We start from the raw sequence: 72,089 nt of genomic DNA, 5'->3' as shown, positions 1-72,089 counted from the left end.
AGAATGTTGATGAAACACAGAAATTGCATCGGGATTGAATACAACAGTCACCATCAGCACTTTCCTGTACGGGAGTAATGTCTCAAACAGTCTACGCTTTGATCGTTCCCTGGAAGACCAGTAGTAGTTTCCGATGCACATCTGGTCGCATTCCGTAATGTGTAGACTATCAGAGTGCTGATGAAACACAGTAATTGCATCGGGATTGAATACAACAGTCACCATGCGCACTTTCTCCATGGGAGTAATGTCTCAACGAGTTTACGCTTTGATCGTTCCCTGGAAGACCAGTAGCAGTTTCCGTTGCACATCTGGAGGCATTCTGAAATCTGTGGAATATCAGAGTGTTGATGAAACACAGAAATTGCATCGGGTTTGAATACAACAGTCACCATGCGCACTTCCCTCCATGGGAGTAATGTCTCAAAGAGTTTACGCTTTGATCGTTCCCTGGAAGACCAGTAGCAGTTTCCGATGCACATCTGGAGGCATTCTGTAATATGTAGACTATCCGAGTGTTGATGAAACACAGAAATTGCATCGGGATTGAATACAACAGTCACCATGCGCACATTCCTCCATAAAAGTAATGTCTCAAACAGTCTACGCTTTGATCGTTCCCTGGAAGACCAGCAGTGGTTTCCGATGCACATCTGGTGGCATTCTGTAATCTGTGGACTATCAGAGTGTTGATGAAACATAGAAATTGCATTGGGATTGAATACAACAGTCACCATCCGCACTTTCCTCCATGGGAGTAATGTCTGAAACAGTCTACGCTTTCATCGTTCCCTGGAAGACCAGTAGTAGTTTCCGATCCACACCTCGTGGCATTCTGTAATCTGTGGACTGTCAGAGTGTTGATGAAACACAGAAAATGCATTGGGGTTGAATACAACAGTCACCATGCGCACTTTCCTCCATGGGAGTAATGTCTCAACGAGTTTACGCTTTGATCGTTCCGTGGAAGACCAGTAACAGTTTCCGATGCACATCTGGAGGCATTCTGAAATCTGTGGAATATCAGAGTGTTGATGAAACACAGAAATTGCATCGATATTGAATACAACAGTCACCATGCGCACATACTCCATAAAAGTAATGTCTCAAGCAGTCTACGCTTTGATCGTTCCCTGGAAGACCAGTAGTAGTTCCCGATGCACATCTGGAGGCATACTGTAATGTGTAGACTATCCGAGTGTTGATGAAACACTGAAATTGCATCGGGATTGAATACAACAGTCACCATGCGCACATTCCTCCATAAAAGTAATGTCTCAAACAGTCTACGCATTGATCGTTCCCTGGAAGACCAGTAGTAGTTTCCGATGCACATCTGGTGGCATTCTGTAATCTGTGGTCTATCAGAGTGTTGATGAAACACAGAAAATGCATCGGGATTGAATACAACAGTCACCATGCGCACTTTCCTCCATGGGAGTAATGTCTCAACGAGTTTACGCTTTGATCGTTCCCTGGAAGACCAGTAGCAGTTTCCGTTGCACATCTGGAGGCATTCTGAAATCTGTGGAATATCAGAGTGTTGATGAAACACAGAAATTGCATCCATATTGAATACAACAGTCACCTTGCGCACATTACTCCATAAAAGTAATGTCTCAAGCAGTCTACGCTTTGATCGTTCCCTGGAAGACCAGTAGTAGTTCCCGATGCACATCTGGAGGCATTCTGTAATCTGTGGCCCATCAGAGTGTTGATGAAACACAGAAATTGCATCGGGATTGAATACAACAGTCACCATGAGCACTTTCCTGTACGGGAGTAATGTCTCAAACAATCTACGCTTTGATCGTTCCCTGGAAGACCTGTGGTAGTTTCCAATGCACATCTGGTCGCATTCTGTAATGTGTAGACTATCAGAGAGTTGATGAAACACAGTAATTGCATCGGGATTGAATACAACAGTCATCATGCGCACATTCCTCCATAAAAGTAGTGTCTCAAACAGTCCGCGCTTTGATCGTTCCCTGGAAGACCAGTAGTAGTTTCCGAGGCACATCTGGTGGCATTCTGTAATCTATGGACTATCAGAGTTTTGATGAAACACAGAAATTGCATTGGGATTGAATACAACAGTCACCATCCGCACTTTAGTCCATGGGAGTAATGTCTGAAACAGTCTACGGTTCCATCGTTCCCTGGAAGACCAGTAAAAGTTTCCGATCCTTATCTCTTGGCATTCTGTAATCTGTGGACTATCAGATTGTTGATGAAACACAGAAAATGCATCGGGATTGAATACAACAGTCACCATGCGCACTTCCCTCCATGGGAGTAATGTCTCAAAAAGTTTACACTTTGATCGTTCCCTGGAAGACCAGTAGCAGTTTCCGATGCACATCTGGAGGCATTCTGTAATACGTAGACTATCCGAGTGTTGATGAAACACAGAAATTGCATCGGGATTGATTACAACAGTCACCATGCGCACATTCCTCCATAAAAGTAATGTCTCAAACAGTCTACGCTTTGATCGTTCCCTGGAAGACCAGCAGTAGTTTCCGATGCACATCTGGTGGCATTCTGTAATCTGTGGACTATCAGAGTGTTGATGAAACATAGAAATTGCATTGGGATTGAGTACAACAGTCACCATCCGCACTTTCCTCCATGGGAGTAATGTCTGAAACAGTCTGCGATTTCATCGTTCCCTGGAAGACCAGTAGTAGTTTCCGATCCACACCTCGTGGCATTCTGTAATCTGTGGACTCTCGGAGTGTTGATGAAACACAGAAAATGCATTGGGATTGAATACAACAGTCACCATGCGCACTTTCCTCCATGGGAGTAATGTCTCAACGAGTTTACGCTTTGATCGTTCCCTGGAAGACCAGTAACAGTTTCCGATGCACATCTGGAGGCATTCTGAAATCTGTGGAATATCAGAGTGTTGATGAAACACAGAAATTGCATCGATATTGAATACAACAGTCACCATGCGCACATACTCCATAAAAGTAATGTCTCAAGCAGTCTACGCTTTGATCGTTCCCTGGAAGACCAGTAGTAGTTCCCGATGCACATCTGGAGGCATAGTGTAATGTGTAGACTATCCGAGTGTTGATGAAACACTGAAATTGCATCGGGATTGAATACAACAGTCACCATGCGCACATTCCTCCATAAAAGTAATGTCTCAAACAGTCTACGCATTGATCGTTCCCTGGAAGACCAGTAGTAGTTTCCGATGCACATCTGGTGGCATTCTGTAATCTGTGGTCTATCAGAGTGTTGATGAAACACAGAAAATGCATCGGGATTGAATACAACAGTCACCATGCGCACTTTCCTCCATGGGAGTAATGTCTCAAACAGTCTACGCTTTGATCGTTAACTGGAAGACCAGTAGTAGTTTCCGATGCACATCTGGTCGCATTCTGTAATGTGTAGACTATCAGAGTGTTGATGAAACACAGTAATTGCATCGGGATTGAATACAACAGTCACCATGCGCACTTTCCTCCATGGGAGTAATGTCTCTTACAGTCTACGCTTTGATCGTTCCCTGGAAGACCAGTAGTAGTTCCCGATGCACATCTGATGGCATTCTGTAATCTGTGGACTATCAGAGTGTTGATGAAACACAGAAATTGCATCGGGTTTGAATACAACAGTCACCGTGCGCAGTTTCCTCCACGGGAGGTATGTCTCAAACAGTCTACGCTTTGATCGTTCCCTGGAAGACCAGTAGTAGTCACCGATGCATATCTGGAGGCATTCTGTAATTTGTGGACTGTCAGAGTGCTGATGAAACACAGAAATTGCTTCGGGATTGAATACAACAGTCATCATGCGCACAATCCTCCATAAAAGTAGTGTCTCAAAGAGTCTGCGCTTTGATCGTTCCCTGGAAGACCAGTAGTAGTTTCCGATGCACATCTGGTGGCATTCTGTAATCTGTGGACTATCAGAGTTTTGATGAAACACAGAAATTGCATTGGGATTGAATACAACAGTAACCATCCGCACTTTCCTCCATGGGAGTAATGTCTGAAACAGTCTGCGGTTCCATCGTTCCCTGGAAGACCAGTAAAAGTTTCCGATCCACATCTCTTGGCATTCTGTAATCTGTGGACTATCAGAGTGTTGATGAAACACAGAAAATGCATCGGGATTGAATACAACAGTCACCATGCGAACTTCCCTCCATGGGAGTAATGTCTCAAAGAGTTTACGCTTTGATCGTTGCCTGGAAGACCAGTAGCAGTTTCCGATGCACATCTGGAGGCATTCTGTAATATGTAGACTATCCGAGTGTTGATGAAACACAGAAATTGCATCGGGATTGAATACAACAGTCACCATGCGCACTTTCCTCCATGGGAGTAATGTCTTAAACAGTCTACGCTTTGATCGTTCCCTGGAAGACCAGTAGTAGTTTCCGATGCACATCTGGAGGCATTCTGTAATATGTGGCCTATCTGAATGTTGATGAAACACAGAAATTGCATCGGGATTGAATACAACAGTCACCATGAGCACTTTCCTGTACGGGAGTATTGTCTCAAACAGTCTACGCTTTGATCGTTCCCTGGAAGACCAGTAGTAGTTTCCGATGCACATCTGGTCGCATTCTGTAATGTGTAGACTATCAGAGTGTTGATGAAACACAGTAATTGCATCGGGATTGAATACAACAGTCACCATGCGCACTTTCCTCCATGGGAGTAATGTCTCTTACAGTCTACGCTTTGATCGTTCCCTGGAAGACCAGTAGTAGTTTCCGATGCACATCTGGAGGCATTCTGTAATATGTGGCCTATCAGAATGTTGATGAAACACAGAAATTGCATCGGGATTGAATACAACAGTCACCATGAGCACTTTCCTGTACGGGAGTAATGTCTCAAACAGTCTACGCTTTGATCGTTCCCTGGAAGACCAGTAGTAGTTTCCGATGCACATCTGGTGGCATTCTGTAATCTGTGGACTATCAGAGTGTTGATGAAACACAGAAATTGCATTGGGATTGAATACAACAGTCACCATCCGCACTATCCTCCATAAGAGTAATGTCTGAAACAGTCTACGCTTTCATCGTTCCCTGGAAGACCAGTAGTAGTTTCCGATAAACATCTCGTGGCATTCTGTAATCTGTGGACTGTCAGAGTGTTGATGAAACACAGAAAACGCATCGGGATAGAATACAACAGTCACCATGCTCACATTCCTCCATGGGAGTAATGTCTCAAAGAGTTTACACTTTGATCGTCCCTTGGAAGACCTGTACTAGTTTCCGATGCACATCTGGAGGCATTCTGTCATCTGTGGACCATCAGAGTGTTGATGAAACACAGATAATGCATCGGGATTGAATACAACAGTCACCATGCGCACCTTCCTGTACGGGAGTAATGTCTCAAACAATCTACGCTTTGATCGTTCCCTGGAAGACCAGTAGTAGTTTCCGATGCACATCTCGTCGCATTCTGTAATGTGTAGACTATCAGAGTGTTGATGAAACACAGTAATTGCATCGGGATTGAATACAACAGTGACCATGCGCTCTTTCCTCCATGGGAGTAATGTCTCTAACAGTCTACGCTTTGATCGTTCCCTGGAAGACCAGTAGTAGTTTCCGATGCACATCTGTTGGCATTATGTAATGTGTGTACTATCGGAGTGTTGGTGAAACACAGAAATTGCATCGGGATAGAATTCAACAGTCACCATGCGCACTTTCCTACACGGGAGGTATGTCTCAAACAGTCTACGCTTTGATCGTTCCCTGGAAGACCAGTAGTAGTCTCCGATGCATATCTGGAGGCATTCTGTAATCTGTGGACTATCAGAGTGCTGATGAAACTCAGTAATTGCTTCGGGATTGAATACAACAGTCACCATGCGCACATTCCTCCATAAAAGTAATGTCTCAAACAGTCTACGGTTTGATCGTTCCCTGGAAGACCAGCGGTAGTTTCCGATGCACATCTGGTGGCATTCTGTAATCTGTGGACTATCAGAGTGATGATGAAACACAGAAATTGCATTGGGAGTGAATACAACAATCACCACCCGCACTTTCCTCCATGGGAGTAATGTCTGTAACAGTCTACGCTTTCATCGTTCCCTGGAAGACCAGTAGTAGTTTCCGATCCACACCTCGTGGCATTCTGTAATCTGTGGACTGTCAGAGTGTTGATGAAACACAGAAAATGCATCGGGACTGAATACAACAGTCACCATGAGCACTTTCCTCCATGGGAGTAATGTATCAACGAGTTTACGCTTTGATCGTTCCCTGGAAGACCAGTAGCAGCTTCCGATGCACATCTGGAGGCATTCTGAAATCTGTGGAATATCAGATTGTTGATGAAACACAGAAATTGCATCGATATAGAATACAATAGTCACCATGCGCACATTACTCCATAAAAGTAATGTCTCAAGCAGTCTACGCTTTGATCGTTCCCTGGAAGACCTGTAGTAGTTCCCGATGCACATCTGGAGGCATTCTGTAATCTGTGGACCATCAGAGTGTTGATGAAACACAGAAATTGCATCGGGATTGAATACAACAGTCACCATGCGCACTTTCCTCCATGGGAGTAATGTCTTAAACAGTCTACGCTTTGATCGATCCCTGGAAGACCAGTAGTAGTTTCCGATGCTCATCTGGAGGCATTCTGTTATCTGTGGACTATCAGAATGTTGATGAAACACAGAAATTGCACCGGGATTGATTACAACAGTCACCATGCGCACTTTCCTCCATGGCAGTAATGTCTCAAAGAGTTTACGCTTTGATCGTTCCCTGGAAGACCAGTAGTAGTTTCCGATGCACATCTGGAGGCATTCTGTTATCTGTGGACTATCACAGTGTTGATGAAACACAGAAATTGCATCGGGATTGAATACATCAGTCACCATGAGCACTTTCCTGTACGGGAGTAATGTCTCAAACAATCTACGCTTTGATCGTTCCCTGGAAGACCAGTAGTAGTTTCCGATGCACATCTGGTCGCATTCTGTAATGTGTAGACTATCAGAGTGTTGATGAAACACAGTAATTGCATCGGGATTGAATACAACCGTCACCATGCGCACTTTCCTCCATGGGAGTAATGTCTCTAACAGTCTACGTTTTGATCGTTTCCTGGAGGACCAGTAGTAGTTTCCGATGCACATCTGGAGGCATTCTGTCATCTGTGGACCATCAGAGTGTTGATGAAACACAGAAATTGCATCGGGATTGAATACAACAGTTTCCATGCGCACTTTCCTCCACGGGAGTTATGTCTCAAACAGTCTACGCTTTGATCGTCCCTTGGAAGACCAGTAGTAGTTTCCGATGCACATCTCGTGGCATTCTGTAATCTGTGGACTATCAGAGAGTTGATGAAACACAGAAATTGCATTGGGATTGAATACAACAGTCACTATCCGCACTATCATCCATGGGAGTAATGTCTGAAACAGTCTACGCTTTCATCGTTCCCTGGAAGACCAGTAGTAGTTTCCGATAAACACCTCGTGGCATTCTGTAATCTGTGGACTGTCAGAGTGTTGATGAAACACAGAAAACGCATCGGGATTAAATACAACAGTCACCATGCGCACTTCCCTCCATGGGAGTAATGTCTCAAAGAGTTTACACTTTGATCGTCCCTTGGAAGACCAGTACTAGTTTCCGATGCACTTCTGGAGGCATTCTGTAATCTGTGGACCATCAGAGTGTTGATGAAACACAGAAATTGCATCGGGATTGAATACAACAGTCACCATGCGCACCTTCCTCCATGGGAGTAATGTCTCAAACAGTCTACGCTTTATCCGTTCCCTGGAAGACCAGTACTAGTTTCCGATGCACATCTGGAGGCATTATGTAATCTGTGGAATATCAGAATGTTGATGAAACACAGAAATTGCATCGGGATAGCATACAACAGTCACCATGCGCACTTTCCTCCATGGGAGTAATGTCTTAAACAGTCTACGCTTTGATCGTTCCCTGGAAGACCAGTAGCAGTTTCCGATGCACATCTGGAGGCATTCTGTTATCTGTGGACTATCAGAGTGTTGATGAAACACAGAAATTGCATCGGGATTGAATACAACAGTCACCATGAGCACTTTCCTGTACGGGAGTAATGTCTCAAACAATCTACGCTTTGATCGTTCCCTGGAAGACCAGTAGTAGTTTCCGATGCACATCTGGTCGCATTCTGTAATGTGTAGACTATCAGAGTGTTGATGAAACACAGTAATTGCATCGGGATTGAATACAACCGTCACCATGCGCACTTTCCTCCATGGGAGTAATGTCTCTAACAGTCTACGTTTTGATCGTTTCCTGGAAGACCAGTAGTAGTTTCCGATGCACATCTGGAGGCATTCTGTCATCTGTGGACCATCAGAGTGTTGATGAAACATAGAAATTGCATCGGGATTGAATACAACAGTTTCCATGCGCACTTTCCTCCACGGGAGTTATGTCTCAAACAGTCTACGCTTTGATCGTCCCTTGGAAGACCAGTAGTAGTTTCCGATGCACATCTGGTGGCATTCTGTAATCTGTGGACTATCAGAGTGTTGATGAAACACAAAAATTGCATTGGGATTGAATACAACAGTCACTATCCGCACTATCATCCATGGGAGTAATGTCTGAAACAGTCTACGCTTTCATCGTTCCCTGGAAGACCAGTAGTAGTTTCCGATAAACACCTCGTGGCATTCTGTAATCTGTGGACTGTCAGAGTGTTGATGAAACACAGAAAACGCATCGGGATTAAATACAACAGTCACCATGCGCACTTCCCTCCATGGGAGTAATGTCTCAAAGAGTTTACACTTTGATCGTCCCTTGGAAGACCAGTACTAGTTTCCGATGCACTTCTGGAGGCATTCTGTAATCTGTGGACCATCAGAGTGTTGATGAAACACAGAAATTGCATCGGGATTGAATACAACAGTCACCATGCGCACCTTCCTCCATGGGAGTAATGTCTCAAACAGTCTACGCCTTATCCGTTCCCTGGAAGACCAGTACTAGTTTCCGATGCACATCTGGAGGCATTATGTAATCTGTGGAATATCAGAATGTTGATGAAACACAGAAATTGCATCGGGATAGAATACAACAGTCACCATGCGCACTTTCCTCCATGAGAGTAATGTCTTAAACAGTCTACGCTTTGATCGTTCCCTGGAAGACCAGTAGCAGTTTCCGATGCACATCTGGAGGCATTCTGTTATCTGTGGACTATCAGAGTGTTGATGAAACACGGAAATTGCATCCGGATTGAATACAACAGTCACCATGCGCACTTTCTTCCATGGGAGTAATGTCTCAAACAGTCTACGATTTGATCGTTCCCAGGAAGACCAGTAGTAGTTTCCGATGCACATTTGGAGGCATTCTGCAATCTGTGGAGTATCAGAGTGTTGATGAAACACAGAAATTGCATCGGGATTGATTACAACAGTCACCATGCGCACTTTCCTCCATGGGAGTAATGTCTCAAACAGTCTATGCTTTGATCGTTCCCTGGAAGACCAGTAGTAGTTACCGATGCACATCTGGCGGCATTCTGTAATCTGTGGACTATCAGAGTGTTGATGAAACACAGAAATTGCATCGGGATTAAATACAACAGTCTCCATGAGCACTTTCCTCCATGGGAGTTATGTCTCAAACAGTCTACGCTTTGATCGTCCCTTGGAAGACCAGTAGTAGTTTCCAAAGCACATCTGGTGGCATTCTGCAATCTGTGGACTATCAGAGTGCTGATGAAACACAGAAATTGCATTGGGATTGAAAACAACAGTCACCATCCGCACTATCCTGCATGGGAGTAATGTCTGAAACAGTCTACGCTTTCATCGTTCCCTGGAAGACCAGTTGTACTTTCCGATAAACACCTCGTGGCATTCTGTAATCTGTGGACTATCAGAGTGTTGATGAAACACAGAAATTGCATCGGAATTGAATACAACAGTCACCATGCGCACTTTCCTCCATGGGAGTAATGTCTTATACAGTCTACGCTTTGATCGTTCCCTGGAAGACCAGTAGTAGTTTCCGATGCACATCTGGAGGCATTCTGTCATCTGTGGACCATCAGAGTGTTGATGAAACACAGAAATTGCATCGGGATTGAATACAACAGTTTCCATGCGCACTTTCCTCCACGGGAGTTATGTCTCAAACAGTCTACGCTTTGATCGTCCCTTGGAAGACCAGTAGTAGTTTGAGATGCACATCTGGTGGCATTCTGTAATCTGTGGACTATCAGAGTGTTGATGAAACACAGAAATTGCATTGGGATTGAATACAACAGTCACTATCCGCACTATCATCCATGGGAGTAATGTCTGAAACAGTCTACGCTTTCATCGTTCCCTGGAAGACCAGTAGTAGTTTCCGATAAACACCTCGTGGCATTCTGTAATCTGTGGACTGTCAGAGTGTTGATGAAACACAGACAACGCATCGGGATTAAATACAACAGTCACCATGCGCACTTTCCTCCATGGGAGTAATGTCTCAAAGAGTTTACACTTTGATCGTCCCTTGGAAGACCAGTACTAGTTTCCGATGCACTTCTGGAGGCATTCTGTAATCTGTGGACCATCAGAGTGTTGATGAAACACAGAAATTGCATCGGGATTGAATACAACAGTCACCATGCGCACCTTCCTCCATGGGAGTAATGTCTCAAACAGTCTACGCTTTATCCGTTCCCTGGAAGACCAGTACTAGTTTCCGATGCACATCTGGAGGCATTATGTAATCTGTGGAATATCAGAATGTTGATGAAACACAGAAATTGCATCGGGATAGAATACAACAGTCACCATGCGCACTTTCCTCCATGGGAGTAATGTCTTAAACAGTCTACGCTTTGATCGTTCCCTGGAAGACCAGTAGTAGTTACCGATGCACATCTGGCGGCATTCTGTAATCTGTGGACTATCAGAGTGTTGATGAAACACAGAAATTGCATCGGGATTGAATACAACAGTCTCCATGCGCACTTTCCTCCACGGGAGTTATGTCTCAAACAGTCTACGCTTTGATCGTCCCTTGGAAGACCAGTAGTAGTTTCCGATGCACATCTGGTGGCATTCTGCAATCTGTGGACTATCAGAGTGCTGATGAAACACAGAAATTGCATTGGGATTGAATACAACAGTCACCATCCGCACTATCCTCCATGGGAGTAATGTCTGAAACAGTCTACGCTTTCATCGTTCCCTGGAAGACCAGTAGTAGTTTCCGATAAACACCTCGTGGCATTCTGTAATCTGTGGACTGTCAGAGTGTTGATGAAACACAGAAAACGCATCGGGATTGAATACAACAGTCACCATGCGCACTTTCCTCCATGGGAGTAATGTCTCAAAGAGTTTACACTTTGATCGTCCCTTGGAAGACCAGTACTTGTTTCCGATGCACATCTGGAGGCATTATGTAATCTGTGGACCATCAGAGTGTTGATGAAACACAGAAAATGCATCGGGATTGAATACAACAGTCACCATGCGCACCTTCCTCCATGGGAGTAATGTCTCAAACAGTCTACGCTGTATCCGTTCCCTGGAAGACCAGTTCTAGTTTCCGATGCACATCTGGAGGCATTCTGTAATCTGTGGACTATCAGAATGTTGATGAAACACAGAAATTGCATCGGGATAGAATACAACAGTCACCATGCGCACTTTCCTCCATGGGAGTAATGTCTGAAAGAGTTTACGCTTTGATCGTTCCCTGGAAGACCAGTAGTAGTTTCCGATGCACATCTGGAGGTATTCTGTTATCTGTGGACTATCAGAGTGTTGATGAAACACAGAAATTGCATCGGGATGGAATACAACAATCACCATGCTCACTTTCCTTCATGAAAGTAATGTCTCAAACACTATACGTTTTGATCGTTCCCTGGAAGACCGTAGTAGTTTCCGATGCACATCTGGAGGCATTCTGTAATCTGTGGACTATCAGAGTGTTGATGAAACACGGAAATTGCATCCGGATTGAATACAACAGTCACCATGCGCACTTTATTCCATGGGAGTAATGTCTCAAACAGTCTACGATTTGAATGTTCCCAGGAACACCAGTAGTAGTTTCCGATGCACATTTGGAGGCATTCTGTAATCTGTGGAGTATCAGAGTGTTGATGAAACACAGAAATTGCATCGGGATTGATTACAACAGTCACCATGCGCACTTTCCTCCATGGGAGTAATGTCTCAAACAGTCTAAGCTTTGATCGTTCCCTGGAAGACCAGTAGTAGTTACCGATGCACATCTGGTGGAATTCTGTAATCTGTGGACTATCAGAGTGTTGATGAAACACAGAAATTTCATCGGGATTGAATACGACAGTCTCCATGCGCACTTTCCTCCACGGGAGTTATGTCTCAAACAGTCTACGCTTTGATCGTCCCTTGGAAGACCAGTAGTAGTTTCCGATGCACATCTGGTGGCATTCTGTAATCTGTGGACTATCAGAGTGTTGATGAAACACAGAAATTGCATTGGGATTGAATACAACAGTCACCATCCGCACTATCCTCCATGGGAGTAATGTCTGAAACAGTCTACGCTTTCATCGTTCCCTGGAAGACCAGTTGTAGTTTCCGATAAACACCTCGTGGCATTCTGTAATCTGTGGACTATCAGAGTGTTGATGAAACACAGAAATTGCATCGGAATTGAATACAACAGTCACCATGCGCACTTTCCTCCATGGGAGTAATGTCTTAAACAGTCTACGCTTTGATCGTCCCTTGGAAGACCAGTAGTAGTTTCCGATGCACATCTGGTGGCATTCTGTAATCTGTGGACTATCAGAGTGTTGATGAAACACAGAAAACGCATCGGGATTGAATACAACAGTCACCATGCGCACTTACCTCCATGGGAGTAATGTCTCAAAGAGTTTACACTTTGATCGTCCCTTGGAAGACCAGTACTAGTTTCCGATGCACATCTGGAGGCATTATGTAATCTGTAGACCATCAGAGTGTTGATGAAACACAGAAAATTCTTCGGGATTGAATACAACAGTCACCATGCGCACCTTCCTCCATGGGAGTAATGTCTCAAACAGTCTTCGCTTTATCCGTTCCCTGGAAGACCAGTACTAGTTTCCGATGCACATCTGGAGGCATTCTGTAATCTGTGGACTATCAGAATGTTGATGAAACACAGAAATTGCATCGGGATAGAATACAACAGTCACCATGCGCACTTTCCTCCATGGGAGTAAAGTCCCAAAGAGTTTACGCTTTGATCGTTCCCTGGAAGACCAGTAGTAGTTTCCGATGCACATCTGGAGGCATTCTGTTATCTGTGGACTATCAGAGTGTTGATGAAACACAGAAATTGCATCGGGATTGAATACAACAGTCACCATGCTCATTTACCTTCATGAAAGTAATGTCTCAAACACTATACGCTTTGATCGTTCCCTGGAAGACCAGTAGTAGTTTCCGATGCACATCTGGAGGCATTCTGTAATCTGTGGACTATCAGAGTGTTGATGAAACACGGAAATTGCATCCGGATTGAATACAACAGTCACCATGCGCACTTTCTTCCATGGGAGTAATGTCTCAAACAGTCTACGATTTGATCGTTCCCAGGAAGACCAGTAGTAGTTTCCGATGCACATTTGGAGGCATTCTGTAATCTGTGGAGTATCAGAGTGTTTATGAAACACAGAAATTGCATCGGGATTGATTACAACAGTCACCATGCGCACTTTCCTCCATGGGAGTAAAGTCTCAAAACAGTCAATGCTTTGATCGTTTCCTGGAAGACCAGTAGTAGTTACCGATGCACATCTGGTCGCATTCTGTAATGTGTAGACTATCAGAGTGTTGATGAAACACAGTAATTGCATTGGGATTGAATACAACAGTCACCATCCGCACTACCCTCCATGGGAGTAATGTCTGAAACAGTCTACGCTTTCATCGTTCCCTGGAAGACCAGTAGTAGTTTCCGATGCACATCTGGTCGCATTCTGTAATGTGTAGACTATCAGAGTGTTGATGAAACACAGTAATTGCATCGGGATTGAATACAACCTTCACCATGCGCACTTTCCTCCATGGGAGTAATGTCTCTAACAGTCTACGTTTTGATCGTTCCCTGGAAGACCAGTAGTAGTTTCCGATGCACATCTGGTGGCATTCTGTAATCTGTGGACTATCAGAGTGTTGATGAAACACAGAAATTGCATCGGGATTGAATACAACAGTTTCCATGCGCACTTTCCTCCACGGGAGTTATGTCTCAAACAGTCTACGCTTTGATCGCCCCTTGGAAGACCAGTAGTAGTTTCCGATGCACATCTGGTGGCATTCTGTAATCTGTGGACTATCAGTATGTTGATGAAACACAGAAATTGCATTGGGATTGAATACAACAGTCACTATCCGCACTATCATCCATGGGAGTAATGTCTGAAACAGTCTACGCTTTCATCGTTCCCTGGAAGACCAGTAGTAGTTTCCGATAAACACCTCGTGGCATTCTGTAATCTGTGGACTGTCAGAGTGTTGATGAAACACAGAAAACGCATCGGGATTGAATACAACAGTCACCATGCGCACTTCCCTCCATGGGAGTAATGTCTCAAAGAGATTACACTTTGATCGTCCCTTGGAAGACCAGTACTAGTTTCCGATGCACTTCTGGAGGCATTCTGTAATCTGTGGACCATCAGAGTGTTGATGAAACACAGAAATTGCATCGGGATTGAATACAACAGTCACCATGCGCACCTTCCTCCATGGGAGTAATGTCTCAAACAGTCTACGCTTTATCCGTTCCCTGGAAGACCAGTACTAGTTTCCGATGCACACCTGGAGGCATTATGTAATCTGTGGAATATCAGAATGTTGATGAAACACAGAAATTGCATCGGGATAGAATACAACAGTCACCATGCGCACTTTCCTCCATGGGAGTAATGTCTTAAACAGTCTACGCTTTGATCGTTCCCTGGAAGACCAGTAGTAGTTTCCGATGCACATCTGGAGGCATTCTGTTATCTGTGGACTATCAGAGTGTTGATGAAACACTGAAATTGCATCGGGATTGAATACAACAGTCACCATGCTCACTTTCCTTCATGAAAGTAATGTCTCAAACACTATACGCTTTGATCGTTCCCTGGACGACCAGTAGCAGTTTCCGATGCACATCTGGAGGCATTCTGTTATCTGTGGACTATCAGAGTGTTGAATAAACACGGAAATTGCATCCGGATTGAATACAACAGTCACCATGCGCACTTTCTTCCATGGGAGTAATGTCTCAAACAGTCTACGATTTGATCGTTCCCAGGAAGACCAGTAGTAGTTTCCGATGCACATTTGGAGGCATTCTGCAATCTGTGGAGTATCAGAGTGTTGATGAAACACAGAAATTGCATCGGGATTGATTACAACAGTCACCATGCGCACTTTCCTCCATGGGAGTAATGTCTCAAACAGTCTATGCTTTGATCGTTCCCTGGAAGACCAGTAGTAGTTACCGATGCACATCTGGCGGCATTCTGTAATTTGTGGACTATCAGAGTGTTGATGAAACACAGAAATTGCATTGGGATTGAATACAACAGTCACCATCCGCACTATCCTCCATGGGAGTAATGTCTGAAACAGTCTACGCTTTCATCGTTCCCTGGAAGACCAGTAGTAGTATCCGATAAACACCTCGTGGCATTCTGTAATCTGTGGACTGTCAGAGTGTTGATGAAACACAGAAATTGCATCGGAATTGAATACAACAGTCACCATGCGCACTTTCCTCCATGGGAGTAATGTCTTAAACAGTCTACGCTTTGATCGTCCCTTGGAAGAGCAGTAGCAGTTTCCGATGCATATCTGGTGGCATTCGGTAATCTGTGGACTATCAGAGTGTTGATGAAACACAGAAATTGCATTGGGATTGAATACAACAGTCACCATCCGCACTATCCTCCATGGGAGTAATGTCTGAAACAGTCTACGCTTTCATCGTTCCCTGGAAGACCAGTAGTAGTATCCGATAAACACCTCGTGGCATTCTGTAATCTGTGGACTGTCAGAGTGTTGATGAAACACAGAAAACGCATCGGGATTGAATACAACAGTCACCATGCGCACTTTCCTCCATGGGAGTAATGTCTCAAAGAGTTTACACTTTGATCGTCCCTTGGAAGACCAGTACTAGTTTCCGATGCACATCTGGAGGCATTATGTAATCTGTGGACCATCAGAGTGTTGATGAAACACAGAAAATGCATCGGGATTGAATACAACAGTCACCATGCGCACCTTCCTCCATGGGAGTAATGTCTCAAACAGTCTACGCTTTATCCGTTCCCTGGAAGACCAGTACTAGTTTCCGATGCACATCTGGAGGCATTCTGTAATCTGTGGACTATCAGAATGTTGATGAAACACAGAAATTGCATCGGGATAGAATACAACAGTCACCATGCGCACTTTCCTCCATGGGAGTAATGTCTCAAAGAGTTTACGCTTTGATCGTTCCCTGGAAGACCAGTAGTAGTTTCCGATGCACATCTGGAGGTATTCTGTTATCTGTGGACTATCAGAGTGTTGATGAAACACAGAAATTGCATCGGGATTGAATACAACAGTCACCAAGCTCACTTTCCTTCATGAAAGTAATGTCTCAAACACTATACGCTTTGATCGTTCCCTGGAAGACCATAGTAGTTTCCGATGCACATCTGGAGGCATTCTGTAATCTGTGGACTATCAGAGTGTTGATGAAACACGGAAATTGCATCCGGATTGAATACAACAGTCACCATGCGCACTTTCTTCCATGGGAGTAATGTTTCAAACAGTCTACGATTTGATCGTTCCCAGGAACACCAGTAGTAGTTTCCGATGCACATTTGGAGGCATTCTGTAATCTGTGGAGTATCAGAGTGTTGATGAAACACAGAAATTGCATCGGGATTGATTACAACAGTCACCATGCGCACTTTCCTCCATGGGAGTAATGTCTCAAACAGTCTATGCTTTGATCGTTCCCTGGAAGACCAGTAGTAGTTACCGATGCACATCTGGTGGAATTCTGTAATCTGTGGACTATCAGAGTGTTGATGAAACACAGAAATTGCATCGGGATTGAATACAACAGTCTCCATGCGCACTTTCCTCCACGGGAGTTATGTCTCAAACAGTCTACGCTTTGATCGTCCCTTGGAAGACCAGTAGTAGCTTCCGATGCACATCTGGAGGCATTCTGTAATCTGTGGACTATCAGAGTGTTGATGAAGCACAGAAATTGCATTGGGATTGAATACAACAGTCACCATCCGCACTATCCTCCATGGGAGTAATGTCTGAAACAGTCTACGCTTTGATCGTACCCTGGGAGACCAGTGGTAGTTTCCGATAAACACCTCGTGGCATTCTGTAATCTGTGGACTATCAGAGTGTTGATGAAACACAGAAATTGCATCGGAATTGAATACAACAGTCACCATGCGCACTTTCCTCCATGGGAGTAATGTCTTAAACAGTCTACGCTTTGATCGTCCCTTGGAAGACCAGTAGTAGTTTCCGATGCACATCTGGTGGCATTCTGTAATCTGTGGGCTATCAGAGTGTTGATGAAACACAGAAATTGCATTGGGATTGAATACAACAGTCACCATCCGCACTATCCTCCATGGGAGTAATGTCTGAAACAGTCTACGCTTTCATCGTTCCCTGGAAGACCAGTAGTAGTTTCCGATAAACACCTCGTGGCATTCTGTAATCTGTGGACTGTCAGAGTGTTGATGAAACACAGAAAACGCATCGGGATTGAATACAACAGTCACCATGCGCACTTTCCTCCATGGGAGTAATGTCTCAAAGAGTTTACACTTTGATCGTCCCTTGGAAGACCAGTACTAGTTTCCGATGCACATCTGGAGGCATTATGTAATCTGTGGACCATCAGAGTGTTGATGAAACACATAAAATGCATCGGGATTGAATACAACAGTCACCATGCGCACCTTCCTCCATGGGAGTAATGTCTCAAACAGTCTACGCTTTATCCGTTCCCTGGAAGACCAGTACTAGTTTCCGATGCAGATCTGGAGGAATTCTGTAATCTGTGGACTATCAGAATGTTGATGAAACACAGAAATTGCATCGGGATAGAATACAACAGTCACCATGCGCACTTTCCTCCATGGGAGTAATGTCTGAAAGAGTTTACGCTTTGATCGTTCCCTGGAAGACCAGTAGTAGTTTCCGATGCACATCTGGAGGTATTCTGTTATCTGTGGACTATCAGAGTGTTGATGAAACACAGAAATTGCATCGGGATTGAATACAACAGTCACCATGCTCACTTTCCTTCATGAAAGTAATGTCTCAAACACTATACGCTTTGATCGTTCCCTGGAAGACCGTAGTAGTTTCCGATGCACATCTGGAGGCATTCTGTAATCTGTGGACTATCAGAGTGTTGATGAAACACGGAAATTGCATCCGGATTGAATACAACAGTCACCATGCGCACTTTCTTCCATGGGAGTAATGTCTCAAACAGTCTACGATTTGATCGTTCCCAGGAACACCAGTAGTAGTTTCCGATGCACATTTGGAGGCATTCTGTAATCTGTGGAGTATCAGAGTGTTGATGAAACACAGAAATTGCATCGGGATTGATTACAACAGTCACCATGCGCACTTTCCTCCATGGGAGTAATGTCTCAAACAGTCTATGCTTTGATCGTTCCCTGGAAGACCAATAGTAGTTACCGATGCACATCTGGTGGAATTCTGTAATCTGTGGACTATCAGAGTGTTGATGAAACACAGAAATTGCATCGGGATTGAATACAACAGTCTCCATGCGCACTTTCCTCCACGGGAGTTATGTCCCAAACAGTCTACGCTTTGATCGTCCCTTGGAAGACCAGTAGTAGTTTCCGATGCACATCTGGTGGCATTCTGTAATCTGTGGACTATCAGAGTGTTGATGAAACACAGAAATTGCATTGGGATTGAATACAACAGTCACCATCCGCACTATCCTCCATGGGAGTAATGTCTCAAACAGTCTACGCTTTATCCGTTCCCTGGAAGACCAGTACTAGTTTCCGATGCAGATCTGGAGGAATTCTGTAATCTGTGGACTATCAGAATGTTGATGAAACACAGAAATTGCATCGGGATAGAATACAACAGTCACCATGCGCACTTTCCTCCATGGGAGTAATGTCTTAAACAGTCTACGCTTTGATCGTCCCTTGGAAGACCAGTAGTAGTTTCCGATGCACATCTGGTGGCATTCTGTAATCTGTGGACTATCAGAGTGTTGATGAAGCACAGAAATTGCATTGGGATTGAATACAACAGTCACCATCTGCACTATCCTCCATGGGAGTAATGTCTGAAACAGTCTACGCTTTCATCGTTCCCTGGAAGACCAGTAGTAGTTTCCGATAAACACCTCGTGGCATTCTGTAATCTGTGGACTGTCAGAGTGTTGATGAAACACAGAAAACGCATCGGGATTGAATACAACAGTCACCATGCGCACTTTCCTCCATGGGAGTAATGTCTCAAAGAGTTTACACTTTGATCGTCCCTTGGAAGACCAGTACTAGTTTCCGATGCACATCTGGAGGCATTATGTAATCTGTGGACCATCAGAGTGTTGATGAAACACAGAAAATTCTTCGGGATTGAATACAACAGTCACCATGCGCACCTTCCTCCATGGGAGTAATGTCTCAAACAGTCTTCGCTTTATCCGTTCTCTGGAAGACCAGTACTAGTGTCCGATGCACATCTGGAGGCATTCTGTAACCTGTGGACTATCAGAATGTTGATGAAACACAGAAATTGCATCGGGATAGAATACAACAGTCACCATGCGCACTTTCCTCCATGGGAGTAAAGTCCCAAAGAGTTTACGCTTTGATCGTTCCCTGGAAGACCAGTAGTAGTTTCCGATGCACATCTGGAGGCATTCTGTTATCTGTGGACTATCAGAGTGTTGATGAAACACAGAAATTGCATCGGGATTGAATACAACAGTCACCATGCTCACTTACCTTCATGAAAGTAATGTCTCAAACACTATACGCTTTGATCGTTCCCTGGAAGACCAGTAGTAGTTTCCGATGCACATCTGGAGGCATTCTGTAATCTGTGGACTATCAGAGTGTTGATGAAACACGGAAATTGCATCCGGATTGAATACAACAGTCACCATGCGCACTTTCTTCCATGGGAGTAATGTCTCAAACAGTCTACGATTTGATCGTTCCCAGGAAGACCAGTAGTAGTTTCCGATGCACATTTGGAGGCATTCTGTAATCTGTGGAGTATCAGAGTGTTTATGAAACACAGAAATTGCATCGGGATTGATTACAACAGTCACCATGCGCACTTTCCTCCATGGGAGTAATGTCTCAAAACAGTCTATGCTTTGATCGTTTCCTGGAAGACCAGTAGTAGTTACCGATGCACATCTGGTGGCATTCTGTAATCTGTGGACTATCAGTGTTTTGATGAAACACAGAAATTGCATTGGGATTGAATACAACAGTCACCATCCGCACTACCCTCCATGGGAGTAATGTCTGAAACAGTCTACGCTTTCATCGTTCCCTGGAAGACCAGTTGTAGTTTCCGATAAACACCTCGTGGCATTCTGTAATCTGTGGACTATCAGGGTGTTGATGAAACACAGAAAATGCATCGGGATTGAATACAACAGTGACCATGCGCACTTTCCTCCATGGGAGTAATGTCTCAACGAGTTTACGCTTTGATCGTTCCCTGGAAGACCAGTAGGAGTTTCCGATGCACATCTGGAGGCATTCTGAAATCTGTGGAATATCAGGGTGTTGATGAAACACAGAAATTGCACCGATATTGAATACAACAGTCACCATGCGCACATTACTCCATAAAAGTAATGTCTCAAGCAGTCTACGCTTTGATCGTTCCCTGGAAGACCTGTAGTAGTTCCCGATGCACATCTGGACGCATTCTGTAATCTGTGGACCATCAGAGTGTTGATGAAACACAGAAATTGCATCGGGATTGAATACAACAGTCACCATGCGCACTTTCCTCCATGGGAGTAGTGTCTTAAACAGTCTACGCTTTGATCGTTCCCTGGAAGACCAGTAGTAGTTTCCGATGCACATCTGGAGGCATTCTGTAATCTGTGGACTATCAGAATGTTGATGAAACACAGTAATTGCATCGGGATTGAATACAACAGTCACCATGCGCAGTTTCCTCCATGGGAGTAATGTCTCTTACTGTCTACGCTTTGATCGTTCCCTGGAAGACCAGTAGTAGTTTCCGATGCACATCTGGAGGCATTCTGTTATCTATGGACTATCAGAGTGTTGATGAAACACAGAAATTGCATCGGGATTGAATAAAACAGTCACCATGCGCACATTCCTCCATAAAAGTAATGTCTAAAATTGTCTACGCTTTGATCGTTTCCTGGAAGACCGGTAGTAGTTTCCGATGAACATCTGGAGGCATTCTGTAATTTGTGGACTATCAGAGTGCTGATGAAACACAGAAAATGCATCGGGATTGAATACAACAGTCACCATGCGCACTTTCCTCCATGGGAGTTATGTCTCAAACAATCTAAGATTTGATCGTTCCCTGGAAGACCAGTAGTAGTTTCCGATGCACATCTGGTGGCATTCTGTAATGTGTAGACCATCAAAGTGTTGATGAAACACAGTAATTGCATCGGGATTGAATACAACAGTCACCATGCGCACTTTCCTCCATGGGAGTAATGTCTCTAACAGTCTACGCTTTGATCGTTCCCTGGAAGACCAGTAGTAGCTTCCGATGCACATCTTTAGGCATTCTGTAATCTGTGGACTATCAGAATGTTGATGAAAGACAGAAATTGCATCGGGATTGAATACAACAGTCACCATGCGCACTTTCCTCCATGGGAGTAATGTCTCAAAGAGTTTACGTTTTGATCTTTCCCTGGGTGACAAGTAGTAGTTTCCGATGCACATCTGGAGGCATTCTGTTATCTGTGGACTATCAGAGTGTTGATGAAACACAAAAATTGCATCGGGATTGAATACAACAATCACCATGCGCACATTCCTGAATAAAAGTAATGTCTCAAACAGTCTACGCTTTGATCGTTCCCTGGAAGACCAGTAGTAGGTTCCGATGCACATCTGGTCGCATTCTGTAATGTGTAGACTATCAGAGTGTTGATGAAACACAGTAATTGCATCGGGATTGAATACAACAGTCACCATGCGCACTTTCCTCCATGGGAGTAATGTCCCTAACAGTCTACGCTTTGATCGTTCCCTGAAAGACCAGTAGTAGTTTCCGATGCACATCTGGTGGCATTCTGTAACCTGTGGACTATCAGAGTGATTATGAAACACAGAAATTGCATCGGGATTGAAAACAACAGTCTCCATGCGCACTTTCCTCCACAGGAGTTATGTCTCAAACAGTCTACGCTTTGGTCGTCCCTTGGAAGACCAGTAGTAGTTTCCGATGCACATCTGGTGGCATTCTGTAATCTGTGGACTATCAGAGTGTTGATGAAACACAGAAATTGCATTTTGATTGATTACAACAGTCACCATCCGCACTACCCTCCATGGGAGTAATGTCTGAAACAGTCTGCGCTTTCATCGTTCCCTGGAAGACCAGTTGTAGTTTCCGATAAACACCTCGTGGCATTCTGTAATCTGTGGACTATCAGGGTGTTGATGAAACACAGAAAATGCATCGGGATTGAATACAACAGTCACCATGCGCACTTTCCTCCATGGGAGTAATGTCTCAACGAGTTTACGCTTTGATCGTTCCCTGAAAGACCAGTAGCAGTTTCCGATGCACATCTGGAGGCATTCTGAAATCTGTGGAATATCAGGGTGTTGATGAAACACAGAAATTGCACCGATATTGAATACAACAGTCACCATGCGCACATTACTCCATAAAAGTAATGTGTCAAGCAGTCTACGCTTTGATCGTTCCCTGGAAGACCTGTAGTAGTTCCCGATGCACATCTGGATGCATTCTGTAATCTGTGGACCATCAGAGTGTTGATGAAACACAGAAATTGCACGGGATTGAATACAACAGTCACCATGCGCACTTTCCTCCATGGGAGTAATGTCTTAAACAGTCTACGCTTTGATCGTTCCCTGGAAGACCAGTAGTAGTTTCCGATGCACATCTGGAGGCATTCTGTAATCTGTGGACTATCAGAATGTTGATGAAACACAGTAATTGCATCGGGATTGAATACAACAGTCACCATGCGCAGTTTCCTCCATGGGAGTAATGTCTCTTACAGTCTACGCTTTGATCGTTCCCTGGAAGACCAGTAGTAGTTTCCGATGCATATCTGGAGGCACTCTGTTATCTATGGACTATCAGAGTGTTGATGAAACACAGAAATTGCATCGGGATTGAATAAAACAGTCACCATGCGCACATTCCTCCATAAAAGTAATGTCTAAAACTGTCTACGCTTTGATCGTTTCCCGGAAGACCGGTAGTAGTTTCCGATGAACATCTGGAGGCATTCTGTAATTTGTGGACTATCAGAGTGCTGATGAAACACAGAAAATGCATCGGGATTGAATACAACAGTCACCATGCGCACTTTCCTCCATGGGAGTTATGTCTCAAACAATCTAAGATTTGATCGTTCCCTGGAAGACCAGTAGTAGTTTCCGATGCACATCTGGTGGCATTCTGTAATGTGTAGACCATGAAAGTGTTGATGAAACACTGTAATTGCATCGGGATTGAATACAACAGTCACCATTCGCACTTTCCTCCATGGGTGTAATGTCTCTAACAGTCTACGCTTTGATCGTTCCCTGGAAGACCAGTAGTAGCTTCCGATGCACATCTTTAGGCATTCTGTAATCTGTGGACTATCAGAATGTTGATGAAAGACAGAAATTGCATCGGGATTGAATACAACAGTCACCATGCGCACTTTCCTCCATGGGAGTAATGTCTCAAACAGATTACGTTTTGATCTTTCCCTGGGTGACAAGTAGTAGTTTCCGATGCACATCTGGAGGCATTCTGTTATCTGTGGACTATCAGAGTGTTGATGAAACACAGAAATTGCATCGGGATTGAATACAACAATCACCATGCGCACATTCCTGAATAAAAGTAATGTCTCAAATTGTGTACGCTTTGATCGTTCCCTGGAAGACCAGTAGTCGGTTCCGATGCACATCTGGTCGCATTCTGTAATGTGTAGACTATCAGAGTGTTGATGAAACACAGTAATTGCATCGGGATTGAATACAACAGTCACCATGCGCACTTTCCTCCATGGGAGTAATGTCTCTAACTGTCTACGCTTTGATCGTTCCCTGGAAGACCAGTAGTAGTTTCCGATGCACATCTGGTGGCATTCTGTAATTTGTGGACTATCAGAGTGATTATGAAACACAGAAATTGCATCGGGATTGAAAACAACAGTCTCCATGCGCACTTTCCTCCACAGGAGTTATGTCTCAAACAGTCTACGCTTTGATCGTCCCTTGGAGGACCAGTAGTAGTTTCCGATGCACATCTGGTGGCATTCTGTAATCTGTGGACTATCAGAGTGTTGATGAAACACAGAAATTGCATTGGGATTGAATACAACAGTCACCATCCGCACTACCCTCCATGGGAGTAATGTCTGAAACAGTCTACGCTTTCATCGTTCCCTGGAAGACCAGTTGTAGTTTCCGATAAACACCTCGTGCCATTCTGTAATCTGTGGACTATCAGGGTGTTGATGAAACACAGAAAATGCATCGGGATTGAATACAACAGTCACCATGCGCACATTCCTCCATAAAAGTAATGTCTAAAACTGTCTACGCTTTGATCGTTTCCTGGAAGACCGGTAGTAGTTTTCGATGAACATCTGGAGGCATTCTGTAATTTGTAGACTATCAGAGTGCTGATGAAACACAGAAAATGCATCGGGATTGAATACAACAGTCACCATGCGCACTTTCCTACATGGGAGTTATGTCTCAAACAATCTAAGATTTGATCGTTCCCTGGAAGACCAGTAGTAGTTTCCGATGCACATCTGGTGGCATTCTGTAATGTGTAGACCATCAAAGTGTTGATGAAACACAGTAATTGCATCGGGATTGAATACAACAGTCACCATTCGCACTTTCCTCCATGGGTGTAATGTCTCTAACAGTCTACGCTTTGATCGTTCCCTGGAAGACCAGTAGTAGCTTCCGATGCACATCTGGTGGCATTCTGTAATCTGTGGACTATCAGAATGTTGATGAAAGACAGAAATTGCATCGGGATTGAATACAACAGTCACCATGCGCACTTTCCTCCATGGGAGTAATGTCTCAAAGAGTTTACGTTTTGATCTTTCCCTGGGTGACAAGTAGTAGTTTCCGATGCACATCTGGAGGCATTCTGTTATCTGTGGACTATCAGAGTGTTGATGAAACACAGAAATTGCATCGGGATTGAATACAACAATCACCATGCGCACATTCCTGAATAAAAGTAATGTCTCAAACAGTCTACGCTTTGATCGTTCCCTGGAAGACCAGTAGTAGGTTCCGATGCACATCTGGTCGCATTCTGTAATGTGTAGACTATCAGAGTGTTGATGAAACACAGTAATTGCATCGGGATTGAATACAACAGTCACCATGCGCACTTTCCTCCATGGGAGTAATGTCTCTAACAGTCTACGCTTTGATCGTTCCCTGGAAGACCAGTAGTAGTTTCCGATGCACATCTGGTGGCATTCTGTAATCTGTGGACTATCAGAGTGATTATGAAACCCAGAAATTGCATAGGGATTGAATACAACAGTTTCCATGCGCACATTCCTCCATAAAAGTAATGTCTCAAACAGTCTACGCTTTGATCGTCCCTTGGAAGACCAGTAGTAGTTTCCGATGCTCATCTGGTGGCATTCTGTAATCTGTGGACTATCAGAGTGTTGATGAAACACAGAAATTGCATTGGGATTGAATACAACAGTCACCATCCGCACTACCCTCCATGGGAGTAATGTCTGAAACAGTCTACGCTTTCATCGTTCCCTGGAAGACCAGTTGTAGTTTCCGATAAACACCTCGTGGCATTCTGTAATCTGTGGACTATCAGGGTGTTGATGAAACACAGAAAATGGATCGGGATTGAATACAACAGTCACCATGCGCACTTTCCTCCATGGGAGTAATGTCTCAACGAGTTTACGCTTTGATCGTTCCCTGGAAGACCAGTAGCAGTTTCCGATGCACATCTGGAGGCATTCTGAAATCTGTGGAATATCAGGGTGTTGATGAAACACAGAAATTGCACCGATATTGAATACAACAGTCACCATGCGCACATTACTCCATAAAAGTAATGCCTCAAGCAGTCTACGCTTTGATCGTTCCCTGAAAGACCTGTAGTAGTTCCCGATGCACATCTGGATGCATTCTGTAATCTGTGGACCATCAGAGTGTTGATGAAACACAGAAATTGCATCGGGATTGAATACAACAGTCACCATGCGCACTTTCCTCCATGGGAGTAATGTCTTAAACAGTCTACGCTTTGATGGTTCCGTGGAAGACCAGTAGTAGTTTCCGATGCACATCTGGAGGCATTCTGTAATCTGTGGACTATCAGAATGTTGATGAAACACAGTAATTGCATCGGGATTGAATACAACAGTCTCCATGCGCACTTTCCTCCACGGGAGTTATGTCTCTTACAGTCTACGCTTTGATCGTTCCCTGGAAGACCAGTCGTAGTTTCCGATGCACATCTGGAGGCATTCTGTTATCTATGGACTATCAGAGTGTTGATGAAACACAGAAATTGCATCGGGATTGAATAAAACAGTCACCATGCGCACTTTCCTCCATAAAAGTTATGTCAAAAACTGTCTACGCTTTGATCGTTTCCTGGAAGACCGGTAGTAGTTTCCGATGAACATCTGGAGGCATTCTGTAATTTGTGGACTATCAGAGTGCTGATGAAACACAGAAAATGCATCGGGATTGAATACAACAGTCACCATGCGCACTTTCCTCCACAGGAGTTATGTCTCAAACAGTCTACGCTTTGATCGTCCCTTGGAGGACCAGTAGTAGTTTCCGATGCACATCTGGTGGCATTCTGTAATCTGTGGACTATCAGAGTGTTGATGAAACACAGAAATTGCATTGGGATTGAATACAACAGTCACCATCCGCACTACCCTCCATGGGAGTAATGTCTGAAACAGTCTACGCTTTCATCGTTCCCTGGAAGACCAGTTGTAGTTTCCGATAAACACCTCGTGCCATTCTGTAATCTGTGGACTATCATGGTGTTGATGAAACACAGAAAATGCATCGGGATTGAATTCAACAGTCACCATGCGCACATTCCTCCATAAAAGTAATGTCTAAAACTGTCTACGCTTTGATCGTTTCCTGGAAGACCGGTAGTAGTTTCCGATGAACATCTGGAGGCATTCTGTAATTTGTAGACTATCAGAGTGCTGATGAAACACAGAAAATGCATCGGGATTGAATACAACAGTCACCATGCGCACTTTCCTACATGGGAGTTATGTCTCAAACAATCTAAGATTTGATCGTTCCCTGGAAGACCAGTAGTAGTTTCCGATGCACATCTGGTGGCATTCTGTAATGTGTAGACCATCAAAGTGTTGATGAAACACAGTAATTGCATCGGGATTGAATACAACAGTCACCATTCGCACTTTCCTCCATGGGTGTAATGTCTCTAACAGTCTACGCTTTGATCGTTCCCTGGAAGACCAGTAGTAGCTTCCGATGCACATCTGGTGGCATTCTGTAATCTGTGGACTATCAGAATGTTGATGAAAGACAGAAATTGCATCGGGATTGAATACAACAGTCACCATGCGCACTTTCCTCCATGGGAGTAATGTCTCAAAGAGTTTACGTTTTGATCTTTCCCTGGGTGACAAGTAGTAGTTTCCGATGCACATCTGGAGGCATTCTGTTATCTGTGGACTATCAGAGTGTTGATGAAACACAGAAATTGCATCGGGATTGAATACAACAATCACCATGCGCACATTCCTGAATAAAAGTAATGTCTCAAACAGTCTACGCTTTGATCGTTCCCTGGAAGACCAGTAGTAGGTTCCGATGCACATCTGGTCGCATTCTGTAATGTGTAGACTATCAGAGTGTTGATGAAACACAGTAATTGCATCGGGATTGAATACAACAGTCACCATGCGCACTTTCCTCCATGGGAGTAATGTCTCTAACAGTCTACGCTTTGATCGTTCCCTGGAAGACCAGTAGTAGTTTCCGATGCACATCTGGTGGCATTCTGTAATCTGTGGACTATCAGAGTGATTATGAAACACAGAAATTGCATAGGGATTGAATACAACAGTTTCCATGCGCACATTCCTCCATAAAAGTAATGTCTCAAACAGTCTACGCTTTGATCGTCCCTTGGAAGACCAGTAGTAGTTTCCGATGCTCATCTGGTGGCATTCTGTAATCTGTGGACTATCAGAGTGTTGATGAAACACAGAAATTGCATTGGGATTGAATACAACAGTCACCATCCGCACTACCCTCCATGGGAGTAATGTCTGAAACAGTCTACGCTTTCATCGTTCCCTGGAAGACCAGTTGTAGTTTCCGATAAACACCTCGTGGCATTCTGTAATCTGTGGACTATCAGGGTGTTGATGAAACACAGAAAATGGATCGGGATTGAATACAACAGTCACCATGCGCACTTTCCTCCATGGGAGTAATGTCTCAACGAGTTTACGCTTTGATCGTTCCCTGGAAGACCAGTAGGAGTTTCCGATGCACATCTGGAGGCATTCTGAAATCTGTGGAATATCAGGGTGTTGATGAAACACAGAAATTGCACCGATATTGAATACAACAGTCACCATGCGCACATTACTCCATAAAAGTAATGTCTCAAGCAGTCTACGCTTTGATCGTTCCCTGGAAGACCTGTAGTAGTTCCCGATGCACATCTGGACGCATTCTGTAATCTGTGGACCATCAGAGTGTTGATGAAACACAGAAATTGCATCGGGATTGAATACAACAGTCACCATGCGCACTTTCCTCCATGGGAGTAGTGTCTTAAACAGTCTACGCTTTGATCGTTCCCTGGAAGACCAGTAGTAGTTTCCGATGCACATCTGGAGGCATTCTGTAATCTGTGGACTATCAGAATGTTGATGAAACACAGTAATTGCATCGGGATTGAATACAACAGTCACCATGCGCAGTTTCCTCCATGGGAGTAATGTCTCTTACTGTCTACGCTTTGATCGTTCCCTGGAAGACCAGTAGTAGTTTCCGATGCACATCTGGAGGCATTCTGTTATCTATGGACTATCAGAGTGTTGATGAAACACAGAAATTGCATCGGGATTGAATAAAACAGTCGCCATGCGCACATTCCTCCATAAAAGTAATGTCTAAAATTGTCTACGCTTTGATCGTTTCCTGGAAGACCGGTAGTAGTTTCCGATGAACATCTGGAGGCATTCTGTAATTTGTGGACTATCAGAGTGCTGATGAAACACAGAAAATGCATCGGGATTGAATACAACAGTCACCATGCGCACTTTCCTCCATGGGAGTTATGTCTCAAACAATCTAAGATTTGATCGTTCCCTGGAAGACCAGTAGTAGTTTCCGATGCACATCTGGTGGCATTCTGTAATGTGTAGACCATCAAAGTGTTGATGAAACACAGTAATTGCATCGGGATTGAATACAACAGTCACCATGCGCACTTTCCTCCATGGGAGTAATGTCTCTAACAGTCTACGCTTTGATCGTTCCCTGGAAGACCAGTAGTAGCTTCCGATGCACATCTTTAGGCATTCTGTAATCTGTGGACTATCAGAATGTTGATGAAAGACAGAAATTGCATCGGGATTGAATACAACAGTCACCATGCGCACTTTCCTCCATGGGAGTAATGTCTCAAAGAGTTTACGTTTTGATCTTTCCCTGGGTGACAAGTAGTAGTTTCCGATGCACATCTGGAGGCATTCTGTTATCTGTGGACTATCAGAGTGTTGATGAAACACAAAAATTGCATCGGGATTGAATACAACAATCACCATGCGCACATTCCTGAATAAAAGTAATGTCTCAAACAGTCTACGCTTTGATCGTTCCCTGGAAGACCAGTAGTAGGTTCCGATGCACATCTGGTCGCATTCTGTAATGTGTAGACTATCAGAGTGTTGATGAAACACAGTAATTGCATCGGGATTGAATACAACAGTCACCATGCGCACTTTCCTCCATGGGAGTAATGTCCCTAACAGTCTACGCTTTGATCGTTCCCTGAAAGACCAGTAGTAGTTTCCGATGCACATCTGGTGGCATTCTGTAACCTGTGGACTATCAGAGTGATTATGAAACACAGAAATTGCATCGGGATTGAAAACAACAGTCTCCATGCGCACTTTCCTCCACAGGAGTTATGTCTCAAACAGTCTACGCTTTGGTCGTCCCTTGGAAGACCAGTAGTAGTTTCCGATGCACATCTGGTGGCATTCTGTAATCTGTGGACTATCAGAGTGTTGATGAAACACAGAAATTGCATTTTGATTGATTACAACAGTCACCATCCGCACTACCCTCCATGGGAGTAATGTCTGAAACAGTCTGCGCTTTCATCGTTCCCTGGAAGACCAGTTGTAGTTTCCGATAAACACCTCGTGGCATTCTGTAATCTGTGGACTATCAGGGTGTTGATGAAACACAGAAAATGCATCGGGATTGAATACAACAGTCACCATGCGCACTTTCCTCCATGGGAGTAATGTCTCAACGAGTTTACGCTTTGATCGTTCCCTGAAAGACCAGTAGCAGTTTCCGATGCACATCTGGAGGCATTCTGAAATCTGTGGAATATCAGGGTGTTGATGAAACACAGAAATTGCACCGATATTGAATACAACAGTCACCATGCGCACATTACTCCATAAAAGTAATGTGTCAAGCAGTCTACGCTTTGATCGTTCCCTGGAAGACCTGTAGTAGTTCCCGATGCACATCTGGATGCATTCTGTAATCTGTGGACCATCAGAGTGTTGATGAAACACAGAAATTGCACGGGATTGAATACAACAGTCACCATGCGCACTTTCCTCCATGGGAGTAATGTCTTAAACAGTCTACGCTTTGATCGTTCCCTGGAAGACCAGTAGTAGTTTCCGATGCACATCTGGAGGCATTCTGTAATCTGTGGACTATCAGAATGTTGATGAAACACAGTAATTGCATCGGGATTGAATACAACAGTCACCATGCGCAGTTTCCTCCATGGGAGTAATGTCTCTTACAGTCTACGCTTTGATCGTTCCCTGGAAGACCAGTAGTAGTTTCCGATGCATATCTGGAGGCATTCTGTTATCTATGGACTATCAGAGTGTTGATGAAACACAGAAATTGCATCGGGATTGAATAAAACAGTCACCATGCGCACATTCCTCCATAAAAGTAATGTCTAAAACTGTCTACGCTTTGATCGTTTCCCGGAAGACCGGTAGTAGTTTCCGATGAACATCTGGAGGCATTCTGTAATTTGTGGACTATCAGAGTGCTGATGAAACACAGAAAATGCATCGGGATTGAATACAACAGTCACCATGCGCACTTTCCTCCATGGGAGTTATGTCTCAAACAATCTAAGATTTGATCGTTCCCTGGAAGACCAGTAGTAGTTTCCGATGCACATCTGGTGGCATTCTGTAATGTGTAGACCATGAAAGTGTTGATGAAACACTGTAATTGCATCGGGATTGAATACAACAGTCACCATTCGCACTTTCCTCCATGGGTGTAATGTCTCTAACAGTCTACGCTTTGATCGTTCCCTGGAAGACCAGTAGTAGCTTCCGATGCACATCTTTAGGCATTCTGTAATCTGTGGACTATCAGAATGTTGATGAAAGACAGAAATTGCATCGGGATTGAATACAACAGTCACCATGCGCACTTTCCTCCATGGGAGTAATGTCTCAAACAGATTACGTTTTGATCTTTCCCTGGGTGACAAGTAGTAGTTTCCGATGCACATCTGGAGGCATTCTGTTATCTGTGGACTATCAGAGTGTTGATGAAACACAGAAATTGCATCGGGATTGAATACAACAATCACCATGCGCACATTCCTGAATAAAAGTAATGTCTCAAACTGTGTACGCTTTGATCGTTCCCTGGAAGACCAGTAGTCGGTTCCGATGCACATCTGGTCGCATTCTGTAATGTGTAGACTATCAGAGTGTTGATGAAACACAGTAATTGCATCGGGATTGAATACAACAGTCACCATGCGCACATTACTCCATAAAAGTACTGTCTCAAGCAGTCTACGCTTTGATCGTTCCCTGAAAGACCTGTAGTAGTTCCCGATGCACATCTGGATGCATTCTGTAATCTGTGGACCATCAGAGTGTTGATGAAACACAGAAATTGCATCGGGATTGAATACAACAGTCACCATGCGCACTTTCCTCCATGGGAGTAATGTCTTAAACAGTCTACGCTTTGATGGTTCCGTGGAAGACCAGTAGTAGTTTCCGATGCACATCTGGAGGCATTCTGTAATCTGTGGACTATCAGAATGTTGATGAAACACAGTAATTGCATCGGGATTGAATACAACAGTCTCCATGCGCACTTTCCTCCACGGGAGTTATGTCTCTTACAGTCTACGCTTTGATCGTTCCCTGGAAGACCAGTCGTAGTTTCCGATGCACATCTGGAGGCATTCTGTTATGTATGGACTATCAGAGTGTTGATGAAACACAGAAATTGCATCGGGATTGAATAAAACAGTCACCATGCGCACTTTCCTCCATAAAAGTTATGTCAAAAACTGTCTACGCTTTGATCGTTTCCTGGAAGACCGGTAGTAGTTTCCGATGAACATCTGGAGGCATTCTGTAATTTGTGGACTATCAGAGTGCTGATGAAACACAGAAAATGCATCGGGATTGAATACAACAGTCACCATGCGCACTTTCCTCCACAGGAGTTATGTCTCAAACAGTCTACGCTTTGATCGTCCCTTGGAGGACCAGTAGTAGTTTCCGATGCACATCTGGTGGCATTCTGTAATCTGTGGACTATCAGAGTGTTGATGAAACACAGAAATTGCATTGGGATTGAATACAACAGTCACCATCCGCACTACCCTCCATGGGAGTAATGTCTGAAACAGTCTACGCTTTCATCGTTCCCTGGAAGACCAGTTGTAGTTTCCGATAAACACCTCGTGCCATTCTGTAATCTGTGGACTATCATGGTGTTGATGAAACACAGAAAATGCATCGGGATTGAATTCAACAGTCACCATGCGCACATTCCTCCATAAAAGTAATGTCTAAAACTGTCTACGCTTTGATCGTTTCCTGGAAGACCGGTAGTAGTTTCCGATGAACATCTGGAGGCATTCTGTAATTTGTAGACTATCAGAGTGCTGATGAAACACAGAAAATGCATCGGGATTGAATACAACAGTCACCATGCGCACTTTCCTACATGGGAGTTATGTCTCAAACAATCTAAGATTTGATCGTTCCCTGGAAGACCAGTAGTAGTTTCCGATGCACATCTGGTGGCATTCTGTAATGTGTAGACCATCAAAGTGTTGATGAAACACAGTAATTGCATCGGGATTGAATACAACAGTCACCATTCGCACTTTCCTCCATGGGTGTAATGTCTCTAACAGTCTACGCTTTGATCGTTCCCTGGAAGACCAGTAGTAGCTTCCGATGCACATCTGGTGGCATTCTGTAATCTGTGGACTATCAGAATGTTGATGAAAGACAGAAATTGCATCGGGATTGAATACAACAGTCACCATGCGCACTTTCCTCCATGGGAGTAATGTCTCAAAGAGTTTACGTTTTGATCTTTCCCTGGGTGACAAGTAGTAGTTTCCGATGCACATCTGGAGGCATTCTGTTATCTGTGGACTATCAGAGTGTTGATGAAACACAGAAATTGCATCGGGATTGAATACAACAATCACCATGCGCACATTCCTGAATAAAAGTAATGTCTCAAACAGTCTACGCTTTGATCGTTCCCTGGAAGACCAGTAGTAGGTTCCGATGCACATCTGGTCGCATTCTGTAATGTGTAGACTATCAGAGTGTTGATGAAACACAGTAATTGCATCGGGATTGAATACAACAGTCACCATGCGCACTTTCCTCCATGGGAGTAATGTCTCTAACAGTCTACGCTTTGATCGTTCCCTGGAAGACCAGTAGTAGTTTCCGATGCACATCTGGTGGCATTCTGTAATCTGTGGACTATCAGAGTGATTATGAAACACAGAAATTGCATAGGGATTGAATACAACAGTTTCCATGCGCACATTCCTCCATAAAAGTAATGTCTCAAACAGTCTACGCTTTGATCGTCCCTTGGAAGACCAGTAGTAGTTTCCGATGCTCATCTGGTGGCATTCTGTAATCTGTGGACTATCAGAGTGTTGATGAAACACAGAAATTGCATTGGGATTGAATACAACAGTCACCATCCGCACTACCCTCCATGGGAGTAATGTCTGAAACAGTCTACGCTTTCATCGTTCCCTGGAAGACCAGTTGTAGTTTCCGATAAACACCTCGTGGCATTCTGTAATCTGTGGACTATCAGAATGTTGATGAAACACAGTAATTGCATCGGGATTGAATACAACAGTCTCCATGCGCACTTTCCTCCACGGGAGTTATGTCTCTTACAGTCTACGCTTTGATCGTTCCCTGGAAGACCAGTCGTAGTTTCCGATGCACATCTGGAGGCATTCTGTTATCTATGGACTATCAGAGTGTTGATGAAACACAGAAATTGCATCGGGATTGAATAAAACAGTCACCATGCGCACTTTCCTCCATAAAAGTTATGTCAAAAACTGTCTACGCTTTGATCGTTTCCTGGAAGACCGGTAGTAGTTTCCGATGAACATCTGGAGGCATTCTGTAATTTGTGGACTATCAGAGTGCTGATGAAACACAGAAAATGCATCGGGATTGAATACAACAGTCACCATGCGCACTTTCCTCCACAGGAGTTATGTCTCAAACAGTCTACGCTTTGATCGTCCCTTGGAGGACCAGTAGTAGTTTCCGATGCACATCTGGTGGCATTCTGTAATCTGTGGACTATCAGAGTGTTGATGAAACACAGAAATTGCATTGGGATTGAATACAACAGTCACCATCCGCACTACCCTCCATGGGAGTAATGTCTGAAACAGTCTACGCTTTCATCGTTCCCTGGAAGACCAGTTGTAGTTTCCGATAAACACCTCGTGCCATTCTGTAATCTGTGGACTATCATGGTGTTGATGAAACACAGAAAATGCATCGGGATTGAATTCAACAGTCACCATGCGCACATTCCTCCATAAAAGTAATGTCTAAAACTGTCTACGCTTTGATCGTTTCCTGGAAGACCGGTAGTAGTTTCCGATGAACATCTGGAGGCATTCTGTAATTTGTAGACTATCAGAGTGCTGATGAAACACAGAAAATGCATCGGGATTGAATACAACAGTCACCATGCGCACTTTCCTACATGGGAGTTATGTCTCAAACAATCTAAGATTTGATCGTTCCCTGGAAGACCAGTAGTAGTTTCCGATGCACATCTGGTGGCATTCTGTAATGTGTAGACCATCAAAGTGTTGATGAAACACAGTAATTGCATCGGGATTGAATACAACAGTCACCATTCGCACTTTCCTCCATGGGTGTAATGTCTCTAACAGTCTACGCTTTGATCGTTCCCTGGAAGACCAGTAGTAGCTTCCGATGCACATCTGGTGGCATTCTGTAATCTGTGGACTATCAGAATGTTGATGAAAGACAGAAATTGCATCGGGATTGAATACAACAGTCACCATGCGCACTTTCCTCCATGGGAGTAATGTCTCAAAGAGTTTACGTTTTGATCTTTCCCTGGGTGACAAGTAGTAGTTTCCGATGCACATCTGGAGGCATTCTGTTATCTGTGGACTATCAGAGTGTTGATGAAACACAGAAATTGCATCGGGATTGAATACAACAATCACCATGCGCACATTCCTGAATAAAAGTAATGTCTCAAACAGTCTACGCTTTGATCGTTCCCTGGAAGACCAGTAGTAGGTTCCGATGCACATCTGGTCGCATTCTGTAATGTGTAGACTATCAGAGTGTTGATGAAACACAGTAATTGCATCGGGATTGAATACAACAGTCACCATGCGCACTTTCCTCCATGGGAGTAATGTCTCTAACAGTCTACGCTTTGATCGTTCCCTGGAAGACCAGTAGTAGTTTCCGATGCACATCTGGTGGCATTCTGTAATCTGTGGACTATCAGAGTGATTATGAAACACAGAAATTGCATAGGGATTGAATACAACAGTTTCCATGCGCACATTCCTCCATAAAAGTAATGTCTCAAACAGTCTACGCTTTGATCGTCCCTTGGAAGACCAGTAGTAGTTTCCGATGCTCATCTGGTGGCATTCTGTAATCTGTGGACTATCAGAGTGTTGATGAAACACAGAAATTGCATTGGGATTGAATACAACAGTCACCATCCGCACTACCCTCCATGGGAGTAATGTCTGAAACAGTCTACGCTTTCATCGTTCCCTGGAAGACCAGTTGTAGTTTCCGATAAACACCTCGTGGCATTCTGTAATCTGTGGACTATCAGGGTGTTGATGAAACACAGAAAATGGATCGGGATTGAATACAACAGTCACCATGCGCACTTTCCTCCATGGGAGTAATGTCTCAACGAGTTTACGCTTTGATCGTTCCCTGGAAGACCAGTAGCAGTTTCCGATGCACATCTGGAGGCATTCTGAAATCTGTGGAATATCAGGGTGTTGATGAAACACAGAAATTGCACCGATATTGAATACAACAGTCACCATGCGCACATTACTCCATAAAAGTAATGTCTCAAGCAGTCTACGCTTTGATCGTTCCCTGAAAGACCTGTAGTAGTTCCCGATGCACATCTGGATGCATTCTGTAATCTGTGGACCATCAGAGTGTTGATGAAACACAGAAATTGCATCGGGATTGAATACAACAGTCACCATGCGCACTTTCCTCCATGGGAGTAATGTCTTAAACAGTCTACGCTTTGATGGTTCCGTGGAAGACCAGTAGTTGTTTCCGATGCACATCTGGAGGCATTCTGTAATCTGTGGACTATCAGAATGTTGATGAAACACAGTAATTGCATCGGGATTGAATACAACAGTCTCCATGCGCACTTTCCTCCACGGGAGTTATGTCTCTTACAGTCTACGCTTTGATCGTTCCCTGGAAGACCAGTCGTAGTTTCCGATGCACATCTGGAGGCATTCTGTTATCTATGGACTATCAGAGTGTTGATGAAACACAGAAATTGCATCGGGATTGAATAAAACAGTCACCATGCGCACTTTCCTCCATAAAAGTTATGTCTAAAACTGTCTACGCTTTGATCGTTTCCTGGAAGACCGGTAGTAGTTTCCGATGAACATCTGGAGGCATTCTGTAATTTGTGGACTATCAGAGTGCTGATGAAACACAGAAAATGCATCGGGATTGAATACAACAGTCACCATGCGCACTTTCCTCCATGGGAGTTATGTCTCAAACAATCTAAGATTTGATCGTTCCCTGGAAGACCAGTAGTAGTTTCCGATGCACATCTGGTGGCATTCTGTAATGTGTAGACCATCAAAGTGTTGATGAAACACAGTAATTGCATCGGGATTGAATACAACAGTCACCATTCGCACTTTCCTCCATGGGTGTAATGTCTCTAACAGTCTACGCTTTGATCGTTCCCTGGAAGACCAGTAGTAGCTTCCGATGCACATCTTTAGGCATTCTATAATCTGTGGACTATCAGAGTGTTGATGAAAGACAGAAATTGCATCGGGATTGAATACAACAGTCACCATGCGCATTTTCCTCCATGGGAGTAATGTCTCAAAGAGTTTACGTTTTGATCTTTCCCTGGGTGACAAGTAGTAGTTTCCGATGCACATCTGGAGGCATTCTGTTATCTGTGGACTATCAGAGTGTTGATGAAACACAGAAATTGCATCGGGATTGAATACAACAATCACCATGCGCACATTACTGAATAAAAGTAATGTCTCAAACAGTCTACGCTTTGATCGTTCCCTGGAAGACCAGTAGTAGGTTCCGATGCACATCTGGTCGCATTCTGTAATGTGTAGACTATCAGAGTGTTGATGAAACACAGTAATTGCATCGGGATTGAATACAACAGTCACCATGCGCACTTTCCTCCATGGGAGTAATGTCTCTAACAGTCTACGCTTTGATCGTTCCCTGGAAGACCAGTAGTAGTTTCCGATGCACATCTAGTGGCATTCTGTAATCTGTGGACTATCAGAGTGATTATGAAACACAGAAATTGCATAGGGATTGAATACAACAGTTTCCATGCGCACATTCCTCCATAAAATTAATGTCTCAAACAGTCTACGCTTTGATCGTCCCTTGGAAGACCAGTAGTAGTTTCCGATGCACATCTGGTGGCATTCTGTAATCTGTGGACTATCAGAGTGTTGATGAAACACAGAAATTGCATTGGGATTGAATACAACAGTCACCATGCGCACTTTCCTCCATGGGAGTAATGTCTCTAACAGTCTACGCTTTGATCGTTCCCTGGAAGACCAGTTGTAGTTTCCGATGCACATCTGGTGGCATTCTGTAATCTGTGGACTATCAGAGTGTTTATGAAACACAGAAATTGCATAGGGATTGAATACAACAGTTTCCATGCGCACATTCCTCCATAAAATTAATGTCTCAAAGAGTCTACGCTTTGATCGTCCCTTGGAAGACCAGTAGTAGTTTCCGATGCACATCTGGTGGCATTCTGTAATCTGTGGACTATCAGAGTGTTGATGAAACACAGAAATTGCATTGGGATTGAATACAACAGTCACCATTCGCACTTTCCTCCATGGGTGTAATGTCTCTAACAGTCTACGCTTTGATCGTTCCCTGGAAGACCAGTAGTAGTTACCGTTGCACATCTGGAGGCATTCTGTAATCTGTGGACTATCAGAGTGTTGATGAAACACAGAAAGTGAATCGGGATTGAATACAACAGTCACCATGCGCACATTCCTCCATAAAAGTAATGTCTCAAACTGTCTACGCTTTGATCATTTCCTGGAAGACCGGTAGTAGTTTCCGATGAACATCTGGAGGCATTCTGTAATTTGTGGACTATCAGAGTGCTGATGAAACACAGAAAATGCATCGGGATTGAATACAACAGTCACCATGCGCACTTTCCTCCACAGGAGTTATGTCTCAAACAATCTAAGATTTGATCGTTCCCTGGAAGACCAGTAGTAGTTTCCGATGCACATCTGGTGGCATTCTGTAATGTGTAGACCATCAAAGTGTTGATGAAACACAGTAATTGCATCGGGATTGAATACAACAGTCACCATTCGCACTTTCCTCCATGGGTGTAATGTCTCTAACAGTCTACGCTTTGATCGTTCCCTGGAAGACCAGTAGTAGTTTCCGATGCACATCTGGAGGCATTCTGTAATCTGTGGACTATCAGAGTGTTGATGAAACACAGAAATTGCATCGGGATTGAATACAACAGTCACCATGCGCACTTTCCTCCATGGCAGTAATGTCTCAAACAGTCTACGCTTTGATCGTTCCCTGGAAGACCAGTAGTAGGTTGCGATGCACATCTGGAAGCATTCTGTAATCTGTGGAGTATCAGAGTGTTGGTGAAACATAGAAATTGCATCGGGATTGAACACAACAGTCACCATGAGCACTTTCCTCCATGGGAGTAATGTCTCAAACAGTCTAAACTTTGATCGTTCTTTGGAAGACCAGTAGTAGTTTCCGATGCACGTCCGGTGTTATTCTGTAATCTGTGGACTATCAAAGTGTTGATGAAACACAGAAATTGCCTCGGGATTGAATACAACAGTCACCATGCGCGCTTTCCTCCATGGGAGTAATGTCTCAAACAGTCTACGATTTATCCGTTCCCTGGAAGACCAGTAGTAGTTTCCGATGCACATCTGGAGGCATTCTGTAATCTGTGGACTATTAGAATGTTGATGAAACACAGAAGTTGCATCGGGATTGAATACAACAGTCACCATGCGCACTTTCCTCAATGGGAGTAATGTCTCAAAGAGTTTACGCTTTGATCGTTCGCTGGAAGACCAGTAGTAGTTTCCGATGCACATCTGGAGGCATTCCATTATCTGTGGACTATCAGAGTGTTGATGAAACACAGAAAATGCATCGGGATTGAATACAACAGTCACCATGAGCACTTTCCTCCACGGAGTAATGTCTCAAACCATCTACGCTTTGATCGTTCCCTGGAAGACCAGTAGTAGTTTCCCATAAACACCTCGTGGCATTCTGTAATCTGTGGACTGTCAGAGTGTTGATGAAACACAGAAAATGCTTCGGGATTGAATACAACAGTCACCATGCGCACTTTCCTCCATGGGAGTAATGTATCAAAGAGTTTACGCTTTGATCGTCCCGTGGAAGACCAGTAGTAGTTTACGATGCACATTTGGAGGCATTCTGTAATCTGTGGACCATCAGAGTGTTGTTGAAACACAGAAAATGCATCGGGATTGAATACAACAGTCACCATGCGCACTTTCTTCCATGGGAGTAATGTCTCAAACAGTCTACGCTTTATCCGTTCCCTGGAAGACCAGTAGTAGTTTCCGATGCACATCTGGAGGTATTCTGTAATCTGTGGACTATCAGAATGTTGATGAAACACAGAAATTGCATCGGGATTGAATACAACATTCACCATGCGCACTTTCCTCCATGGGAGTATTGTCTCAAAGAGTTTACGCTTTGATCGTTCCCTGGAAGACCAGTAGTAGTTTCCGATGCACATCTGGAGACATTCTGTTATCTGTGGACTATCAGAGTGTTGATGAGACACAGAAATTGCATCGGGATTGAATACAACAGTCACCATGCGCACTTTCTTCCATGGGAGTAATGTCTCAAACAGTCTACGATTTGATCGTTCAGAGGAAGACCAGTAGTAGTTTCCGATGTACATTTGGAGGCATTCTGTAATCTGTGGAGTATCAGAGTGTTGATGAAACACAGAAATTGCATCGGGATTGAATACAACAGTCACCATGCGCACTTTCCTCCATGGCAGTAATGTCTCAAACAGTCTAAACTTTGATCGTTCTTTGGAAGACCAGTAGTAGTTTCAGATGCACATCTGGTCGCATTCTGTAATGTGTAGACTATCAGAGTGTTGATGAAACACAGAAATTGCATCGGGATTGAATACAACAGTCACCATGCGCACTTTCCTTCACGGGAGTTATGTCTCAAACCATCTACGATTTGATCGTTCCCTGGAAGACCAGTAGTAGTTTCCGATGCACATCTGGTGGCATCCTGTAATGTGTACACTATCAAAGTGTTGATGAAACACAGTAATTGCATCGGATTGAATACAACAGTCACCATGCGCACTTTCCTCCATGGGAGTAATGTCTCTAACAGTCTACGCTTTGATCGTTCCCTGGAAGACCAGTAGTAGTTTCCGATGCACATCTGGTGGCATTCTGTAATCTGTGGACTATCAGAGTGATTATGAAACACAGAAATTGCATAGGGATTGAATACAACAGTTTCCATGCGCACATTCCTCCATAAAAGTAATGTCTCAAACAGTCTACGCTTTGATCGTCCCTTGGAAGACCAGTAGTAGTTCGCGATGCACATCTGGTGGCATTCTGTAATCTGTGGACTATCAGAGTGTTGATGAAACACAGAAATTGCATTGGGATTGAATACAACAGTCACCATGCGCACTTTCCTCCATGGGAGTAATGTCCCTAACAGTCTACGCTTTGATCGTTCCCTGGAAGACCAGTAGTAGTTTCCGATGCACATCTGGTGGCATTCTGTAATCTGTGGACTATCAGAGCGTTTATGAAACACAGAAATTGCATCGGGATTGAATACAACAGTTTCCATGCGCACTTTCCTCCACGGGTGTTATGTCTCAAAGAGTCTACGCTTTGATCGTCCCTTGGAAGACCAGTAGTAGTTTCCGATGCATATCTGGTGGCATTCTGTAATCTGTGGACTATCAGAGTGTTGATGAAACACAGAAATTGCATTGGGATTGAATACAACAGTCACCATTCGCACTTTCCTCCATGGGTGTAATGTCTCTAACAGTCTACGCTTTGATCGTTCCCTGGAAGACCAGTAGTAGTTACCGTTGCACATCTGGAGGCATTCTGTGATCTGTGGACTATCAGAGTGTTGATGAAACACAGAAATTGAATCGGGATTGAATACAACAGTCACCATGCGCACATTCCTCCATAAAAGTAATGTCTCAAACTGTCTACGCTTTGATCGTTTCCTGGAAGACCGGTAGTAGTTTCAGATGCACATCTGGTCGCATTCTGTAATGTGTAGACTATCAGAGTGTTGATGAAACACAGAAATTGCATCGGGATTGAATACAACATTCACCATGCGCCCTTTCCTCCATGGGAGTATTGTCTCAAAGAGTTTACGCTTTGATCGTTCCCTGGAAGACCAGTAGTAGTTTCCGATGCACATCTGGAGACATTCTGTTATCTGTGGACTATCAGAGTGTTGATGAGACACAGAAATTGCATCGGGATTGAATACAACAGTCACCATGCGCACTTTCTTCCATGGGAGTAATGTCTCAAACAGTCTACGATTTGATCGTTCAGAGGAAGACCAGTAGTAGTTTCCGATGCACATTTGGAGGCATTCTGTAATCTGTGGAGTATCAGAGTGTTGATGAAACACAGAAATTGCATCGGGATTGAATACAACAGTCACCATGCGCACTTTCCTCCATGGCAGTAATGTCTCAAACAGTCTAAACTTTGATCGTTCTTTGGAAGACCAGTAGTAGTTTCAGATGCACATCTGGTCGCATTCTGTAATGTGTAGACTATCAGAGTGTTGATGAAACACAGAAATTGCATCGGGATTGAATACAACAGTCACCATGCGCACTTTTCTTCACGGGAGTTATGTCTCAAACCATCTACGATTTGATCGTTCCCTGGAAGACCAGTAGTAGTTTCCGATGCACATCTGGTGGCATCCTGTAATGTGTACACTATCAAAGTGTTGATGAAACACAGTAATTGCATCGGATTGAATACAACAGTCACCATGCGCACTTTCCTCCATGGGAGTAATGTCTCTAACAGTCTACGCTTTGATCGTTCCCTGGAAGACCAGTAGTAGTTTCCTATGCACATCTGGTGGCATTCTGTAATCTGTGGACTATCAGAGTGATTATGAAACACAGAAATTGCATAGGGATTGAATACAACAGTTTCCATGCGCACATTCCTCCATAAAAGTAATGTCTCAAACAGTCTACGCTTTGATCGTCCCTTGGAAGACCAGTAGTAGTTCGCGATGCACATCTGGTGGCATTCTGTAATCTGTGGACTATCAGAGTGTTGATGAAACACAGAAATTGCATTGGGATTGAATACAACAGTCACCATGCGCACTTTCCTCCATGGGAGTAATGTCCCTAACAGTCTACGCTTTGATCGTTCCCTGGAAGACCAGTAGTAGTTTCCGATGCACATCTGGTGGCATTCTGTAATCTGTGGACTATCAGAGCGTTTATGAAACACAGAAATTGCATCGGGATTGAATACAACAGTTTCCATGCGCACTTTCCTCCACGGGTGTTATGTCTCAAAGAGTCTACGCTTTGATCGTCCCTTGGAAGACCAGTAGTAGTTTCCGATGCATATCTGGTGGCATTCTGTAATCTGTGGACTATCAGAGTGTTGATGAAACACAGAAATTGCATTGGGATTGAATACAACAGTCACCATTCGCACTTTCCTCCATGGGTGTAATGTCTCTAACAGTCTACGTTTTGATCGTTCCCTGGAAGACCAGTAGTAGTTACCGTTGCACATCTGGAGGCATTCTGTAATCTGTGGACTATCAGAGTGTTGATGAAACACAGAAATTGAATCGGGATTGAATACAACAGTCACCATGCGCACATTCCTCCATAAAAGTAATGTCTCAAACTGTCTACGCTTTGATCGTTTCCTGGAAGACCGGTAGTAGTTTCCGATGAACATCAGGAGGCATTCTGTAATTTGTGGACTATCAGAGTGCTGATGAAACACAGAAAATGCATCGGGATTGAATACAACAGTCACCATGCGCACTTTCCTCCACGGGAGTTATGTCTCAAACAATCTAAGATTTGATCGTTCCCTGGAAGACCAGTAGTAGTTTCCGATGCACATCTGGTGGCATTCTGTAATGTGTAGACCATCAAAGTGTTGATGAAACACAGTAATTGCATCGGGATTGAATACAACAGTCACCATTCGCACTTTCCTCCATGGGTGTAATGTCTCTAACAGTCTACGCTTTGATCGTTCCCTGGAAGACCAGTAGTACTTTCCGATGCCCATCTGGAGGCATTCTGTAATCTGTGGACTATCAGAGTGTTGATGAAACACAGAAATTGCATCGGGATTGAATACAACAGTCACCATGCGCACTTTCCTCCACGGAGTAATGTCTCAAACCATCTACGCTTTGATCGTTCCCTGGAAGACCAGTAGTAGTTTCCGATGCACATCTGGAGGCATTCTGTAATCTGTGGACTATCAGAGTGTTGATGAAACACCGAAAATGCATCGGGATTGAATACAACAGTCACCATGCGCACTTTCCTCCATGGGAGTAATGTATCAAAGAGTTTTCGCTTTGATCGTCCCTTGGAAGACCAGTAGTAGTTTACGATGCACATTTGGAGGCATTCTGTAATCTGTGGACCATCAGAGTGTTGTTGAAACACAGAAAATGCATCGGGATTGAATACAACAGTCACCATGCGCACTTTCCTCCATGGGAGTAATGTCTCAAACAGTCTACGCTTTATCCGTTCCCTGGAAGACCAGTAGTAGTTTCCGATGCACATCTGGAGGCATTCTGTAATCTGTGGACTATCAGAATGTTGATGAAACACAGAAATTGCATCGGGATTGAATACAACATTCACCATGCGCACTTTCCTCCATGGGAGTAATGTCTCAAAGAGTTTACGCTTTGATCGTTCCCTGGAAGACCAGTAGTAGTTTCCGATGCACATCTGGAGACATTCTGTTATCTGTGGACTATCAGAGTGTTGATGAGACACAGAAATTGCATCGGGATTGAATACAACAGTCACCATGCGCACTTTCTTCCATGGGAGTAATGTCTCAAACAGTCTACGATTTGATCGTTCAGAGGAAGACCAGTAGTAGTTTCCGATGCACATTTGGAGGCATTCTGTAATCTGTGGGGTATCAGAGTGTTGATGAAACACAGAAATTGCATCGGGATTGAATACAACAGTCACCATGCGCACTTTCCTCCATGGGAGTAATGTATCAAAGAGTTTTCGCTTTGATCGTCCCTTGGAAGACCAGTAGTAGTTTACGATGCACATTTGGAGGCATTCTGTAATCTGTGGACCATCAGAGTGTTGTTGAAACACAGAAAATGCATCGGGATTGAATACAACAGTCACCATGCGCACTTTCCTCCATGGGAGTAATGTCTCAAACAGTCTACGCTTTATCCGTTCCCTGGAAGACCAGTAGTAGTTTCCGATGCACATCTGGAGGCATTCTGTAATCTGTGGACTATCAGAATGTTGATGAAACACAGAAATTGCATCGGGATTGAATACAACATTCACCATGCGCACTTTCCTCCATGGGAGTAATGTCTCAAAGAGTTTACGCTTTGATCGTTCCCTGGAAGACCAGTAGTAGTTTCCGATGCACATCTGGAGACATTCTGTTATCTGTGGACTATCAGAGTGTTGATGAGACACAGAAATTGCATCGGGATTGAATACAACAGTCACCATGCGCACTTTCCTCCATGGCAGTAATGTCTCAAACAGTCTAAACTTTGATTGTTCTTTGGAGGACCAGTAGTAGTTTCAGATGCACATCTGGTCGCATTCTGTAATGTGTAGACTATCAGAGTGTTGATGAAACACAGAAATTGCATCGGGATTGAATACAACAGTCACCATGCGCACTTTCCTTCACGGGAGTTATGTCTCAAACCGTATACGATTTGATCGTACCCTGGAAGGCCAGTAGTAGTTTCCGATGCACATCTGGAGGCATTCTGTAATCTGTGGAGTATCAGAGTGTTTATGAAACACAGAAATTGCATCGGGATTGAATACAACAATCACCATGCGCACATTCCTCCATAAAAGTAATGTCTCAAACAGTCTACGCTTTGATCGCTCCCTGGAAGACCAGTAGTAGTTTCCGATGCACATCTGGAGGTATTCTGTAATCTGTGGACTGTCAGAGTGTTGATGAAACACAGAAATTGCATCGGGATTGCATACAACAGTCACCATTCGCACTTTCCTCCATGGCAGTAATGTCTCAAAGAGTCTACGCTTTGATCGTTCCCTGGAAGACCAGTAGTAGTTTCCGATGCACATCTGGAGGCATTCTGTAATCTGTGGACTTCCAGGGTGTTGATGAAACACAGAAATTGCATCGGGATTGAATACAACAATCACCATGGTCACTTTCCTCCATGGGAGTAATGTCACAAACAGTCTACGCTTTGATCGTTCCCTGGAAGACAAGTAGTAGTTTCCGATGCACATCTGGAGGCATTCTGTAATCTGCGGCGTATCAGAGTGTTGTGAAACACTGAAATTACATCGGGATTGAATACAACAGTCACCATGCGCACTTTCCTCCATGGGAGTAATTCTCAAACAGTCTACGCTTTGATCGTTCCCTGGAAGACCAGTAGTAGTTTCCGATGCACATCTGGTGGCATTCTGTAATCTGTGGACTATCAGAGTTTTGACGAAACACAGTAATTGCATTGGTATTGAATACAACAGTCACCATCCGCACTTTCCTCCATGGGAGTAATGTCTGATACAGTCTACGCCTCCATCGTTCCCCGGAAGACCAGTAGTAGTTTCCGATCCACATCTCTTGGCATTCTGTAATCGGTGGACTATCAGAGTGTTGATGAAACACAGAAAATGCATCGGGATTGAATACAACAGTCACCATGCGCACTTCCCTCCATGGGAGTAATGTCTCAAAGAGTTTACGCTTTGATCGTTCCCTGGAAGACCAGTACCAGTTTCCGATGCACATCTGGAGGCATTCTGTAATATATAGACTATCAGAGTGTTGATGAAACACAGAAATTGCATCGGGATTGAATACAACAGTCACCATGCGCACATTCCTCCATAAAAGTAATGTCTCAAACAGTCTACGCTTTGATCGTTCCCTGGAAGACCAGCAGTAGTTTCCGATGCTCATCTGGTGGCATTCTGTAATCTGTGGACTATCAGAGTGTTGATGAAACACAGAAATTGCATTGGGATTGAATACAACAGTCACTATCCGCACTTTCCTCCATGGGAGTAATGTCTGAAACAGTCTACGCTTTCATCGTTCCCTGGAAGACCAGTAGTAGTTTCCGATCCACACCTCGTGGCATTCTGTAATCTGTGGACTGTCAGAGTGTTGATGAAACACAGAAAATGCATCGGGATTGAATACAACAGTCACCATGCGCACTTTCCTTCACGGGAGTTATGTCTCAAACCGTATACGATTTGATCGTACCCTGGAAGGCCAGTAGTAGTTTCCGATGCACATCTGGAGGCATTCTGTAATCTGTGGAGTATCAGAGTGTTTATGAAACACAGAAATTGCATCGGGATTGAATACAACAATCACCATGCGCACATTCCTCCATAAAAGTAATGTCTCAAACAGTCTACGCTTTGATCGCTCCCTGGAAGACCAGTAGTAGTTTCCGATGCACATCTGGAGGTATTCTGTAATCTGTGGACTGTCAGAGTGTTGATGAAACACAGAAATTGCATCGGGATTGCATACAACAGTCACCATTCGCACTTTCCTCCATGGCAGTAATGTCTCAAAGAGTCTACGCTTTGATCGTTCCCTGGAAGACCAGTAGTAGTTTCCGATGCACATCTGGAGGCATTCTGTAATCTGTGGACTTCCAGGGTGTTGATGAAACACAGAAATTGCATCGGGATTGAATACAACAATCACCATGGTCACTTTCCTCCATGGGAGTAATGTCACAAACAGTCTACGCTTTGATCGTTCCCTGGAAGACCAGTAGTAGTTCCCGATGTACATCTGGAGGCATTCTGTAATCTGTGGACCATCAGAGTGTTGATGAAACACAGAAATTGCATCGGGATTGAATACAACAGTCACCATGCGCACTTTCCTCCATGGGAGTAATGTCTTAAACAGTCTACGCTTTGATCGTTCCCTGGAAGTCCAGTAGTTGTTTCCGATGCACATCTGGAGGCATTCTGTTAATCTGTGGACGATCAGAGTGTTGATGAAACACGGAAAATGCATCGGGATTGAATACAACAGTCACCATGCGCACTTTCCTCCATGGGAATAATGTCTCAAACAGTCTACGCTTTGATCGTTCCCACGTAGACCAGTAGTAGGTTCCGATGCACATCTGGAGTCATTCTGTAACCTGTGGACTATCAGAGTGTTGATGAAAGACAGAAAATGCATCGGGATTGAATACAACAGTCACGATGCGCAATTTCCTCCACGGGAGTTATGTCTCAAAGAGTATACGTTTTGATCGTTCCCTGGAAGACCAGTAGTAGTTTGCGAAGCACATCTGGAGGTAGTCTGTAATCTGTGGACTATCAGAGTGCTGATGAAACACAGTAGTTGCTTCGGGATTGAATACAACAGTCATCGTATTCACATTCCTCCATAAAAGTACTGTCTCAAACAGTCTACGCTTTGATCGTTCCCTGGAAGACCAGCAGTAGTTTCCGATGCACATCTGGTGGCATTCTGTAATCTGTGGACTATCAGAGTGTTGATGAAACACAGAAATTGCATTGGGATTGAATACAACAGTCACCATCCCCACTTTCCTCCATGGGAGTAACGTCTGAAACAGTCAACGCTTTCATCGTTCCCTGGAAGACCAGTAGTAGTTTCCGATCCACACCTCGTGGCATTCTGTAATCTGTGGACTGTCAGAGTGTTGATGAAACACAGAAAATGCATTGGGATTGAATACAACAGTCACCATGCGCACTTACCTCCATGGGAGTAATGTCTCAACGAGTTTACGCTTTGATCGTTCCCTGGAAGACCAGTAGCAGTTTCCGATGCACATCTGGAGGCATTCTGAAATCTGTGGAATATCAGAGTGTTGATGAAACACAGAAATTACATCGATATTGAATACAACAGTCACCATGCGCACATACTCCATAAAAGTAATGTCTCAAGCAGTCTACGCTTTGATCGTTCCCTGGAAGACCAGGAGTAGTTCCCGATGCACATCTGGAGGCATTCTGTAATCAGTGGCCCATCAGAGTGTTGATGAAACACAGAAATTGCATCGGGATTGAATACAACAGTCACCATGCGCACTTTCCCTTACGGGAGTAATGTCTCAAACAATCTACGCTTTGATCGTTCCCTGGAAGACCAGTAGTAGTTTCCGATGCACATCTGGAGGCATTCTGTAATCTGTGGACTATCAGAATGTTGATGAAACATAGAAATTGCATCGGGATTGAATACAACAGTCACCATGCGCACTTTCCTCCATAGCAGTAATGTCTCAAAGAGTTTACGCTTTGATCGTTCCCTGGACGACCAGTAGTAGTTTCGATGCACATCTGGAGGCATTCTGTTATCTATGGACTATCAGAGTGTTGATGAAACACAGAAATTGCATCGGGATTGAATACAAAAGTCACCATGCGCACTTTCCTGTACGGGAGTAATATCTCAAACAATCTACGCTTTGATCGTTCCCTGGAAGACCAGTGGTAGTTTCCGATGCACATCTGGTCGCATTCTGTAATGTGTAGACTATCAGAGTGTTGATGAAACACAGAAATTGCATCGGGATTGATTACAACAGTCACCATGCGCACTTTCCTCCATGGGAGTAATGTCTCAAACAGTCTATGCTTTGATCGTTCCCTGGAAGACCAGTAGTAGTTACCGATGCACATCTGGAGGCATTCTGTAATCTGTGGACTATCAGAGTGTTGATGAAACACAGAAATTGTATCGGGATTGAATACAACAGTCACCATGCGTACTTTCCTCCATGGGAGTAATGTCTCTAACCATCTACGCTTTGATCATAACCTGGAAGACCAGTAGTAGTTACCGATGCACATCTGGAGGCATTCCGTAATCTGTGGACTATCAGAGTGTTGATGAAACACAGAAATTGCATCGGGATTGAATACAACAGTCACCATGCGCACATTCCTCCATAAAAGTAATGTGGCAAACTGTCTACGCTTTGATCGTTTCCTGGAAGAGCGGTAGTAGTTTCCGATGAACATATGGAGGCATTCTGTAGTTTGTGGACTATCAGAATGTTGATGAAAGACAGAAATTGCATCGTCATTGAATACAACAGTCACCATGCGCAATTTCCTCCATGGGTGTAATTTCTCTAACAGTCTACGCTTTGATCGTTCCCTGGAAGACCAGTAGTAGTTTCCGATGCACATCTGGAGGCATTCCGTAATCTGTGGACTATCAGAATGTTGATGAACTACAGAAATTGCATCGTCATTGAATACAACAGTCACCATGCGCAATTTCCTCCATGGGAGTAATGTCTCAACGAGTTTACGTTTTGATCGTTCCCTGGAAGACCAGTAGCAGTTTCCGATGCACATCTGGAGGCATTCTGAAATCTGTGGACTATCAGAGTGTTGATGAAACACAGAAATTGCATCGATATTGAATACAACAGTCACCATGCGCACATTACTCCATAAAAGTAATGTCTCAAGCTGTCTACGCTTTGATCGTTCCCTGGAAGACCAGTAGTAGTTCCCGATGCACATCTGGTGGCATTCTGTAATCTGTGGACCATCAGAGTGTTGATAAAACACAGAAATTGCATCGGGATTGAATACAACAGTCACCATGCACACTTTCCTCCATGGGAGTAATGGTTTAAACAGTCTACGCTTTGATCGTTCCCTGGAAGACCAGTAGTAGCTTCCGATGCACATCTGGAGGCATTCTGTAATCTGTGGACTATCAGAATGTTGATGAAACACAGAAATTGCATCGGGATTGTATACAACAGTCACCATGCGCACTTTCCTCCATGGCAGTAATGTCTCAAAGAGTTTACGCTTTGATCGTTCCCTGGAAGACCAGTAGTAGTTTCCGATGCACATCCGGAGTCATTCTGTTATCTATGGACTATCAGAGTGTTGATGAAACACAGAAATTGCAATCGGGATGGAATACAAGAGTCACCATGCGCACTTTCCTGTACGGGAGTAATATCTCAAACAATCTACGCTTTGATCGTTCCCTGGAAGACCAGTAGTAGTTTCCGATGCACATCTGGTCGCATTCTGTAATGTGTAGACTATCAGAGTGTTGATGAAACACAGTAATTCCATCGGGATTGAATACAACAGTCACCATGCGCACTTTCCTCCATGGGAGTAATGTCTCAAACAGTCTACGCTTTGATCGTTCCCTGGAAGACCAGTAGTAGTTTCCGATGCAAATCTGGTGGCATTATGTAATCTGTGGACTATCAGAGTGTTGATGAAACACAGAAATTGCATCGGCATTGAATACAACCGTCTCCAGGTGCACTTTCCTCCACGGGAGTTATGTCTCAAACAGTCTACGATTTGATCGTCCCTTGGAAGACCAGTAGTAGTTTCCGATGCACATCTGGTGGCATTCTGTAATCTGTGGACTGACAGAGTGTTGATGAAATACAGAAAATGCATCGGGATTGAATCCAACAGTCATCATGCGCACTTTCCTCCATGGGAGTAATGTCTCAAAGAGTTTACGCTTTGATCGTCCCTTGGAAGACCAGAAGTAGTTTCCGATGCACATCTGGAGGCATTCTGTTATCTGTGGACCATCAGAGTGTTGATGAAACACAGAAATTGCATCGGGATTGAATACAACAGTCACCATGCTCACTTTCGTTCATGAAAGTAATGTCTCAAACAATCTACGCTTTGATCGTTCCCTGGAAGACCAATAGTAGTTTCCGATGCACAACTGGAGGCATTCTGTAATCTGTGGACTATCAGAGTGTTGATGAAACACAGAAATTGCATCGGGATTGATTACAACAGTCACCATGCGCACTTTCCTCCATGGGAGTAATGTCTCAAACAGTCTACGATTTGATCGTTCCCAGGAAGACCAGTAGTAGTTTCCGATACACATTTGGAGGCATTCTGTAATCTGTGGGGTATCAGAGTGTTGATGAAACACAGAAATTGCATCGGGATTGAATACAACAGTCACCATGCGCACCTTCCTCCATGGGAGTAATGTCTCTAACCATCTACGCTTTGATCATAACCTGGAAGACCAGTAGTAGTTACCGATGCACATCTGGAGGCATTCCGTAATCTGTGGACTATCAAAGTGTTGATGAAACACAGAAATTGCATCGGGATTGAATACAACAGTCACCATGCGCACATTCCTCCATAAAAGTAATGTCTCAAACTGTCTACGGTTTGATCGTTTCCTGGAAGAGCGGTAGTAGTTTCCGATGAACATCTGGAGGCATTCTGTAATTTGTGGACTATCAGAGTGCTGATGAAACACAGAAAATGCATCGGGATTGAATACAACAGTCACTATGCGCACTTTCCTCCACGGGAGTTATGTCTCAAACAATCTACGATTTGATCGTTCCCTGGAAGACCAGTAGTAGTTTCCGTTGCACATCTGGTGGCATTCTGTAATGTGTAGACCATCAAAGTGTTGATGAAACACAGTAATTGCATCGGGATTGAATACAACAGTCACCATTCGCACTTTCCTCCATGGGTGTAATTTCTCTAACAGTCTACGCTTTGATCGTTCCCTGGAAGGCCAGTAGTAGTTTCCGATGCACATCTGGAGGCATTCTGTAATCTGTGTACTATCAGAATGTTGATGAAAGACAGAAATTGCATCGTCATTGAATACAACAGTCACCATGCGCAATTTCCTCCATGGTAGTAATGTCTCAAAGAGTTTACGTTTTGATCTTTCCCTGGATGACAAGTAGTAGTTTCCGATGCACATCTGGAGGCATTCTGTTATCTGTGGACTATCAGAGTGTTGATGAAACACAGAAATTGCATCGGGATAGTATACAACAATCACCACGCGCACATTCCTCCATAAAAGTAATGTCTCATACAGTCTACGCTTTGATCGTTCCCTGGAAGACCAGTAGTAGTTTCCGATGCACTTCTGGAGGAATTCTGTAATCTGTGGACTATCAGAGTGTTGATGAAACACAGAAATTGCATCCGGATTGAATACAACAGTCACCATGCGCACTTTCTTCCATGGGAGTAATGTCTCAAACAGTCTACGATTTGATCGTTCCCAGGAAGACCAGTAGTAGTTTCCGATGCACATCTGGAGGCTTTCTGTTATCTGTGGACTATCAGAGTGTTGATGAAACACAGAAAATGCATCGGGATTGAATACAACAGTCACCATGCTCACTTTCCTTCATTAAAGTAAAGTCTCAAACACTCTACGCTTTGATCGTTCCCTGGAAGACCAGTAGTAGTTACCGATGCACATCTGGAGGAATTCTGTAATCTGTGGACTATCAGAGTGTTGATGAAACACGGAAATTGCATCCGGATTGAATACAACAGTCACCATGCGCACTTTCTTCCATGCTAGTAACGTCTAAACAGTCTACGATTTGATCGTTCCCAGGAAGACCAGTAGTAGTTTCCGATGCACATCTGGAGGCATTCTGTTATCTGTGGACTATCAGAGTGTTGATGAAACACAGAAATTGCATCGGGATTGAATACAACAATCACCATGCGCACTTCCCTCCATGGGAGTAATGTCTCAAAGAGTTTACGCTTTGATCGTTCCCTGGAAGACCAGTAGTAGTATCCGATGCACATCTGGAGGTATTCTGTAATCTGTGAACTATCAGAGTGTTGATGAAACACAGAAATTGCATCGGGATTGCATACAACAATCACCATGCGCACATTCCTCCATAAAAGTAATGTCTCAAACAGTCTACGCTTTGATCGCTCCCTGGAAGACCAGTAGTAGTTTCCGATGCACATCTGGAGGTATTCTGTAATCTGTGGACTATCAGAGTGTTGATGAAACACAGAAATTGCATCGGAATTGCATACAACAGTCACCATGCGCACTTTCCTCCATGGCAGTAATGTTTCAAACAGTCTACACTTTGATCGTTCCCTGGAAGACCAGTAGTAGTTTCCGATGCACATCTGGAGGCATTCTGTAATCTGTGGACTTTCAGGGTGTTGATGAAACACAGAAATTGCATCGGGATTGAATACAACAATCACCATGCGCACTTTCCTCCATGGGAGTAATGTCACAAACAGTCTACGCTTTGATCGTTCCCTGGAAGACAAGTAGTAGTTTCCGATGCACATCTGGAGGCATTCTGTAATCTGCGGCGTATCAGAGTGTTGATGAAACACTGAAGTTACATCGGGATTGAATACAACAGTCACCATGCGCCCTTTCCTCCATGGGAGTAATTCTCAAACACTCTACGCTTTGCTCGTTCCCTGGAAGACCAGTAGTAGTTTCCGATGCACATCTGGAGTCATTCTGTAACCTGTCGACTATCAGAGTGTTGATGAAAGACAGAAAATGCATCGGGAGTGAATACAACATTCACAATGCGCAATTTCCTCCATGGGAGTAATGTCTCAAAGAGTATACGTTTTGATCGTTCCCTGGAAGACCAGTAGTAGTTTCCGATGCACATCTGGAGGCATTCTGTAATCTGTGGACTATCAGAGTGCTGATGAAACACAGTAATTGCTTCGGGATTGAATACTACAGTCATCGTACGCACATTCCTCCATAAAAGTAGTGTCTCAAACAGTCTACGCTTTGATCGTTCACTGGAAGACCAGTAGTAGTTTCCGATGCACATCTGGTGGCATTCTGTAATCTGTGGACTATCTGAGTTCTGATGAAACACAGTAATTGCATTGGTATTGAATACAACAGTCACCATCCGCACTTTCCTCCATGGGAGTAATGTCTGGAACAGTCTACGCCTCCATCGTTCCCCGGAAGACCAGTAGTAGTTTCCGATCCACATCTCTTGGCATTCTGTAATCGGTGGACTATCAGAGTGTTGATGAAACACAGAAAATGCATCGGGATTGAATACAACAGTCACCATGCGCACTTCCCTCCATGGGAGTAATGTCTCAAAGAGTTTACGCTTTGATCGTTCCCTGGAAGACCAGTACCAGTTTCCGATGCACATCTGGAGGCATTCTGTAATATGTAGACTATCAGAGTGTTGATGAAACACAGAAATTGCATCGGGATTGAATACAACAGTCACCATGCGCACATTCCTCCATAAAAGTAATGTCTCAAACAGTCTACGCTTTGATCGTTCCCTGGAAGACCAGCAGTAGTTTCCGATGCTCATCTGGTGGCATTCTGTAATCTGTGGACTATCAGAGTGTTGATGAAACACAGAAATTGCATTGGGATTGAATGCAACAGTCACCATCCGCACTTTCCTCCATGGGAGTAATGTCTGAAACAGTCTACGCTTTCATCGTTCCCTGAAAGACCAGTAGTAGTTTCCGATCCACACCTGGTGGCATTCTGTAATCTGTGGACTGTCAGAGTGTTGATGAAACACAGAAAATGCATCGGGATTGAATACAACAGTCACCATGTGCACTTTCCTCCATGGGAGTAATGTCTCAACGAGTTTACGCTTCGATCGTTCCCTGGAAGACCAGTAGCAGTTTCCGATGCACATCTGGTCTCATTCTGAAATCTGTGGACTATCAGAGTGTTGATGAAACACAGAAATTGCATCGATATTGAATACAACAGTCACCATGCGCACATTACTCCATAAAAGTAATGTCTCAAGCAGTCTACGCATTGATGGTTCCCTGGAAGACCAGTAGTAGTTCCGATGTACATCTGGAGGCATTCTGTAATCTGTGGACCATCAGAGTGTTGATGAAACACAGAAATTGCATCGGGATTGAATACAACAGTCACCATGCGCACTTTCCTCCATGGGAGTAATGTCTTAAACAGTCTACGCTTTGATCGTACCCTGGAAGTCCAGTAGTTGTTTCCGATGCACATCTGGAGGCATTCTGTAATCTGTGGACGATCAGAGTGTTGATGAAACACGGAAAATGCATCGGGATTGAATACAACAGTCACCATGCGCACTTTCCTCCTTGGGAATAATGTCTCAAACAGTCTACGCTTTGATCGTTCCCACGAAGACCAGTAGTAGGTTCCGATGCACATCTGGAGTCATTCTGTAACCTGTGGACTATCAGAGTGTTGATGAAAGACAGAAAATGCATCGGGATTGAATACAACAGTCACGATGCGCAATTTCCTCCATGGGAGTAATGTCTCAACGAGTTTACGTTTTGATCGTTCCCTGGAAGACCAGTAGCAGTTTCCGATGCACATCTGGAGGCATTCTGAAATCTGTGGACTATCAGAGTGTTGATGAAACACAGAAATTGCATCGATATTGAATACAACAGTCACCATGCGCACATTACTCCATAAAAGTAATATCTCAAGCAGTCTACGCTTTGATCGTTCCCTGGAAGACCAGTAGTAGTTCCCGATGCACATCTGGAGGCATTCTGTAATCTGTGGACCATCAGAGTGTTGATGAAACACAGAAATTGCATCGGGTTTGAATACAACAGTCACCATGCACACTTTCCTCTATGGGAGTAATGGTTTAAACAGTCTACGCTTTGATCGTTCCCTGGAAGACCAGTAGTAGCTTCCGATGCACATCTGGAGGCATTCTGTAATCTGTGGACTATCAGAATGTTGATGAAACACAGAAATTGCATCGGGATTGAATACAACAGTCACCATGCGCACTTTCCTCCATGGCAGTAATGTCTCAAAGAGTTTACGCTTTGATCGTTCCCTGGAAGACCAGTAGTAGTTTCCGATGCACATCCGGAGTCATTCTGTTATCTATGGACTATCAGAGTGTTGATGAAACACAGAAATTGCAATCGGGATTGAATACAAGAGTCACCATGCGCACTTTCCTGTACGGGAGTAATATCTCAAACAATCTACGCTTTGATCGTTCCCAGGAAGACCAGTAGTAGTTTCCGATGCACATCTGGTCGCATTCTGTAATGTGTAGACTATCAGAGTGTTGATGAAACACAGTAATTCCATCGGGATTGAATACAACAGTCACCATGCGCACTTTCCTCCATGGGAGTTATGTCTCAAACAGTCTACGCTTTGATCGTTCCCTGGAAGACCAGTAGTAGTTTCCGATGCACATCTGGTGGCATTCTGTTATCTGTGGACTATCAGAGTGTTGAAGAAACACAGAAATTGCATCGGGATTGAATGCAACAGTCTCCAGGCGCACTTTCCTCCACGGGAGTTATGTCTCAAACAGTCTACGCATTGATCGTCCCTTGGAAGACCAGTAGTAGTTTCCGATGCACATCTGGTGGCATTCTGTAATCTGTGGACTGACAGAGTGTTGATGAAACACAGAAAATGCATCGGGATTGAATACAACAGTCATCATGCGCACTTTCCTCCATGGGAGTAATGTCTCAAAGAGTTTACGCTTTGATCGTCCCTTGGAAGACCGGTAGTAGTTTCCGATGCACATCTGGAGGCATTCTGTTATCTGTGGACCATCAGAGTGTTGATGAAACACAAAAATTGCATCGGGATTGAATACAACAGTCACCATGCTCACTTTCGTTCATGAAAGTAATGTCTCAAACACTCTACGCTTTGATCGTTCCCTGGAAGACCAATAGTAGTTTCCGATGCACAACTGGAGGCATTCTGTAATCTGTGGACTATCAGAGTGTTGATGAAACACAGAAATTGCATCGGGATTGATTACAACAGTCATCTTGCGCACTTTCCTCCATGGGAGTAATGTCTCAAACAGTCTACGATTTGATCGTTCCCAGGAAGACCAGTAGTAGTTTCCGATACACATTTGGAGGCATTCTGTAATCTGTGGAGTATCAGAGTGTTGATGAAACACAGAAATTGCATCGGGATTGAATACAACAGTCACCATGCGCACCTTCCTCCATGGGAGTAATGTCTCTGACCATCTACGCTTTGATCATAACCTGGAAGACCAGTAGTAGTTACCGATGCACATCTGGAGGCATTCCGTAATCTGTGGACTATCAGAGTGTTGATGAAACACAGAAATTGCATCGGGATTGAATACAACAGTCACCATGCGCACATTCCTCCATAAAAGTAATGTCTCAAACTGTCTACGCTTTGATCGTTTCCTGGAAGAGCGGTAGTAGTTTCCGATGAACATCTGGAGGCATTCTGTAATTTGTGGACTATCAGAGTGCTGATGAAACACAGAAAATGCATCGGGATTGAATACAGCAGTCACCATGCGCACTTTCCTGTACGGGAGTAATGTCTCAAACAATCTACGCTTTGATCGTTCCCTGGAAGACCAGTAGTAGTTTCCGATGCACATCTGGAGGCATTCTGTAATCTGTGGACTATCAGAATGTTGATGAAACACAGAAATTGCATCGGGATTGAATACAACAGTGACCATGTGCACTTTCCTCCATAGCAGTAATGTCTCAAAGAGTTTACGCTTTGATCGTTCCCTGGAAGACCAGTAGTAGTTTCGATGCACATCTGGAGGCATTCTGTTATCTATGGACTATCAGAGTGTTGATGAAACACAGAAATTGCATCGGGATTGAATACAACAGTCACCATGCGCACTTTCCTGTACGGGAGTAATATCTCAAACAATCTACGCTTTGATCGTTCCCTGGAAGACCAGTGGTAGTTTCCGATGCACATCTGGTCGCATTCTGTAATGTGTAGACTATCAGAGTGTTGATGAAACACAGAAATTGCATCGGGATTGATTACAACAGTCACCATGCGCACTTTCCTCCATGGGAGTAATGTCTCAAACAGTCTATGCTTTGATCGTTCCCTGGAAGACCAGTAGTAGTTACCGATGCACATCTGGAGGCATTCTGTAATCTATGGACTATCAGAGTGTTGATGAAACACAGAAATTGTATCGGGATTGAATACAACAGTCACCATGCGCACTTTCCTCCATGGGAGTAATGTCTCTAACCGTCTACGCTTTGATCATAACCTGGAAGACCAGTAGTAGTTACCGATGCACATCTGGAGGCATTCCGTAATCTGTGGACTATCAGAGTGTTGATGAAACACAGAAATTGCATCGGGATTGAATACAACAGTCACCATGCGCACATTCCTCCATAAAAGTAATGTGGCAAACTGTCTACGCTTTGATCATTTCCTCGAAGAGCGGTAGTAGTTTCCGATGAACATATGGAGGCATTCTGTAATTTGTGGACTATCAGAGTGCTGATGAAACACAGAAAATGCATCGGGATTGAATACAACAGTCACCATGCGCACTTTCCTACACGGGAGTTATGTCTCAAACATTCTACGATTTGATCGTTCCCTGGGAGACCAGTAGTAGTTTCCGATGCACATCTGGTGGCATTCTGTAACGTGTAGACCATCAAAGTGTTGATGAAATACAGTAATTGCATCGGGATTGAATACAACAGTCACCATTCGCACTTTCCTCCATGGGTGTAATTTCTCTAACAGTCAACGCTTTGATCGTTCCCTGGAAGACCAGTAGTAGTTTCCGATGCACATCTGGAGGCATTCCGTAATCTGTGGACTATCAAAATGTTGATGAAAGACAGAAATTGCATCGTCATTGAATACAACAGTCACCATGCGCAATTTCCTCCATGGGAGTAGTGTCTTAACGAGTTTACGTTTTGATCGTTCCCTGGAAGACCAGTAGCAGTTTCCGATGCACATCTGGAGGCATTCTGAAATCTGTGGACTATCAGAGTGTTGATGAAACACAGAAATTGCATCGATATTGAATACAACAGTCACCATGCGCACATTACTCCATAAAAGTAATATCTCAAGCAGTCTACGATTTGATCGTTCCCTGGAAGACCAGTAGTAGTTCCCGATGCACATCTGGAGGCATTCTGTAATCTGTGGACCATCAGAGTGTTGATGAAACACAGAAATTGCATCGGGTTTGAATACAACAGTCACCATGCACACTTTCCTCTATGGGAGTAATGGTTTAAACAGTCTACGCTTTGATCGTTCCCTGGAAGACCAGTAGTAGCTTCCGATGCACATCTGGAGGCATTCTGTAATCTGTGGACTATCAGAATGTTGATGAAACACAGAAATTGCATCGGGATTGAATACAACAGTCACCATGCGCACTTTCCTCCATGGCAGTAATGTCTCAAAGAGTTTACGCTTTGATCGTTCCCTGGAAGACCAGTAGAAGTTTCCGATGCACATCCGGAGTCATTCTGTTATCTATGGACTATCAGAGTGTTGATGAAACACAGAAATTGCAATCGGGATTGAATACAAGAGTCACCATGCGCACTTTCCTGTACGGGAGTAATATCTCAAACAATCTACGCTTTGATCGTTCCCTGGAAGACCAGTAGTAGTTTCCGATGCACATCTGGTGGCATTCTGTAATCTGTGGACTATCAGAGTGTTGATGAAACACAGAAACTGCATCGGGATTGAATGCAACAGTCTCCAGGCGCACTTTCCTCCACGGGAGTTATGTCTCAAACAGTCTACGCTTTGATCTTCCCTTGGAAGACCAGTAGTGGTTTCCGATGCACATCTGGTGGTATTCTGTAATCTGTGGACTGACAGAGTGTTGATGAAAGACAGAAAATGCATCGGGATTGAATACAACAGTCATCATGCGCACTTTCCTCCATGGGAGTAATGTCTCAAAGGGTTTACGCTTCGATCGTCCCTTGGAAGACCAGTAGTAGTTTCCGATGCACATCTGGAGGCATTCTGTTATCTGTGGACCATCAGAGTGTTGATGAAACACAGAAATTGCATCGGGATTGAATACAACTGTCACAATGCTCACTTTCGTTCATGAAAGTAATGTCTCAAACACTCTACGCTTTGATCGTTCCCTGGAAGACCAATAGTAGTTTCCGATGCACAACTGGAGGCATTCTGTAATCTGTGGACTATCAGAGTGTTGATGAAACACAGAAATTGCATCGGGATTGATTACAACAGTCACCATGCGCACTTTCCTCCATGGGAGTAATGTCTCAAACAGTCTACGATTTGATCGTTCCCTGGAAGACCAGTAGTAGTTTCCGATACACATTTGGAGGCATTCTGTAATCTGTGGAGTATCAGAGTGTTGATGAAACACAGAAATTGCATCGGGATTGAATACAACAGTCACCATGCGCACCTTCCTCCATGGGAGTAATGTCTCTGACCATCTACGCTTTGATCATAACCTGGAAGACCAGTAGTAGTTACCGATGCACATCTGGAGGCATTCCGTAATCTGTGGACTATCAGAGTGTTGATGAAACACAGATATTGCATCGGGATTGAATACAACAGTCACCATGCGCACATTCCTCCATAAAAGTAATGTCTCAAACTGTCTACGCTTTGATCGTTTCCTGGAAGAGCGGTAGTAGTTTCCGATGAACATCTGGAGGCATTCTGTAATTTGTGGACTATCAGAGTGCTGATGAAACACAGAAAATGCATCGGGATTGAATACAACAGTCACTATGCGCACTTTCCTCCACGGGAGTTATGTCTCAAACAATCTACGATTTGATCGATCCCTGGAAGACCAGTAGTAGTTTCCGATGCACATCTGGTTGCATTCTGTAATGTGTAGACCATCAAAGTGTTGATGAAACACAGTAATTGCATCGGGATTGAATACAACAGTCACCATGCGCACTTTCCTCCATGGGAGTAATGTCTCAAAGAGTTTACGCTTTGATCGGTCCCTGGAAGACCAGTAGTAGTTTCCGATGCACATCTGGAGGCATTCTGTTATCTGTGGACTATCAGAGTGTTGATGAAACACAGGAATTGCATCGGGATTGAATACAACAGTCACCATGCGCACATTCCTCCATAAAAGTAATGTGGCCAACTGTCTACGCTTTGATCATTTCCTCGAAGAGCGGTAGTAGTTTCCGATGAACATATGGAGGCATTCTGTAATTTGTGGACTATCAGAGTGCTGATGAAACACAGAAAATGCATCGGGATTGAATACAACAGTCACCATGCGCACTTTCCTACACGGGAGTTATGTCTCAAACATTCTACGATTTGATCGTTCCCTGGGAGACCAGTAGTAGTTTCCGATGCACATCTGGTGGCATTCTGTAACGTGTAGACCATCAAAGTGTTGATGAAATACAGTAATTGCATCGGGATTGAATACAACAGTCACCATTCGCACTTTCCTCCATGGGTGTAATTTCTCTAACAGTCAACGCTTTGATCGTTCCCTGGAAGACCAGTAGTAGTTTCCGATGCACATCTGGAGGCATTCCGTAATCTGTGGACTATCAAAATGTTGATGAAAGACAGAAATTGCATCGTCATTGAATACAACAGTCACCATGCGCAATTTCCTCCATGGGAGTAATGTCTTAACGAGTTTACGTTTTGATCGTTCCCTGGAAGACCAGTAGCAGTTTCCGATGCACATCTGGAGGCATTCTGAAATCTGTGGACTATCAGAGTGTTGATGAAACACAGAAATTGCATCGATATTGAAAACAACAGTCACCATGCGCACATTACTCCATAAAAGTAATATCTCAAGCAGTCTACGCTTTGATCGTTCCCTGGAAGACCAGTAGTAGTTCCCGATGCACATCTGGAGGCATTCTGTAATCTGTGGACCATCAGAGTGTTGATGAAACACAGAAATTGCATCGGGTTTGAATACAACAGTCACCATGCACACTTTCCTCTATGGGAGTAATGGTTTAAACAGTCTACGCTTTGATCGTTCCCTGGAAGACCAGTAGTAGCTTCCGATGAACATCTGGAGGCATTCTGTAATCTGTGGACTATCAGAATGTTGATGAAACACAGAAATTGCATCGGGATTGAATACAACAGTCACCATGCGCACTTTCCTCCATGGCAGTAATGTCTCAAAGAGTTTACGCTTTGATCGTTCCCTGGAAGACCAGTAGAAGTTTCCGATGCACATCCGGAGTCATTCTGTTATCTATGGACTATCAGAGTGTTGATGAAACACAGAAATTGCAATCGGGATTGAATACAAGAGTCACCATGCGCACTTTCCTGTACGGGAGTAATATCTCAAACAATCTACGCTTTGATCGTTCCCTGGAAGACCAGTAGTAGTTTCCGATGCACATCTGGTGGCATTCTGTAATCTGTGGACTATCAGAGTGTTGATGAAACACAGAAATTGCATCGGGATTGAATGCAACAGTCTCCAGGCGCACTTTCCTCCACGGGAGTTATGTCTCAAACAGTCTACGCTTTGATCTTCCCTTGGAAGACCAGTAGTAGTTTCCGATGCACATCTGGTGGTATTCTGTAATCTGTGGACTGACAGAGTGTTGATGAAACACAGAAAATGCATCGGGATTGAATACAACAGTCATCATGCGCACTTTCCCCCATGGGAGTAATGTCTCAAAGGGTTTACGCTTCGATCGTCCCTTGGAAGACCAGTAGTAGTTTCCGATGCACATCTGGAGGCATTCTGTTATCTGTGGACCATCAGAGTGTTGATGAAACACAGAAATTGCATCGGGATTGAATACAACTGTCACAATGCTCACTTTCGTTCATGAAAGTAATGTCTCAAACACTCTACGCTTTAATCGTTCCCTGGAAGACCAATAGTAGTTTCCGATGCACAACTGGAGGCATTCTGTAATCTGTGGACTATCAGAGTGTTGATGAAACACAGAAATTGCATCGGGATTGATTACAACAGTCACCATGCGCACTTTCCTCCATGGGAGTAATGTCTCAAACAGTCTACGATTTGATCGTTCCCTGGAAGACCAGTAGTAGTTTCCGATACACATTTGGAGGCATTCTGTAATCTGTGGAGTATTAGAGTGTTGATGAAACACAGAAATTGCATCGGGATTGAATACAACAGTCACCATGCGCACATTCCTCCATAAAAGTAATGTCTCAAACTGTCTACGCTTTGATCGTTTCCTGGAAGAGCGGTAGTAGTTTCCGATGAACATCTGGAGGCATTCTGTAATTTGTGGACTATCAGAGTGATGATGAAACACAGAAAATGCATCGGGATTGAATACAACAGTCACTATGCGCACTTTCCTCCACGGGAGTTATGTCTCAAACAATCTACGATTTGATCGATCCCTGGAAGACCCGTAGTAGTTTCCGATGCACATCTGGTGGCATTCTGTAATGTGTAGACCATCAAAGTGTTGATGAAACACAGTAATTGCATCGGGATTGAATACAACAGTCACCATTCGCACTTTCCTCCATGGGTGTAATTTCTCTAACAGTCTACGCTCTGATCGTTCCCTGGACGACCAGTAGTAGTTTCCGATGCACATCTGGAGGCATTCTGTAATCTGTGGACTATCCAAATGTTGATGAAAGACAGAAATTGCATCGTCATTGAATACAACAGTCACCATGCGCAATTTCCTCCATGGTAGTAATGTCTCAAAGAGTTTACGTTTTAATCTTTCCCTGGATGACAAGTACTAGTTTCCGATGCACATCTGGAGGCATTCTGTTATCTGTGGACTATCAGAGTGTTGATGAAACACAGAAATTGCATCGGGATAGTATACAACAATCACCACGCGCACATTCCTCCATAAAAGTAATGTCTCATACAGTCTACGCTTTGATCGTTCCCTGGAAGACCAGTAGTAGTTTCCGATGCACTTCTGGAGGCATTCTGTAATCTGTTTACTATCTGAATGTTGATGAAACACAGAAATTGCATCGGGATTGAATACAACAGTCACCATGCGCACTCTCCTCCACGGGAGTAATGTCTCAAACCATCTATGCTTTGATCGTTCCCTGGGAGAACAGTAGTAGTTTCAGATGCACATCTGGTCGCATTCTGTAATGTGTAAACTATCAGAGTGTTGATGAAACACAGAAATTGCATCGGGTTTGAATACAACAGTCACTATGCGCACTTTCCTCCATGGGTGTAATTTCTCTAACAGTCTACGCTTTGATCGTTCCCTGGAAGACCAGTATTAGTTTCCGATGCACATCTGGAGGCATTCTGTAATCTGTGGACTATCAGAGTGTTGATGAAACACGGAAATTGCATCCGGATTGAATACAACAGTCACCATGCGCACCTTCTTCCATGGGAGTAATGTCTCAAACAGTCTACGATTTGATCGTTCCCAGGAAGACCAGTAGTAGTTTCCGATGCACATCTGGAGGCATTCTGTTATCTGTGGACTATCAGAGTGTTGATGAAACACAGAAATTGCATCGGGATTGAATTCAACAGTCACCATGCTCACTTTCCTTCACGAAAGTTATGTCTCAAACACTCTACGCTTTGATCGTTCCCTGGAAGACCAGTAGTAGTTTCCGATGCACATCTGGAGGCATTCTGTAATCTGTGGACTATCAGAGTGTTGATGAAACACGGAAATTGCATCCGGATTGAATACAACAGTCACCATGTGCACTTTCTTAAATGGGAGTAATGTCTCAAACAGTCTACGATTTGATCGTTCCCAGGAAGACCAGTAGTAGTTTCCGATACACATTTGGAGGCATTCTGTAATCTGTGGAGTATTAGAGTGTTGATGAAACACAGAAATTGCATCGGGATTGAATACAACAGTCACCATGCGCACCTTCCTCCATGGCAGTAATGTCTCTGACCATCTACGCTTTGATCATAACCTGGAAGACCAGTAGTAGTTACCGATGCACATCTGGAGGCATTCCGTAATCTGTGGACTATCAGAGTGTTGATGAAACACAGAAATTGCATCGGGATTGAATACAACAGTCACCATGCGCACATTCCTCCATAAAAGTAATGTCTCAAACTGTCTACGCTTTGATCGTTTCCTGGAAGAGCGGTAGTAGTTTCCGATGAACATCTGGAGGCATTCTGTAATTTGTGGACTATCGGAGTGCTGATGAAACACAGAAAATGCATCGGGATTGAATACAACAGTCACTATGCGCACTTTCCTCCACGGGAGTTATGTCTCAAACAATCTACGATTTGATCGATCCCTGGAAGACCAGTAGTAGTTTCCGATGCACATCTGGTGGCATTCTGTAATGTGTAGACCATCAAAGTGTTGATGAAACACAGTAATTGCATCGGGATTGAATACAACAGTCACCATTCGCACTTTCCTCCATGGGTGTAATTTCTCTAACAGTCTACGCTTTGATCGTTCCCTGGACGACCAGTAGTAGTTTCCGATGCACATCTGGAGGCATTCTGTAATCTGTGGACTATCCAAATGTTGATGAAAGACAGAAATTGCATCGTCATTGAATACAACAGTCACCATGCGCAATTTCCTCCATGGTAGTAATGTCTCAAAGAGTTTACGTTTTGATCTTTCCCTGAATGACAAGTACTAGTTTCCGATGCACATCTGGAGGCATTCTGTTATCTGTGGACTATCAGAGTGTTGATGAAACACAGAAATTGCATCGGGATAGTATACAACAATCACCACGCGCACATTCCTCCATAAAAGTAATGTCTCATACAGTCTACGCTTTGATCGTTCCCTGGAAGACCAGTAGTAGTTTCCGATGCACTTCTGGAGGCATTCTGTAATCTGTTTACTATCTGAATGTTGATGAAACACAGAAATTGCATCGGGATTGAATACAACAGTCACCATGCGCACTCTCCTCCACGGGAGTAATGTCTCAAACCATCTATGCTTTGATCGTTCCCTGGAAGAACAGTAGTAGTTTCAGATGCACATCTGGTCGCATTCTGTAATGTGTAAACTATCAGAGTGTTGATGAAACACAGAAATTGCATCGGGTTTGAATACAACAGTCACTATGCGCACTTTCCTCCATGGGTGTAATTTCTCTAACAGTCTACGCTTTGATCGTTCCCTGGAAGACCAGTATTAGTTTCCGATGCACATCTGGAGGCATTCTGTAATCTGTGGACTATCAGAGTGTTGATGAAACACGGAAATTGCATCCGGATTGAATACAACAGTAACCATGCGCACCTTCTTCCATGGGAGTAATGTCTCAAAGAGTCTACGATTTGATCGTTCCCAGGAAGACCAGTAGTAGTTTCCGATGCACATCTGGAGGCATTCTGTTATCTGTGGACTATCAGAGTGTTGATGAAACACAGAAATTGCATCGGGATTGAATTCAACAGTCACCATGCTCACTTTCCTTCACGAAAGTTATGTCTCAAACACTCTACGCTTTGATCGTTCCCTGGAAGACCAGTAGTAGTTTCCGATGCACATCTGGAGGCATTCTGTAATCTGTGGACTATCAGAGTGTTGATGAAACACGGAAATTGCATCCGGATTGAATACAACAGTCACCATGTGCACTTTCTTAAATGGGAGTAATGTCTCAAACAGTCTACGATTTGATCGTTCCCAGGAAGACCAGTAGTAGTTTCCGATACACATTTGGAGGCATTCTGTAATCTGTGGAGTATTAGAGTGTTGATGAAACACAGAAATTGCATCGGGATTGAATACAACAGTCACCATGCGCACCTTCCTCCATGGCAGTAATGTCTCTGACCATCTACGCTTTGATCATAACCTGGAAGACCAGTAGTAGTTACCGATGCACATCTGGAGGCATTCCGTAATCTGTGGACTATCAGAGTGTTGATGAAACACAGAAATTGCATCGGGATTGAATACAACAGTCACCATGCGCACATTCCTCCATAAAAGTAATGTCTCAAACTGTCTACGCTTTGATCGTTTCCTGGAAGAGCGGTAGTAGTTTCCGATGAACATCTGGAGGCATTCTGTAATTTGTGGACTATCAGAGTGCTGATGAAACACAGAAAATGCATCGGGATTGAATACAACAGTCACTATGCGCACTTTCCTCCACGGGAGTTATGTCTCAAACAATCTACGATTTGATCGTTCCCTGGAAGACCAGTAGTAGTTTCCGATGCACATCTGGTGGCATTCTGTAATGTGTAGACCATCAAAGTGTTGATGAAACACAGTAATTGCATCGGGATTGAATACAACAGTCACCATTCGCACTTTCCTCCATGGGTGTAATTTCTCTAACAGTCTACGCTTTGATCGTTCCCTGGAAGACCAGTAGTGGTTTCCGATGCACATCTGGAGGCATTCTGTAATCTGTGGACTATCAGAATGTTGATGAAAGACAGAAATTGCATCGTCATTGAATATAACAGTCACCATGCGCAATTTCCTCCATGGTAGTAATGTCTCAAAGAGTTTACGTTTTGATCTTTCCCTGAATGACAAGTACTAGTTTCCGATGCACATCTGGAGGCATTCTGTTATCTGTGGACTATCAGAGTGTTGATGAAACACAGAAATTGCATCGGGATAGTATACAACAATCACCACGCGCACATTCCTCCATAAAAGTAATGTCTCATACAGTCTACGCTTTGATCGTTCCCTGGAAGACCAGTAGTAGTTTCCGATGCACTTCTGGAGGCATTCTGTAATCTGTTTACTATCTGAATGTTGATGAAACACAGAAATTGCATCGGGATTGAATACAACAGTCACCATGCGCACTCTCCTCCACGGGAGTAATGTCTCAAACCATCTATGCTTTGATCGTTCCCTGGAAGAACAGTAGTAGTTTCAGATGCACATCTGGTCGCATTCTGTAATGTGTAAACTATCAGAGTGTTGATGAAACACAGAAATTGCATCGGGTTTGAATACAACAGTCACTATGCGCACTTTCCTCCATGGGTGTAATTTCTCTAACAGTCTACGCTTTGATCGTTCCCTGGAAGACCAGTATTAGTTTCCGATGCACATCTGGAGGCATTCTGTAATCTGTGGACTATCAGAGTGTTGATGAAACACGGAAATTGCATCCGGATTGAATACAACAGTAACCATGCGCACCTTCTTCCATGGGAGTAATGTCTCAAACAGTCTACGATTTGATCGTTCCCAGGAAGACCAGTAGTAGTTTCCGATGCACATCTGGAGGCATTCTGTTATCTGTGGACTATCAGAGTGTTGATGAAACACAGAAATTGCATCGGGATTGAATTCAACAGTCACCATGCTCACTTTCCTTCACGAAAATTATGTCTCAAACACTCTACGCTTTGATCGTTCCCTGGAAGACCAGTAGTAGTTTCCGATGCACATCTGGAGGCATTCTGTAATCTGTGGACTATCAGAGTGTTGATGAAACACGGAAATTGCATCCGGATTGAATACAACAGTCACCATGTGCACTTTCTTAAATGGGAGTAATGTCTCAAACAGTCTACGATTTGATCGTTCCCAGGAAGACCAGTAGTAGTTTCCGATACACATTTGGAGGCATTCTGTAATCTGTGGAGTATTAGAGTGTTGATGAAACACAGAAATTGCATCGGGATTGAATACAACAGTCACCATGCGCACCTTCCTCCATGGCAGTAATGTCTCTGACCATCTACGCTTTGATCATAACCTGGAAGACCAGTAGTAGTTACCGATGCACATCTGGAGGCATTCCGTAATCTGTGGACTATCAGAGTGTTGATGAAACACAGAAATTGCATCGGGATTGAATACAACAGTCACCATGCGCACATTCCTCCATAAAAGTAATGTCTCAAACTGTCTACGCTTTGATCGTTTCCTGGAAGAGCGGTAGTAGTTTCCGATGAACATCTGGAGGCATTCTGTAATTTGTGGACTATCAGAGTGCTGATGAAACACAGAAAATGCATCGGGATTGAATACAACAGTCACTATGCGCACTTTCCTCCACGGGAGTTATGTCTCAAACAATCTACGATTTGATCGTTCCCTGGAAGACCAGTAGTAGTTTCCGATGCACATCTGGTGGCATTCTGTAATGTGTAGACCATCAAAGTGTTGATGAAACACAGTAATTGCATCGGGATTGAATACAACAGTCACCATTCGCACTTTCCTCCATGGGTGTAATTTCTCTAACAGTCTACGCTTTGATCGTTCCCTGGAAGACCAGTAGTGGTTTCCGATGCACATCTGGAGGCATTCTGTAATCTGTGGACTATCAGAATGTTGATGAAAGACAGAAATTGCATCGTCATTGAATACAACAGTCACCATGCGCAATTTCCTCCATGGTAGTAATGTCTCAAAGAGTTTACGTTTTGATCTTTCCCTGAATGACAAGTACTAGTTTCCGATGCACATCTGGAGGCATTCTGTTATCTGTGGACTATCAGAGTGTTGATGAAACACAGAAATTGCATCGGGATAGTATACAACAATCACCACGCGCACATTCCTCCATAAAAGTAATGTCTCATACAGTCTACGCTTTGATCGTTCCCTGGAAGACCAGTAGTAGTTTCCGATGCACTTCTGGAGGCATTCTGTAATCTGTTTACTATCTGAATGTTGATGAAACACAGAAATTGCATCGGGATTGAATACAACAGTCACCATGCGCACTCTCCTCCACGGGAGTAATGTCTCAAACCATCTATGCTTTGATCGTTCCCTGGAAGAACAGTAGTAGTTTCAGATGCACATCTGGTCGCATTCTGTAATGTGTAAACTATCAGAGTGTTGATGAAACACAGAAATTGCATCGGGTTTGAATACAACAGTCACTATGCGCACTTTCCTCCATGGGTGTAATTTCTCTAACAGTCTACGCTTTGATCGTTCCCTGGAAGACCAGTATTAGTTTCCGATGCACATCTGGAGGCATTCTGTAATCTGTGGACTATCAGAGTGTTGATGAAACACGGAAATTGCATCCGGATTGAATACAACAGTAACCATGCGCACCTTCTTCCATGGGAGTAATGTCTCAAACAGTCTACGATTTGATCGTTCCCAGGAAGACCAGTAGTAGTTTCCGATGCACATCTGGAGGCATTCTGTTATCTGTGGACTATCAGAGTGTTGATGAAACACAGAAATTGCATCGGGATTGAATTCAACAGTCACCATGCTCACTTTCCTTCACGAAAGTTATGTCTCAAACACTCTACGCTTTGATCGTTCCCTGGAAGACCAGTAGTAGTTTCCGATGCACATCTGGAGGCATTCTGTAATCTGTGGACTATCAGAGTGTTGATGAAACACGGAAATTGCATCCGGATTGAATACAACAGTCACCATGTGCACTTTCTTAAATGGGAGTAATGTCTCAAACAGTCTACGATTTGATCGTTCCCAGGAAGACCAGTAGTAGTTTCCGATACACATTTGGAGGCATTCTGTAATCTGTGGACCATCAGAGTGTTGATGAAACACAGAAAATGCATCGGGATTGAATACAACAGTCACCATGCGCACCTTCCTCCATGGCAGTAATGTCTCTGACCATCTACGCTTTGATCATAACCTGGAAGACCAGTAGTAGTTACCGATGCACATCTGGAGGCATTCCGTAATCTGTGGACTATCAGAGTGTTGATGAAACACAGAAATTGCATCGGGATTGAATACAACAGTCACCATGCGCACATTCCTCCATAAAAGTAATGTCTCAAACTGTCTACGCTTTGATCGTTTCCTGGAAGAGCGGTAGTAGTTTCCGATGAACATCTGGAGGCATTCTGTAATTTGTGGACTATCAGAGTGCTGATGAAACACAGAAAATGCATCGGGATTGAATACAACAGTCACTATGCGCACTTTCCTCCACGGGAGTTATGTCTCAAACAATCTACGATTTGATCGTTCCCT

The sequence above is a fragment of the Schistocerca gregaria genome, unplaced genomic scaffold (genome assembly GCF_023897955.1).
Source record: "Schistocerca gregaria isolate iqSchGreg1 unplaced genomic scaffold, iqSchGreg1.2 ptg000066l, whole genome shotgun sequence".
Classification (NCBI taxonomy): domain Eukaryota; kingdom Metazoa; phylum Arthropoda; class Insecta; order Orthoptera; family Acrididae; genus Schistocerca; species Schistocerca gregaria.
This window is presented reverse-complemented; position numbering follows the sequence as displayed.